Source organism: Macaca fascicularis, chromosome 16 (genome assembly GCF_037993035.2).
Source record: "Macaca fascicularis isolate 582-1 chromosome 16, T2T-MFA8v1.1".
Classification (NCBI taxonomy): Eukaryota; Metazoa; Chordata; class Mammalia; order Primates; family Cercopithecidae; genus Macaca; species Macaca fascicularis.
Genome location: NC_088390.1, coordinates 58,885,676 through 58,953,256, shown reverse-complemented (window position 1 = coordinate 58,953,256; position 67,581 = coordinate 58,885,676). Strand labels below are relative to the sequence as shown.

The following is a 67,581-nucleotide window of genomic DNA, read 5'->3' as shown; positions in this document are numbered from 1 at the left end:
CACTGCACTCCAGCCTGGGCGACAGAGCAGGACTCCATCTCAAAAAAAAAAAAAAAAAAAAAAAAAATTCCTGAAAGAAATTAAAGAAGACCTAAATAAACATCGAAACGTGCCATGCATATGCATCAGAAGACTCAATATTGTTACCGTGCTAATTCTCTTCAAATTGAACTACAAATTCAATGTGGTCCTAGCCAATTTTTTTGGGATATTTTCCTAGCCAAAAATATCCCAGCAGGCATATTTTTTTGGTAGAAAAAAATCACATGCCAATTCTAAAATTTATATAGAAATTCAAAGTACTCTAAACTAGCCAAAACAATTTTGAAAAAGAAACATGAAGTTGGAGGAATTACACTACTCAATTAGACATTATACATAAAATTGCAATAATCAAGAGTGTGTGATATTGACATAATATAAACAAATAAATCAAAGGAACAGATTGGAGAATCCAGACATAGATCAACTCCCCAAAGGCATAAAGGCAATTCCGAGCAGGAAAGGATAGTTTTTCAACCAAAAATGCTAAAAAGTGTGGGTATCTGCATGCAAGAAACAAAAGAAAGAAAGAAAAAAAACCACATTCAAAAATTTCCTCAAATGGATCATAGACATACATGTAAAACTACAAACCTAGAAGAAAATCTTAGAAGAAAATCTTTGTGATCTTAGGCTAGCCAAAGATTTATTAGACACAACACCACAATTTTGATTTGTAAAATTTAAAAATGAATAAATTGGGCTTCATCAAAATGGACAGAAGACTTGAACAAACACTTCACCAAAAGAGACATACTATTCAGATGGCAGTTAGCACATGAAAAGATACTCAACAATATTTGTCTATTCTATCTTATTAACTCATTTTACTCAGTATCTTCTGCATCGTAACTCCTTCCACAAACGGAGATGCTACTTACTGTCTTTGTACTACGACACGTGAGTTTTATTTTCTTATTTTTGTATTTGAAAACTTTTCTACAACCAACATGCATTAATTTTTATCAGCAGCAAAAAGATTTTTTGTTAAACAAAAAAATGTAAAGAGAAATTGACGACCTGTATCACAACCTCCATCACTCGTCCAGCGGGATAGCGGTCCTGCATTACTTGTACTTTCAACCACGTCCCCCACTCCAAAATTCTGCGCCTCACTCAAGCCAATTTCTCCTCTGCTTCCTCCTTGCAGCAGCCAGAGCGTCCTTGTTCCGTCCGGGCATCTTCAACTCGTCCCTCCCTCTAGGACGCTGCCGAGGAAATACTGAAGTGGTAGAGGGTGTGGGGAGGCCGTCCTAGAGTGGAGGTGTCCCGGGCCTGCTCTCTCCAGGAGGACTAGTGCAGGCTGGGGTCCGTCTCCCCGGTCCAGAGGTGTTGGGGAGGGTACCCGCACGTATGCGCGGAGCGGGGACACGGTGACGCGGCTACCCTTCAGCCCTGGCCCCAGGCTGGCTGCGCCCTCCCTCCCCGGTCGCCGCTGCATTTCTCCCGCCAGCAGGAGACCGACTCTGAGCGCGGCCGCGGATCCTGCGCCTTCCCTGTGCACTCAAAGACCGCCAGCTCTGGGGGAGCTCAGGAACCCGTGCCGCTCTGGGCACAGGCGACCAAGGCCAAGGCGCGCCGGGTCTCTCCAGTTCCGGCGTCTTCTGGTCCTCGGGCTCCGCTCCGTGGCCACTGGGCCCGCTGCACCCGAGCGCGCCGAGCTCTGTCCCCGCTGCTCCTGCGAAGCTGGTATCCACACCCGCCGGCCTGCAGGCACCTCGGGGCCCAAGTGTCCCCCCGCCACATCCCACCTTGGGGCCACCTCCGTCCATCCCAGAGCGTGCAGAAGGTGAGGCCTGGGGGCAGGTGCCTATTTTTGCCCCCTCAACCTGCATCTTTGCTATCCTGGGACTTACTGCTCTTCAGAACTTTCTGTCCCCTGGTAGAGGGAGATGTGTCTCCTGTGTCTGAGATGGGTGGGGCAGGAACTCCCCACAACACGGGACTTCTTAAGCGGAGAAGGGGATCAGACATAGGATATTACACATAATGACGTTGTGATTTGACTGTGGAGTACGCAGTGATTTGAGTGACGGCTCTGGATCCCTAGGGGCCTGAACACCAGAGGGAATGGGAGAAGGATCCAAGGTGTGGTGGGCAGTGCAGCCCCGAGCAGCGAGGTTGATGAGAGCTCTAGTGTGGTGTCTCTCCTGTAGCCACAACTGCTGCCTGATAGGTGCTCCAGAGTCTATACTTAGTTCCACCATCCTCTTAGACGTACACCTGAGCACCCGGAGGATGGAGGTCAGGAAAGGAGGGCCAGGATTTCAAGGCTAGGCCAGACACCTAAGGCTGAGAAATGGGTTGTGCTAGGGGTACCTGTTGCCTGGGCTTTGGGGAGGAACCTGATTACATAAGTTGTGACAAATCCAAGCAACGGGTTTGGTAGACATGGTAGATTAAGCACATCTCTGCGCCTCCTTGCACACAAAACCCTGCAAAATGACAGAAAAGGTGGGGAGAAATAGCGTAAGTAGCTGGGCGCAGTGGTGTACGCCTGTAATCCCAGCACTTTGGGAAGTCGAGGCAGGTGGATTCCTTGAGCCAAGGAGATCGAGACCAGCTTGGCCAACATAGTGAAACCCGTCTCTACTAAAAATACCAAAAAAAAAAAAAAAAAAAAATTAGCCAGGGATGGTGGTGTGTGCCTATAATCCCAGCTACTTAGGAGGCTGAGGCAGGAGAATCGCTTGAAGCTGGGAGGTGGAGGTTGCAGTGAGCCAAGATCGTGCCACAGCACTCCAGCCTGGGTGACAGTGCAAAACTCTGTCAAAATAAATAAATAAATAAACAAAATAACAGGGTGTGGTGGTGTGCACCTGTGGTTCCTGCTACGCCAAGGGCTAAGGTGGGACCAGGGAGGTCAGGGCTGCAGTGAGCCATGATTGCACCACTGCACTCCAGCCTGGGCAACACAGTGAGACCCTGTCTCAAAAAAAAAAAAAAAAAAGAAAAAGAAAAGAAAAAAAAGACAGAAAGAAAAAGAGGCCGGGCGCGGTGGCTCAGGCCTGTAATCCCAGCACTTTGGGAGGCTGAGGCAGGTGGATCACGAGGTCAGGAGATCGAGACCATCCTGGCTAACACGATGAAACCTGTCTCTACTAAAACTACAAAAAATTAGCCGGGCGCAGTGATGGGTATCTGTAGTCCCAGCTACTCGGGAGGCTGAAGCAGGAGAATGGTGTAAACCCGGGAGGCGGAGCCTGCAGTGAGCGGAGATCTCCTCACTGCATTCCAGCCTGGGTGACAGAGTGAAACTCTGTCTCAAAAAAAAAAAGAAAAAGAAAAAGAAAGAAAAGAAAGGAAAGAAAAGGAGAGGAGAGGGAGAGGAAAGAAAATTTAGCTTTTCTTTCTTATCTTTTTGTCACACTGTAAAGAGCTAAATTGTTTTGGAAAGTTTCTTATGAAAACCTGCAGCCTCCCACATCCCCCATTTCTTGTTCCCTAGAGGCACCCCCTTCAGTTCTTTTAGCTCAAAATACCATGTTTATTGCTGCTTATTCATTTTCAGTTTGAGAGATTACCGATGAAAGATAAGGATTTACCTACCTCGCCTCCAATCTTTATTATATACTTAATTCTGCACACACCCTATCAATATAATAATATCATATAGAGGAAAACTTGATATGGCTAGATCAGTATTCCATTATTGGAATTACATAAAACCTTATTTATAACATAAACATATAGAATATTACAATTACTTTTCCTCTTCTGAATGTTTTTTTCCTCTAAAATTAATCATTGTTTTTGTTTGCCTATTTTTCTGCAAATATATCACTACTCCAACCCCAAACTCTCTGCCAGTTGTCTAAATCACTTCTCAATATTTTCAGACACATGAGGTATTTCAATCAGTTTCATTTCATGGGAGAATCTTTCCTTAACCAAAGTTTCCCTCTTGCTCTGACCTGTGCTGGCTGCTGTCCATTCCCGCTGCCTGCTGTCACGTTGGCAAGTCCCTCTGCTTCCCTCTTAAGTTGGATTCCTGATTATTGGACCCTGTGTCTTTTCCTTTCTTTGCTTCCTCCCTTGTTTTGGTGTAGTACATCCTCCAGTAGCCCAGTAGCTTCCTGAGAAGGGGTGCATGGCAGATAAGTATTTTTGGAATTTGCTCGTCTTGAATTTCTTCATTCATCTTACATTAAATTGATAGTTTGTGTGGATACAAAATTCTGTGATACAACTTTTCTTTAGAATTTTGAAGGTATGGTTCATTGTCTTCCAGCTTTCAGTGTTACTCTTTTTTTTTTTTTTTTTTTGAGACAGAGTCTCACTCTGTTGCCCAGGCTGGAGTGCAGTGGCATGATCTCTGCTCACTGCAGCTTCTGCCTCCCAGGTTCAAGCAATTCTTGTGCCTCCACCTCCAAAGTAGCTGGGACTACAGAGCTGCACGACCATGCCTGGCTAATTTTTGTGTTTTTAGTAGACACAGGGTTTAGCATGTTGGCCAAGCTGGTCTTGAACTCCTGACCTCAGCTGATTTGCCTGCCTTGGCCTCTCAAAGTGCTGGGATTACAGGCGTGTGCCACGGCCCCTGGCCTTAGTGTTACTCTTGAGTTGTCTAAAGCCTTTCTAACTTTTGAGCTGGAGTGCAGTAGCATGATCACGGCTCACTGCAGCCTTGACATCCTAGGCTCAAGCGATTCTCCCACCACACTCAGCTAGTATATATTCCCACTCCCCCCTTATTTTTTTGTAGAAATGGGGTCTCACTATGTTGCCCTGGCTGGTCTTAAACTCCTGGGCTCAAGTGATCCTTCTGCCTCAGCCTCCCACTTATATGAACATTTTTTTCTGTCTTTCTCAAGAACTTAAAGGATATTTTCTGTGGCCCTGGTATTGATATTTGGAAATGTGCTTTTGGTGTGAATCCATTTTCACCAGTTGCATGGGCTTTCAACCTGGAAACTCACATATTTTATATCTCTGAAATTTTCTTAGCTTATTTAATTGGTGAGTTATTTTTTCTTTTTCTCTATTTTTGCTTGGTGGAACTATTGTTAGTCAGGGGTCGGACTTCCTGGATTGGTCCTATAATTTTCTTGTCTTTTCTCTCCCATTTCGATTCCATTTGTTTTATTTGCTTTCTGAGAGATTTAATTTTATCTTCCAACTCCTATTGAAATTTTAATTTCTGCTATCCTGTTTTCAGTTTCCAAGAGAATATTTTTATTCTCTGAACATTCTTTTTAAAAAATAACAGTCTGTCTTGTTTCTTGAATGCCATATTTGACCTAATCTCTTTGATCTAATCTCAGTGTTAGTGAGATTTCCTTTTCCCTGGATGTCTCTGTTTCCTCCAAGCTGCTCTTTCACTGTGTTTATTTTGGGTCCCATTTTTCACATTTTAAGGTTTCTTTAGATGTTTCAGGTTTTCAGTCAATTTTACCTTCTCTGAAGAAATCTCTTCTGAAGTCTTCTAGCTTGCTCCCATTTCAAATGTCACAAGCCACACCTGGTGATCAGCTGTCATTCCGGGAATGCCTTGTCTGCCCCTGTTTGAGGACTAGGCACTAAAAACTTACAGGGCTGGCTGAGTTCTTGGCTGGGCTTACCCACAGTGGGGTCACTGTAGTGACCTGGCTGGAACTTTTAGGGGGAACCCTTCAGAGTCTATTCCTCATGAGCTGGTCTGATTCTGTAAGAAGGACTCTTTTTTTTTTTTTTTTTTTGAGACGGAGTCTCGCTGTGTCGCCCAGGCTGGAGTGCAGTGGCCGGATCTCAGCTCACTGCAAGCTCCGCCTCCCGGGTTCACGCCATTCTCCTGCCTCAGCCTCCCGAGTAGCTGGGACTACAGGCGCCCGCCACCACGCCCGGCTAGTTTTTTGTATTTTTTTTTTGGTAGAGATGGGGTTTCACCTTGTTAGCCAGGATGGTCTCGATCTCCTGACCTCGTAATCCGCCCGTCTCGGCCTCCCAAAGTGCTGGGATTACAGGCTTGAGCCACCGCACCCGGCCAAGAAGGACTTTTAAACCCCTCCCCTGTGGGGTTTCAGACTGTGGACAGGGTCTGGGTGCTGAGTGGAAGAAGAGGTTTGGGAAGGGTGGTCTCGAATTTTAACTCATAAAGATTCCCTGTCCCCATGTTTCCTGAATGGTAGCCCCAACCCTCGGCCGCATCTGGCATCTCGCAGCTTAGAGACTGTTTATTTTAACCTCTCCATAATAAACCTTCATCTTTTGGGAACTGGAAGGGGAAGTTGCCCAGCTGTGTTGAGTGTGGAAGAGAATCTGAGAATATACCTGTTTCTTAAATAGGCTTTTAAACAATCTTTTTTTTTTTTCTTTTAACCTACCTTCTTCTCCACTTCCAGAAGTAGCTGGTACCTCCTATACCAGGGTCTTTAGGGAGTTATGTGCAAAGCAGAGCTCTGACTGTGCCTTCTCCACTGCTCGTGTCAGAGTCAGTTATTTTAGGTTTGTTATCACTCACTGTTTGTTTCCAGCTTCCACAAAAGCCTCCTATTTCAATCACTGTGTTTGCCTTTGCCTTTTCGAGAGTCTCTCTCTGTCACCCAGACTGGAGTGCAGTGGTGTGATCTCGGCTCACTGCAACCTCCGCCTCCTGGGTTCAAGCAGTTCTCCTGTCTCAGCCTCCTGAGTAGCTGGGACTACAGGCAACACCATCAGGCCCAGCTAATTTTCATATTTTTAGTAGAGATGGGGTTTCACCATGTTGGCCAGGCTTGTCTTGAACTCCTGACCTCAAGTGATCTTCCGCCTTGGCCTCCCAAAGTGCTGGTATTACAGGCGTGAGTCACAGTTCCCAGCCACCTTTTCCTTTTAAGGTCTTCAAAGATCTTGTTAAAAGAACCCTTTGAATGTGATAACCAGACAGAAACTTGGCTCCACCCAAAGAAATGAAGAGTGGTAAAAATGGCTGATATTAAAGATAAAATTTATATCTTTTACATTTTGTATTTATCTAAAGGATAATTTACTATAAAAATTAACTCCAAATGGATCATAGACCTATGTAAAACTATAAATGTCCAGAAAAAAACGTATAACATATTTTTTACTTTCAGTAAGGCAAAAAAATTTTGAATACCACACCAAAGGCATGAGCCATAAGAGAAACTATTGATAAAATTGGACTTCGTCAAAATTAAAAATTTCTGCTCATCAAATGACATTGCTAAGAGAATAAAAAGACAAGCCACAAACTGGGAGGAAGTATTTGCAAAACATGTATCTGATAAAGAACTTGGACCCAGAATATATAAAGAATGCTTAAAACTAAGTAATAAGAAACAAACAATCCAATAATAAATGGACAAAGGATTTGAACAGGTGGTTCAGCAAAGATACATTAATAATAAGCACATGAAAAGATGCTAAGATCATTACTCTTTAGGGAAATGCCTATTAAAACCACAATGAGATACTACTATACATCTATTAGAATGAATAAAAACAAACACACAAATACTCTAAAGCCCTGACAATAACAAGTAATGATGAAGATGTGGAGCAATTGGAGCTCTCACATCTTCTTAGCGGGAATGCAAAATGGTACAGCCCCTTTAGGAAACTGTTTGGTAGCCTCTAATAAAATTAAACATACACTTAACAACTTTTATAAAGTTAAATATACACCTAATATAAGACCCAGCAGTTTCACTCTTTGATATTTAGCCAAGTAAAAGAAAACAGGTTCACTCAAAAATTGGTACATGGGACCTGGCTTAGTGGCTCACGCCTGTAATCCCAGCACTTTAGGAGGATGAGGCAGGCGGATCTCTTGAGCTCAGGAGCTCGAGACCAGCCTGGGCAACATAGCAAGACTCCGACTCTACAAAAAATATGAACATTAACCAGGCGTGGTGGCTCACGCCTGTGGTCCCAGCTACTTGGGAGGCTGAGGTGGGAGAACTGCTTGGGCCTGGGAGGTCGAGATTGCAGTAAGCTGAGATTGCGCCACTGCACTCCTGCTTGGGTGACAGAGGGAGAAAAAAAAATTGGCACATGGATGTCTATAGTGGCTTTTTTCATAATTGCCAAGAACTGGAAATAATCCAAATGTCCTTCAACTAGTGAAGGGATACACAAACTATGACACAACCATACAATGGAAAACTATTCCACAATAAAAAGAAATGAACCATTGATACACACAATGATATAGATCTCAAATGCAGTATGATAACTGACCAAAGCCAGACTCAAAAAGCTATATATTGTGTTATTCAATTTATATAACATTCTGGAATAGTGAAAACTTTACAGACATAAAACAGATCAGCGGGTGTCAGCAACTGGAGGTGGGGAAGGAAGCTGACAACAAAAGGGCACAAGAGAATTTGGGGGTGATTGTGGATTACAACTGTGTGCATTTGTCAAAAATAATAGAACTGTCCTCTAAAAAGGAAGAATTTTGCTGTATGATCATTGTACTCTAAATAATGCTAACGTTAATCCATTTGATCTTATTTAGTTGTGCTTGGCCAGGAGACAAAAGTACATGCATGTGTTCCATCTGTAGTTTTCACATGAACACCATTCTGTATGCATGTTTAATATAGCTTTAGAATTTCCATTGTGTTGTTTATTTATTCACTTGTTCCCATGTGGGATATTAAGGTTTTTGTTATTAAAACCAATGGTAGGCTGGGTGTGGTGACTCACGCCTGTAATCCCAGCACTTTGGGAGGCCGAGGCAAACAGATCACCTGAGGTCAGGAGTTCGAGACCAGCCTAGCCAAGATGGTGAAACCCCATCTCTACTAAAAATACAAAAATTAGCCGGGTTTGGTGGCGGGTTCCTGTAGTCTCAGCTACTTGGGAGACTGAGGCAGGGAGAATCACTTGAACCTGGGAGGAGGAGGTTGCAGTGAGCCGAGATTGCGCCATTGCACTCCAGCCTGGGTGACAGAGCAGGACTCTGTCTCAAAACAACAACAACAACAACAACAAACAATGCTACAATAAATACCTCCTTCTCATTTGTGCATTTTTTATATGAGATACAGTTCTAAAATTGGGATTCTGTGTCAAAGGGCCCCCATTCTCTTCATGAGCGGGTGAAAGCAGTGAGTGTAGCTTTAATCCCAAGGGACCGGCAGGAGTGAGTGGAGCTGCCCTGCTGCAGCAGAGCCCTCCATGCTTACCCACCCCTCCATCCAGGAGGAAATCAAGTCTCTCCTATTACCTGCCAACCTTACCTCAGGCTCAGAAGTTTTACTAATGACTGACAATTAGTACTTTGCTGCAATTAGACTGATGTTCATAAAGTTTTAATAATGCCTGAAAGAGCTTATATGGTTTATAAAAATTTGCATCAATATGACTACAGCAAGGAAAAAATTGAGTGCACTAAATGGGAGGAAGCCATCAAAAGACAGCATTTATCGTTGTCTTTGGTGGCTGGAATATGAGTGATTATTTTCTCCTCTCTTCATTTCTGCATTTTTTAATATATATTAAGAGGGTTGGGGCCAGGTGCAGTGGCTCATGCCTGTCATTCCAGCACTTTGAGAGGCTCAGTAGGTGGATCACTTGAGCCTGGGAGTTTGAGACCAGCCTGGGCAACATGGCAAAACCCTGTCTGTACAAAAAAATACAAAAATTAGCTGTGTGTAGTGGTGCATGCCGGTATTCCCAGCTACTTGGGAGGCTGAAGTGGGAGGATCTCTTGAGCCCAGGAGGTTGAGGCTGCAGTGAGCAGAGATTGTGCTACTGCACTCCAGCCTGGGCAACAGAAATGTTGATGGGTAGCTTTATAATGGAGGCTTCAAGATGTTACCAACTGAAGCCACAGGTCACTCTTGGTATCACTAAGAATGGGACAACCTGACATTCGGTGCCTTCTGGTGGCATGTGATGTGAAGTACTTAGTACTATCTCGGAAAGAAATGTTCTTATCCAAAAGAAAAGTTAAACTTGAATCGAATCAAGCCTTTAGATCTAACTTTCAGTTCTCAGGAAATACAGAGGATAAAGGAACAAGTTGAATGCCATCACAAAGGCACAAACAGGCTAATCTGGACTATGGGACATTCCGTAGGACAACCGGCCTAGTTTCTTCAATAAGAAATAGTTTGAAGGAGGATGAGGAGTGGATAGATGTTCTGAGTTAAAAGATATTTAAGAGACATCATCAAATACAATCTGCAGATCTTGACCAGATCCAGATTCAAGCCAACTGACTGTAAAAAGATATTCTTGGAACATTTGGGAAAATTTGAAAATGGATTAGATGTTAGAGAAAGCCAAAGAATGTTATTTTCTTAAGGCGTGATACTGGCACTATGGTTCTGAGGAAAATATCCACATATTAGAGATGGATAGTGAAATATGTAGGGTTGAAAAGATGTGAGGTCTGGAGTTTAAAACAACAAAACAGAATGAACAGATTAGGCAAGTGGGGCAAATGTTTGACGATTGCTCATTCTGGGAGATGGAAATATGAGGATTTATTATATGTTCCCTCTATAATGTTATTGTATAATGTTTTCATAACACAAATTTAAAAGAAATATAGTAGGTGGTTATGTTGTAGAGATTACAGATAGCAAATGGGTGTATTGGGATAAAATTTCCAGGGATACCACCATACATGATGTAAAAACTGCTTATTCTCAAATAGTTGAGATAGAAGAGCTTAAACAGGCCTAGCAGTGAAAATAAAAGGGATATGAAAGGAGCAATTTGGATCAAATAGTTTCATAAAAACGAGAGAGTGACAAAGCTATATTTCTAAACTAGTCTATAATGTACTATATTATTTTACAAAATGTCACTTTCAATATGAAAGTGTATTAAAATTAACAATATAGGCCTAGCACGGTGGCTCACACCTAGTAATCCCAGCACTCTGGGAGACTGAGGCGGGTGTCTCACCTGAGGTTGGGAGTTCGAGACCAGCCTGACCAACATGAAGAAACCCCGCCTCTACCAAAAATACAAAATTAGCCGGTTGTGGTGGCACATGCCTGTAATCCCAGCTACTCGGAAGGCTGAGGCAGGAGAAGTGCTTGAACCCGGGAGGCGGAGGTTGCAATGAGCCGAGATCGCACCATTGCACTCCAGCCCTGGGCAACAAGAGCAAAACTCTGTCTCAAAAAAGAAAAAAATCAATTTAAATATTTTCAACAGTAACAAACCAAAGATGTGAGGATTAGAGAGCAATAGTTTTCATTTCTTTAGGTGGCCCAATTTTTCCAGTACCAGATAAACACATTTCTAGGTTTAATTCTTTTTGACATTCCCTTGAGGTATATTCTGTATCTTTATTATCTTTTATTTTGCATTTTGATGCACATAAAATAAGATTTGTGACATATATTTGGGATATAAATTATAATATTAAAATAAATTCTTGTGAATCAAACACCCTAAGACCAAAATGGTACCAATAATTCTGCATCTGTCTGTGTACTCCTTCCCGTTCCAAGTCCCTTGGTCTCCCTGAGAGTTTACTACTATCCTGAATTGTGAGTTTGTTACTTCTTTGTTAAGAAATTCTTAATCTGGCCAGGCACAGTGACTCACACCTGTAATCTCAGCACTTTGGGAGGCCGAGGTGGGCAGATCCCTTGAAGTCAAGAGTTTCAGACCAGCCTGGCCAACATGGTGAAACCCCATCTCTACTAAAAATACAAAAATGAGCCAGGCGTGGTGGTGGGTGCCTGTAATCCCAGCTACTCGGGAGACTGAGGCACAAGAATTGCTTGAACCCAGGAAACCAAGGTTGCAGTGAGCCGAGATCACACCACTGCACTCCAGTCTGGACGACAGAATGAGACCTTGTCTGAAAAAAAAAAAAAAAATTCTTAATCCAATATTCATATATCCTTCAACAAAATATTATTTAGTTGTGCTTCTTTTTGAGCTTTGTAACTCTTTTCAAATTTCCCTGGTGTTATGGTTTGGCTGTGTCCCCACTCAAATCTCATCTTGAATTCCCATGTGTTGTGGGAGGGACCGGGTGGGAGGTAATTGAATCATAAAGGCAGGTCTTCCCCATGCTGTTGTCATGACAGTGAATAAATCTCACAAGATCTGGTGGTTTTAAAAAGGGGAGTTTCCCGCCCAGCACCGTGGCTCGCACCTGTAATCCCAGCACTTTGGGAGGCCGAGGGGGGTGGATCACGAGATCAGGAGATCAAGACCATCCTGGCTAACACGGTGAAACCCTGTCTCTACTAAAAATACAAAAAACATTAGCTGGGCATGGTGGCAGGCACCTGTAACCCCAGCTACTTGGGAGGCTGAGGCAGGAGAATGGCGTGAACCCGGGAGGCGGAGCTTGCAATGAGCCAAGATCGCGCCACTGAACTCCAGCCTGGGCAACACAGGGAGACACCGTCTCGGAAAAATAAATAAATAAATAAAAGGGAGTTTCCCAGCACAAGCTCTTTTCTCTTTCCTTCCGCTGCCATGTAAGAAGTGCCTTTCGCCTTCCACCATGATTGTGAGGCCTCCCTAGCCACGTGGAACTGTACATTAAACCTCTTTTGTAAATTGCCCAGTCTCAGGTATGTCTTTACTAGCAGCATGAAAGTGGACTAATAAACATGTTCTACTGGGTTCCTGGTCTACTGGGTTCAGGACAAGCTGTCTTTGAGTTAATTGAATTGTGGGGAGAATAATCTGGACCCTAAGTTCTCCTTGAGACCAGAAGAGGCCATGGGAAGCAATTTCATAATTAGCCTTAAATGGGTCCAACCAATCAGCACCCTGGACAGATCAGGGTCATTTCAAGTATTCTGCTACGTTCCCTTTCCCTGAGGTCAAAATAATTTCTCCTCCTTCCTGGCCTCAGGATTTTGCAACACTGTTCCAGGTCCTTACCTGTTGGTTCTGCTGGTTCTAGATTTTTCCCAAGGTGAGAGTCAAGGAATTTGTACTAGGTCCAGGCTTGGGTGGTTGGGCCTTCCTTCTCCACGCAATCCTGGATAAAGATCCCAGTTTTCATTGTTACCCCATCACCACAAATGGCAAAGAGAAAATAGTGGGAAAAAAGTATTTCCAACAATATCCCCAGAAGATTTATAGCCCGACCTGGCCTCTTTCAATTAAAAAAAAAAAATCAGAATCAGGGGAATAAACAGGAACATTATCAAGGCCTGGATCTCTCCCTGGGAGTGTTTCACTGGGTATCTCAAAGTCTCGGGAAGATTTCTGGGCTGCAGAAATGTTTTTTTGAGCTCAGGCAGGAGGAACTTTATGACACTGGATTATGGATTATTCCCCTAAATTAACTCAGTCAGAAAAGTTATCACCCAGCAATTACTCTTCTTGTTATAGGAAGCTGAGCCAGCTCCTAACTGGTTTAGGTGGCTGTTCTCACCAAACCTGACCTAAATCACTACCACAGCCTTTGCCCTGCTCCTCCTTTTTTCAAGCTTTCCTTCTTTTCCCATCACCATAGGCATGGGTGCCACCTCCAGCATATGGTGATAATTGTAATTGATAAGCTGGATGTGCACTTTCACACATAGTCACAGTAAGATAAACACTGAGTGTCATTTTGTGTTTTTGTTTTTGTTTGCTTTTTGAGACACAGTCTCACTCTGTCGCCCAGGTTGGAGTGCAATGGTGTGATCTCAGCTCACTGCAACCTCCACCTCCGGGCTTCAAGCAATTCTCCTGCCTCAGCCTCCTAAGTAGCTGGGATTACAGGCGCCTGCCACCATGCCCAGCTAATTTTTTGTATTTTAAGCAGAGACGGGCTTTCATCATGTTGGCCAGGTGGGCCTTGACCTCCTGATCTCAGGTGATCCATGCGCCTCAGCCTCCCAAAGTGCTGGGATTACAGGCATGAGCCACTGCACCCGGCCCTGAGTTTTGTTTTAACCAAAAATTATCATATAATTATATGGAGAAGATAAATGGGGAGGAAGCGAGTATATGGCCAGTGTAAGAGTGCTAAATCCTCATCTTCCTTAATAGATCAATTATTAATAATATTGCTTAAAACTGATGAATCAAGACATTAATATCAGGAGGAGCATGGTATTCCTATATAGGGAGGAAATACCAGAAAAAATAGCAGAAAGGGTTTCGGATGAATGACAAAGGGGCTGAAAAAGAATGAAGCAAAGAACCATTGTTTTTTGTAATAAGAACTTTATACACTTAATATTTATTATTATTATTATTATTATTATTATTATTAGTTAATCAAGAGAGGTCTTGCTAGGCCGGGTGCAGTGGCTCACGCCTGTAACCCCAGCACTTTGGGAGGCCGAGGCGGGTGGATCACGAGGTCAGGAGTTCAAGACTAACCTGGTCAACATGGTGAAACCCCATCTCTACTAAAAATACAAAAATTAGCCAGGCTCACTGGCAGGTGCCTGTAATCCCAGCTATTTGGGAGGCTGAGGCAGAATTGCTTAAACCCGGGAGGTGGAGGTTGTGGTGAGCCGAGATTGTGCCACTGGACTCCAGCCTGAGTGACAGAGCGAGACTCTATCTCAAAAAAAAAAAAAAAAAAACTACATTGAGAGTGGTCTTGCTATGTTGCCCAGGCTGGTCTCAAACTCCTGGCTTCAATCAGCCCTGACACCTTGGCCTCCCAGAGTGTTAGGATTACAGGCGTTAACCACTATGCCCAGCCACATTTCATAAGTTTTAAAACACACACACATTTATGATAAATGTAAAAATAAATTTTAAAATAGAAAACCCTTAAAAGGGTTTTGTTCTAGTTTTCTTTGACAGGAAAATACAAAAACTTAGCCAAGTATGGTGGCTCACACCTGTAGTCCCAGCTACTCAGGAGGCTGAGGCAGGAGAATGGTGTGAACCCAGGAGGCGGAGCTTGCAGTGAGCCGAGATCGTGCCACTACACTCCAGCCTGGGCAAGAGAGTGAGACTCTGTCTCAAAAAAATAAAAATAAAAAAAGAAATATCAGCAATATAATCAAAGTCTTTAAGAAAATAGAAAAAGAAGTGGGAACTCCTCTGAACTCTTTTATGAGGCCAGGAAAACATTTACAGAAAAATCTAATATAAGAAAAATTAGTGTCCAATTTCTTTCATGAGCATAGATGCAAAGTCCACGTAAATTATTAGAAAATTGATTCCAGTGATACATAAAGGGGATAATACCTCATGACCAGGTGGGTTTATTCAAGAAATGCAAAGGTATTTGAAAATAAAATACCCTTGTGGGGCCTGTGCAGCTCCAGGCACAGGCAACCGAGGCTGCGGCGTGGTGCATCCCTCTGGCTTGGGCATCTCTGGTCCTCGGGCTCTGCCCGGCAGCCACTGGGCCTGCTGCACCTGAGCCAGTCTGGTTAGGAGGCCGGGCTCTGTCCCCACTGCTCCGGGGAGGCTGGCATCCATACCTGCCTGGGACCCATGTGTCCCCGGCCACATCCCATCCTGGGGCCACCCCATGTCGGTCCCAGGTGTGGTACCTGGGGGCAGGCGCCCATTTCTGCCCCCTCAACCTGCATTTTTGCCAGCCTGGGACTTTCTGCCCTTCCAGAACTTTCTGCCCCCTTGTAGCTGGAGATGTCTCTCCTGTGTGTGAGCTTCCCACAGCCTGAGCCTCCTTAACTGGGGAGGGGGATCAGTCACCTGACAGACACAGGATGCTCGGTTTTCTCAGGAACTGATGGTGAGAGGGACCACAGAGATAAGGGGTGCTGTCCCCTCCCCTTTGACCAATGCCAGAGCCCCCAACGTTTTTGGGGAGACGCTTTACATCTTCCTATTTTTGGCAAAAGTCTCAGGAGACTTAAGGCACCAATTGGTGCCTGCAGGGTCACATGCTAAACTCGGCTTCCATCTCTCTCAGGGGGAACTGCTGCTGCCTTGGGAAGGCCCCCAGGTGTGGAAGCGGCAGAGCTTGTGGTGACCCTGGCCCGGGCCATCTGAAGCCACTCTTGTCCTGTGCTCCACAGCTAAAACAACCCTCAGTCCTCTGTCCTAGGACAAACAAGACACCAGTGAAGGGGTAAGGCCAACAGCATCACCTCCAAGCTACAGAGGAGAAGACTGAGGCTCAGGAGGTGAAGAGAATAAATGGCAGAGCCAGGGCCAGAACTCAGGACTCCTGGCTCTTGGTCCTGGGCTCTTCCCTGCCCAGGCTGCATGGGAGGTGGTGGGAGGCAAATGTGCCAGCCTCTGAGGGCTGCGGTCCACTAGGCCCAGCTTGGAGGACAGTGTCTCTCTTGGGCCTGTAACATCTTGCTAAATGGAGGAGAAGGGAGGGAAGGCCAATGTGACCTGCCTTCCGCATCTCCCACCTTCGCCCTCCCTCCCTAGGGGTCCTCGGTGAGATGGCTTCCCACAGAAGCCAAGGCTTCTCTGCTAAACTGGCACTGGTTCAATAGCTCCCTTCCTTCTTGTCCTCATTCTCTTCCCTCCCAGGAAGGCACCGTGGACAGACACCGCCTCCTTCAAACCATGTGCACACACATACACACACTTCACCCAACGTTAGCCGACAGAACTAAATGCAGGGGTTCCCATCCCAGTGTGTGATGGGCTCTGGGGTGACAGAAGCAGGGGAGGTTTTAGTGGAAACTTAGGGAAAAGTCCCTCTTATCAGGGCTCTGGAGGAGGCGTGTCCTGACCAGCTGTCCTTGGGAGGGATGTCACCTAGAGGTGAAGAGGCACCAGCAAAGGGGGCCTGACCTCCTTCTTCCAGACCATCTGGGCAGCTTTTGGGAGTGGCTAGGGACACCTGGGTCTCCCAGAACAGGGGTTTCCTGACTTGTGCATTATCTTTGAAGATGAAGATGGGCAGGCGGGGATGGCTGGCAGTCCCTAGGAATGTAACAGTGTCTGCTGCTGCTGTTGATCACTGCTGGGCTGGGTCCAGCCAGGGCCACATCCTTGGAGGCCTGATACTCCACGCAGCTGTTGGAGCAGCCACCTGTCAGGTGGGGCTTGGGATGAGACTAAATTGGTTCTTTCAAGAGCCCAGGGTGCCCTCTTGAGGATGCCTGGAGAATCTCACCACCTTCATCCTAGACAGACTATGGTTGACTCTCAGGCTTTTCTCTCTGCTTCCTGCTCCTGCCCTGGCCCTTCCAGTGTCTTCGTCACCCACACCCCTCCCAGAGCCCAGCCCACCCACCTACCCTCCTCTGGACAGATGCTTCATTTTGAGGGGCCTCACATATTAGGGGTCAGCAAGGCCCAACGTCTCCAGGGGCCTGGCATCCTGGGGCATAGTGCCCACGGTTTGCACTTGCCCATCAAAACCACCCCCTCCACATACCTTAGGGCCTAGAGGCATCTTGCAGCAACCTGAAGACTTTGCACAATGTGATGACATGTGTTAATGAGATGTGGGCCATGCAAGGTGGCTCACGCTTGTAATCCCAGCACTTTAGGAGGCCAAGGCTGGAAAGTTGCTTGATCCCAGGAGTTTGAGACCAGACTTGACAACATAGTGAGACCCTATCTCTACTAAAAATTAAAAAACAAAACAAAAACAAACAAACAAACAACAAACCAAAAACTAGCCAGGTGTAGTGATGTGCACCTGTAGTCCTAGTTAATTGGGAGGCTGAGGCAGAAAGATTGCTGGAGCCCAGGTGTTCAAGGTTGCAATGAGCTATGATCGTGCCACTGCACTCCAGCCTGGGTGAGACCTTGTCTCTAAAAGAAAAGAGAGAGACTTGAGTAGCGCTCTAGAACCCCCACCCGTGGAGCCACGCTCTCCCAGCCCCTGGAACCACCTGCCTGAGTCCCATGCATATCTAACTCTGGCCTGTCGGGATCTTGATAGCTCTCAGTGTTCCCCTTTGATGGTAATGCCTCTTAGGGTACAGATGAGGAGAAGATGAGGGTGTGTGTGGCAAGAATCAGGAAGACCAGTCCCTGATTCACCACGTAAGGCCAGGTGATCTGGTCAAGTGTCTGCACCAGAAATAGGTCATTGGATGAGCAAGACTCGACCCAGGCCAGCCTGTGAAGGTCTCTCTGAAGTCCTACACTGCCCTCCCTGACCATCTTAAGGGGAACAGAGATGGATTGCAGGGGGAGAGTGCTGAGCCTCTCCTCCTTTTCTACCCCTGCTAGAACTAGAGGGTCTCTAAAAGGGGAAATCACTTATAAAATGTGTCCTTTGCAGTAAGGAGGCACCGTTAAACTAATGACCAAATGGCAATGTCCTTTGAGCATTCCCTAAAGGGATTGGACATGGCTGGGCAATGTAATCCAGGATCTTTAAGGTGCCTGTGTCAGAACTGGGACTAGAATAGGGCAGCCTAGAATAAGAGAGCTGTGCACCTTTCCAGGGGCAGACTGAGCCAGTGGAATTGAGATCGGATGTAAGATCTCTGCATTCTCAGCAGGTGTTGGTCAGGGGCTGGGGGTTACCCCACCACTGTCCCCACTATCTTCATTCTCCCCGAAACAGAGAGGGTGGGACTCCTCTGCACACATCCCCCTGGACTGCATGCCATCCAGGTGAAGCTGGGAGGCACAGTGCTGGCCCAGCAGCCTCCTCCTGCCCTGAACACCCACTCCACTTTGACCTCATGGAGGGAATATGAATGCCTGGGCCTCTCACCTGGTTCAGCACTCTTTTCCCTCTCTGTTTATTACACACACACACACACACACACACACACACACACACACACACACACACACACACCCTTTATTCAGAAGATGCAGGGAACTGGGGGTTTTATGTATTTTTGACTTTTTTTTTTCCTCCTTCCAACCCAGGCGTCCCTATCAGCTATTCAATAACAATTAATAAAATTTTAAAAGATTGCTTAAATCCCTCAGTTTGGGGTTGGAGGGGCCAAGGAGGCAAAATGAGAACTGAGACACCTCCTGCCTACCTTCCTCTCCCTCTGCCAGCATTGCTTGGCCTGAGCATTTCCCTTGCTGTGCAAGATCCATCCTCCTTTGCTCATCTAGGGAAGCGGGTCCCTGGCTTTCCAAACTACCGCACTCCAAGCCTGGTAAAGCGCCATTAAGCCCCCAAACTCTCCCCTTTGCCCCAAGCCCACCATGTCCTGCAACCAAGGCAGGAGGTCTGGGTCTGTGCTTGGCTCCCCATGACCCAGTGGGGATGGGTACTCCTGTGGGACATCTGGACTAGGCTGACAGGCTTGAGAAGGGGGCCCACCATTCCCTTCTCAGATCACTGACTTGAGCACCCCACCCTGGGATTCCTGGTGGACAGGAGGTTGCACCGCTCCCTGAACCCCTGGCTAGTGTGGGCCCCTCACACTCTGTCCATGGAGCACAGCCTGGGGCCAGAACCCCAGGCTCCCTCAGCCTGGCCTAAGCTCCCATCAGCAGTGACCCACAAAGCCCTGGCCAGATGGGAGACATTTCCAAGGAGACCACAGTCCTTCAGAAGGGACTGCCCCCTCATCTGCTGGGCCCCAGAAGGAGCAAAAACAACCTTACCTCCCCTTCCAGTTGTTGAGGTGGTACCTGGGCTGTACCTGGGAAAGGACTCAGGGGAGGATGGTGGTTTAGAGGGCACAGCCACAGAGGCAGAGGAGTTTTGAGGCTTTTTGTGTCTCCCCTGGAAAAATAACTTGGGAATTTGGTCTATTTTAAACTCTGGTTCTTTTTTTTTTTTTTTTTTTTAAGGTGGAGTCTCACTCTGTCACCCAGGCTGGAATACAGTGGCATGGTCTCAACTCAGTGCAACCTCTGCCTCCCGGGTTCAAGCAATTCTCCTGTCTCAGCCTCCCGAGTAGCTGGGATTACAGGTGCACGCCACCACACCTGGCTAATTTTTGTATTTTTAGTAGAGACGGGGTTTCACCATCTTGGCCAGGTTGGTCTTGAACTCCTGACCTCGTGATCCACCCGCCTCTGCCTCTGAAAGTGCTGGGATTACAGGTGTGAGCCACTGTACCCAGCCTAAACCCTGGTTCTTAAAATACGTGGCAGTTTGTCACAGGCTAGTGGGTCAGGTGCTGTGGTGCTCTGAGGGGAAAGGGCCCGGAGAAGGACAGTGCATACTGTTTAAAAATATCCTGAATGTGTGCAGGCCTTGGCTTTTTTTGGAATGGGTTGAGGTTATTTCTGGCATGTGGTGTCAGGACAAGTGTGTTCATTTTGACACGGTAAATAAACTGGAAATGTGGACCACCGTTCCTCTGCAGGGGATGAGGAGGAAGAAAAAGATGACAATGTGAAGGGCTGTCGTAGCTCAGGGGCCCCCTCTGTTCCTGCCACTCTGCCATCCCCCAAAGAAAGCATGACTTCCTCCTGGGACACTAATTGAACCAGAGCAGGACTGGGGTCGTTGTTGCTGCAGGTGGTGGGGTGGGAGTAGGGGAAAGGAGCTAAGAGAGAACGAATGAAATGAGGAGCCTGGGTCACCTCACAGACGTTCTTCTTTAAGACACGAAAGAAGCCAAATGAGAGACTGAAGCCTCTGAACAGAAGGGGAAGGCAACCTGACCAAGATCACACAGCTTCAGAATCAGAGCTGGCCCCAGGGGCAAGAGCATAGGGGAGGAAAGGCAGCTGTTCCTGTTCTTCCTCCCTCCCTTCCGCCCTTGAACACTGATCCTGGGGGTCAAAGCGGGATACTAGCACAGACCTGACTTAGGGTGCTGAGTGTGGGGGCCAGCACTCTGTGCCAGACAGGGGGCCAGGGGCCATGTGGTTTTCTACCGGTTGAAGAGTTTGGATTTTCCTCTAGGCACTGGGAAGCAGGGGATGTATTTTAAGCAGACATGAAGTGCCACATTTTCTCTTGAAATACCGCCCTGGAAGCCGGGTGCGATGGCTCACGCCTGTAATCCCAGCACTTTGGGAGGTTTAGGCGAGCAGATCACCTGAGGTCGGGAGTTTGAGACCAGCCGTCTGACCAACATGGAGAAACCTCGTCTCTACTAAAAATACAAAATTAGCTGGGCGTGGGAGTGCATGCCTCTAATCCCAGCTGCTCGGAAGCTGAGGCAGGAGAATTGCTTGAACCTGGGAGGCGGAGGTTGCGGTGAGCTGAGATTGCGCCGTTGCACTCCAGCCTGGGCAACAAGAGGGAACTCTGTCTAAAAAAAAAAAAAAAAGAAAGAAGAAGAAGAAGAAATACCGCCCTGGAGGCCACCACAATAGTCCAGGCAAGCGTTGATGAGGGCCCAGCCTAGCCAGTGAAATGGAGAGAAGGGGCCAGTGCAGAGAGACACCTGGGGTAGAAGTGACAGGGGATCAAGCAGGAGGGAGGATGACCTCTGGGCTTTTGGCTCAGGTTGGTGATGGCTGTATTCAATTCCTGAGGTTGCTGGAACAGTACACCACATATTGGGTGACCTAAAACAACAGGAATGTATTCTCTCATAGCTGAGGCCAGGTGTTAGCAGGGCTGGCTCTTTCTTGAGGCTCAGTGGGAGAATCTCTCTCAGACTCTCCAAGCTTCGGGCAGTTGCCAGCAGCCTTGGCACTTTCAGCTTTCAGATATGTCGCTCCCATCTCTGCCTACGTCTCCACGTGGCCGACTCCCGTGTGTCTGTTTCACACACTTGTCTTCCCTTGCGTACGTCTGTCTGCCCAAATTTCACTCTACTTATAAGGACACCAGTCACTGGAGTAGAGCCACCCAAATCCAATGTGACCTCATTTTAACTTGTCTTTGCAAAGATACTATTTGCAACTAAGGTCACATGCACATGCCTGGGGACTAGAAACATTTCTTGGGGGACAGAATTCATTTTACCCATGACAGTGGCTGCGGGCTTTCCGCTGACCTTGAGCCCACATGTTTTTCAATGAATGGTCACAGGCCAAAGTCTGGGACAGTCTTTATTGGAGCTGGGAATGTCATAGCAATTCACCCTCATCAGAGGCAGACTGTGAGAAAGAGCAGTGATGTGGCGGACCCCCAGCAGGGGGAAGGCCGGGCTACATGAGGGAGCCCTGCTCGCCTGCAAGCAGGGCACAGATGCACACGCACACACTCTTCTACATGAACTTACACTCACACCTGCGCACTCGCTGCCGGTGGGTCGGAGGCCAGGCGCCTTGGGCTGCTCCCTCCTCACGGAGAGGCCTCCTCCACTCTGGGGGATCCGCTGAGCTGAGACGGGAGGGAACCACTTGAGGATCAGGGACGAAGGAGCTGGAAGCTGCAGGCATTTTGCAGTTAGGGAGAAGGGATCCAGGACAGGAGGGATGGCCAGGGACCAACCAAAGGGAGCTGAAGAAGGCCCTGCAGGGCCAGGGAAGGGGAAGAAGATGCTGGAGATGGGCAGGGGAAGGGGAGGGGAGAACAGATCATCTCTCCTTCACTCACTGCAACCTCACTGCCAGGGACAGAGCCCTGGGCACAGAAAGCCTGGGGAGAATCAAGGGGTCCCCTGTGTCCTAGGAAGGCACTGAAATGGGGAACAGATCCTGGGAGCCAGAGTCTCCCCCAAGTACCCCAAAGGGGACAGGAAGGGGGATGGTGAAGCAGAAAGGGTCCTACATGCTGGTTGTCTGGGGCAAGGAGACTGGGGAAGCACAGATTCTGCTTCTCACCCCAAACGGTGGGGTGCGGGGTGGGCTGATATGCAGCCCCTCTGGCCAGCAGAGGGGACGGAGGGCCAGGGCTGCCCCTTTGGTCTCAAGGGCAGTGAAAGGGGGAGCCTGGCCTCACCCATGTGTCCGTGGTAGGGGGTGGAGGCAGGAGGAGTGAGGAACCAGAGCCTCCTGCCCCCGGGGCCAGGGCTACCAGAGCACGGCCCCATCCATGTTCCCGTAGCCTGGCTCGGCCCGCAGCCTCCAGTAGGTATTGTTGGTCACCCACCACTCCTTCCCGCTGCTATCTGTCTGCCGCCTGGCGGGAGAAGGCGGTGGCAGTGAGGGGTGAACATCTAGAAGGCAGGCTAGGGTCCTAAGGTGCTGCCTCCCACACCTGCCCTGTTCCAAGCAGGGCTCAAGGGGAGACCCAGGGCGGAGGGCGAGGCCGAGGCACCTGAAGAAGCGAGCCTGGTGTACGATGTTGTTTTCCTCCATGACTTTGCGCCTGTCTCGCTGCAGCTGCTCGATCCTTCTCTTCTGGGCCTCAGCAGCCTGTATGTTCCCCTCCTCCAGGTACCTGAGGATCCAGATCAAACTCAGTTGAACTGTCCATCTGCAGGGCCCCCAAACCCAAGGCCTCTGTCCCTGCCCAGCTCTGTCCTCTAGACAAGCCCCATTTCTCTGAGGCCACTCAGGGAAGGAAGGACAAAGCCCCAGCTCTGTACTCCGTGCAGGGAGTGAGCCAGGTGGTTCTAGGCTAGCACCCATCCGGCACTGACCTCTGGTCTGGCCGGAGCCTCGTGTCGGTGGAAGGCAGTGACCGTTTCAGCTCTGCCGTCAGCTCATTCAGCTCCAGGGCAAACTGGGTGAAGCCGAAGTTGCGCTCATGGTCGGGGGGCATTGAGTCTGGGGGAAGGCAAGGGGCTGGGGTAGGTGCACCATGCCTGAGCTGCTCCAGCCTCATCCAGCCCTCTGTGACCCCTCCACTTACTGGGTTTCCAGATGCACTGGCCGCCTGGTGTGGGTCCCCGGTACAGCCCCTCGTGCCACTTCCCAAAGAGTCGATGGAGGACACGGCCACTCCGACTGAGCACAGCGCCCTGCACCTCGTGGACATTGGAACTCCAGTACTTGGCCTGGGGTGGGGAAGGCAGGGGTTAGGGAGGTGTCCTCTCCCGCTTAGCCAGGGTGACCTCCAGAGACTGAGGCTGCCGGGGGTGAATGGGCAGGGTCAGGGTGGCACATGTACCTTGCAGAAGGTGATCTTGCAGTGGCAGGAGCTGTCCTGTGTGTTCCGGATGAGCACCTCCCCATAGTGCTCAATCCAGCGCTGACCGCTCAGGACATTGTGAATGCAAGACGTCACCTTGTTCCACTCAAAGTGGTCCCCAAACCTGAGAGAGACAAGGAATGGAAGGGCAGCTGGCCGGCCCCAGCGAGTCAGGGGCCTCCTGTCTTGCTGGAGCAGGTCACGTTGGTCTGTGACAGGAACCCTGGGGTCCCAGCTCTGGTTCTGCAGTGAAGGATGACTTATATTCACAAGGCAGAGAGGCCTTCACAGAACGTATTCAGTGAACACATCTCCACTCATCTACAATGCCCCTGAGTGCCTGAGCAACGCAGATGAAAATACACAAAGTGTCCTGCCCTCGGGCACCAGGAACCGTGTATATGTTCACATCCATTATCCTGCTTAATCCTCACCTCTCTTGGGTTTTACTTTTTACTGTCATGTCACAGGCAAGGTGTCAAGTCTTTTTGCTGCTTGCATCACTACTTTTTTTTTTTTTTGCTCTGTTGCCCGGGCCAGCTGGAGTGCAGTGCAGTGGTGCAATCTCAGCTCACTGCTACCTCCGCCTCCCAGGTTGAAGCAATTCTCCTGCCTCAGCCTCCCCAGTAGCTGGGACTATAGGCTCATGCTAATTTGCATCACTGTTGAGTGGCAGAACTCACGGCTTCTGACTCCAAACTCCAGGATCTCTCCCACAACACCCAGACCACTCTCAACACCCTTTTTCTTTCTGGCTTCAGTCCCCTGCCTGTAAAATTAGCTAGATGAGAGTTTTTCAAATTTTGTCTGTGACCCCTAAGTCCTGAGATCAATTTAGGTTTCTGTGTGCGTGTATGTGTACGCGTTGGCTTGAAGTCTCAAAGGCATTTCTGACTGTGAGGCACGGTCAAAAAAGTGTGAAAGCCGCTGAGTCAGATGACCTCGATGGGCCCTTCCAGCTCTACTACGTTCTAAGGCTTTTCATCTTTCTCTATTGGCGACTGCTGTAAATATAGGTATAAAACCTATAGACACTGACCCACTGCAAGCAGCTTCAGGACAGACCTTCCTATCCTGTCCTTATCCTGTCCCTAAGGCCACGTCCTCTCCAGCCTGAAGGATTGCCTGTGGCTTGGCCTGGCTGCTGAGAGTCTAAGAATCCCACCTGGGCAGGCTGACATTGACTGTTCCCACAGGCACAATCTCCAGGGATTTGCCCCAAAACTTGTTCTTCCACTTCATATCTGGAATTGGATTAGGGGAGGGAGAGAGAACAACAGAGATAAGGCCAGAGGGTGTTCCCTTTGCCCAGGGCCACCCCGCCCTGCCCTCTACTCCTCACCTTGCCAGAAGGCGAAGTTCTCAGACTCCGCATGGCAGGCCGAGATAGGGGGGTGGTGGGAGACCTTGGTGAGCAAAGAAGTTCTCTTGAGGCTGTCCCTGAGCACCATTAGGGCACCCCAAAGTCCCTTACTCCCAACCCCACTTCCCCTGAGTACCACAAGACCAGTTGGTCCCAGGTCTCTTGTCCCTATCACCCTTGGCCATCTCCCAAACCCATCATCCTCTCTTCTTCCCATGAGGCCTCTATGTTCTCCCTTCTCGCTCCCTCTTCCTCAGGAGCTCCTCTGGCTGGCCTGTCTATGGCGTCCTCCAGAACCCCTGCTCAAGCCTGAAAAGTTCCCCGCAACAGTGACAGGTGGGGCCTCCACCCCATGCCCTGCCTGAAACCCAGCCCTTGCCGACAACCCTCTTCCCCACCATCTCCCCTCGCCATACCCCAAAACTGATCATCACCCTATAACCACTGACAGGTGGGGACCTCATCCCCTGCCTGAAATGCAGCCCTTGCTGACGACCCTCTTCCCCACCATCTCCCCCACACCCCACCCCAAAGCTGATCATTGCCCTGCAACCTCTACCCCACACCCTTGGAAACACTTGGCCTTGTGCCCACTTGGAATGGCTCCACATCTGAAGCCTTCAATTCCAACATCCCACAGCCTGCCTGCCTCGCCTCTCTCTCCATTCCCTGTTGCCCACGGCTCCAGCCAAAATGTCCAGGTCCCCGACTGCACTGCCCTCCCGTGGTCTGCTAGCCCCATCCTGCCCTTTACAGTACTCTCACCTAATACCCTCAGCCACCTCCACCACTTGCCAGAAATGCCAGCACTGGCCTCCTCTGTACACCCCTGGCTCTGACTCTGTTGCCAAAACACAGACACGACCCACACTAAGAAACTGCTAAATCTACAATGTCCTGTATCTGGGCCCTTGACATCCCTCACCAATCCTTCTCTGAGGACCTAGGCACAAGCCAGGCCCTTCAAACCTCATTCGCCTCCCACAGTCTGCGGCAGAACAGAGGTGGGTCAGGGAGGTGATTCCTTCTGCTCTGGCCGCAGTCAGCCTGCTCCCACCGATGCCCCCCAGGTTCCCCCGTCCTCCTCCTTCCGCACCTTCAGTCTTTCCCTCTTTATTTCTCTTTCTCTCTGAATATAAAGATTTTCTGTTTCTTTCACCTTAAAAAATAGCAAACCTTTCTTTTCTAGACACACACATCTTTGTTCACATATGCGTAAAACATTTCTGGGAGGAATCCCAAAAGCTGGTAGCAGTAGTCCCTTCGGAGCGTTGGGATGAGACGGAGGCTTATTTTCTATTGTACACATGAGCGTACTGTGTCAATCTTCACCATGTTTTCAACAACACTTCAAATCCAAACAAACACACAAACTGCCTCAACCTTTATCCCCCACCAACTGCCACCTTCTCTCTCCTCTGTCCCTCATGGTAAAATTTTTGGAAAATAGTCTGCTTTTTTCTCTATTTTTTATAAAACCTACACTCTACACCCTCTGCAATCCAGTCTCTGTCCCCATCCTATCTCGGAAACCTTCCTCACGCAGGTAGCCGATGACACCCCTCAGGTCCCAGGGACCCGCGCTCTCTCCCCTTTGGGGCTTCCCAGCGCTCCTGCCTGCCCTCTTCCCTAGACACTGCGGGCAGTCCTCCCAAGGGCAGTCCTCCCTTGATGTCCTCCTCCCTCTAAGCTGGCGACTCCTCGACCTGTTAGTGCCACCTGGTGCTCTTGGAGGAGCTCCAAGCCAGCGACTCCAGAGCCTCCTGGCCATCTCCCATGGAAGTCAAGCCCACATAGTCAGTGTGCTCCCACACACACTGTCCACCTTGCTAACTGGCACCACCATGCACCCACTGAATTCCCCAGATCAGGCCGCCCAGACTTCTCCCTGTCGACAAAAACCTCCCCTTTCCCTACACGAGAGAGTACCCTGCTAAGCACCAGGCCCTGTCAGGGGCAGCACATAAACAGCTCTTGAACCAAACACCGCAGCCTAAGTGCAGGGCCTCATTAGCTCTACAGAGATGACAAGACGGACCCTGTTGGCCTCCACCAACCAGGCATATGCCACCCGGGTGTGCTTTGCACACTGAGATTCTGAGCAGCCACTCCACTGCCTCGAATCCTCCATGGTGCCAATGCCTTCAGGATTTAAAAACACACATATAAAAGCCCAAAGCCTCTTTCCCTTCACTGGCAGGACTCCTCAGCGTCTGGCCCACCTTGTCTTCCAGCCCCATCTCTAACCTTCCCAAGCCTGCTCCATGCATTCCTCTACACCATCTAGAAGGAACATCCTATTCTCCCCAGCCCCTGTACTCTCAGCTCTCTCCAATTCATCCTCCAGTTCATCCTAGCCCAAGATTGGCCCCTAGAGCATGAGCTCCCAGGTGGAACTCCTGGGATCCCATGGCTGGACCTCAGAACGTGGGCCAGGAGCACCACAGAGCCCGGCACAGAGCCAACTGCCCATGCTCCTCTCCCAGGCCCTGGTCTCTCTGCCCCAGCTCTGGTCCCAAAGCCCAGGTCTCTCCTTGCCCCAGACACCCAAGGCCAGCCGTCTTCTCCCAAGGCCACACCTGCTCACTGATGAAGCGGAAGCCTCGGTCAGGCCGCTCACACTCATAGGTCTCCCCCAGGACAGGGTTGAAGGGCTTGCAGCCAGCTCGGTGGTACGTAGAGGAGTAGGCTGAGACAGCAAAGGCTGCGATGTACACCTGCGGGGAGCAAGGCAGGTGCAGGGTGCTGAGGATAGGGCCGCCACCCCAAGCAAGCAAACTATGGGATCTTGGGGTGGAACTTCAGCAGCAAGGAACAGCCCAGCCAGGATTTTCTGGGAGAAAAGGTCCCAGGGAGAAGGAAGCAGCCTTGGGTTGGGCATAAGGACAGGTAGCAGGTACCATGCGCTCGCAGGGGTCGGCGATGCGGCTGGCCTGGTCCAGGAGGCTGCTGTACTCCAGCTCCTCGCAGAGCCGCTGCAGAGTGTTGAGCGGCTCGTTGAGCTGCACAGGCATTGACACCTTGGACAGGTCTTTGCCGATGTTGTTGCGCAGAATGTTCCACAGGCTCACGTCAGCCCCAGGTCCGCTGGCCGCCGGCAGGCAGCGACGGCGGGGTGGCCCCATGGGTCTCCCTGGAACACACCCCCCTGGGGCCGCCTTGCCATGTCACTCTCCAACTGGGCACCAGCCATCCCAGACACGGCAAGCCCACAGCCCAGTCCAGGGCCCAGCTGCCTCCCAAGCCCCTGGGACACTCCCCACTGAGCCCGTGTCTCGACTCACAGCAGGGCAGAGTGACTGGGGCTCTAACTGCTGACAAGTTCCCAGGGACTGAGTTGGCTGGCAGGGGTGGGAGCCATGCAAAGGGGCGGACGGTTCCCACTGCCAGAAACCCTGCACCCCAGGAGCCCCTCCTGAGTCCTCACCCTTGCCTTTTGTTCCCTTTATAAACACAGAAACAGAGGTCAGAGTCCAGATTACCCAGCCCATCTTATGGATGAGGAAATAGGCTCTCAGAAGTAAAATGACAGGTCCAGAGCCACACTGCTAACAAGCAGCAAAGTGGGATCTCTTGCCTCCCTCCAAGGCCCTAGGCAAGCCTGCTGCAACAGAGGCCAGCCCCAAGGCCGGAGCCTGGCCCACCCCAGCAGAGCTGCTCCTGGAATATTTCCCAGTTCATGACCTGGCCTTCCTTAGCTCTTGGGGTCAGCACCCAAAGCCACTAGCCCATCAGTCACCACAAGGGATGGCCTTTGCATGGGCCTGGGCTGTGGACAAACCCTGTTTTTCCACCTGCCTCCCACCCCTCCCTGCCTGCCCACCCAGCTGGCACCTTTCTGACAGCGCTCAGCTCCCCTGAGGTCCAGCACCTCCTCAGACAGGCTGGTGGTGATTTCACTGGTACACGACTCCTCCTCCTCTGAGCCCTGGGCCGGGACAGATGACAGGCCGGGCAGACTGGGCCTCCCCCGGGCAGCTGGGCAGTGCCCAGGGCCTGGCAAGAATCTGCCCAGCTAGCCCTTTGGTGGGAAGGGGAAGAGAATGTATTGGGGGAGCTCTGAGCCCTAAGACATTGCCCCGGGACACTTGGCATCACAGAGTGTGCCCAGCCACCTTGGGAAAGGGAGGGCCGGGTCCTGTGGCTGGTGGTAGAAAGCTCAGGGACTTGGCCCTGTGGCTCGTGGGAGAAAGCTCAGGGACTTGGTGGGACACAGACAGAAGGTAAGTTGGGGATTACTGAGGTTCAGGGTCTGAGAAGAGGGGATCAAGGGAGCGCTGAAGCTGAGACAGGGTCATAGGAAGATGACTGGGGTTGCAACTGTGGCAGTAGTTTCAGGAGAACCCCATGGGGATAAAAATGTCACACTCCTCTAGAAGAAGAGTCCCCAGCAGAGATTTCTGAGCAGGGCCACACAAACCCAACTGATCTGGACATATTCCCAGAGACAGGGGCTGAGGAATCTATGGTCTCTGTGGACCCCACCCTTCTGTTCCCAAGGTCCCCCCCAACCGCCCCGCCTCACTGCCAGCTTCCCTCTTCCCTCACCTCATTCTCAGAAGAGCTGGCGGACAGGAGAACCTCACAGGCATCGAAGAACTCTGTGTGGGAATCAGCAAGGGACAGGATGCTGGTCTGCGACAGCTGGGGGGTGAGCTCGCGCCCCTTCATGTACAGAGCTTCTTGCTGTGGGAGCAACCAGATGGATGTGAGGCTCCGGGGCCAAGCCGGGGGAGTCAGGTTGGGCACCCGCTTGCCTGACAGTTCCCGTGAGAGGGAGGCATAACCGGGCACTTTTGCTGAGTCAGACACCTTCTGAGCAGAAGAGGCAGAGGGGAGTGAGCAGGGGACAAAGACATAGTAGAATGAGCCCTGGCCTGGGAGTGAGGGCGCGCAGGCTCCATGATAACTGCTTACACTTCCCGGCACTGACCCTGAGCCCCACTCCAAGCCCTCTGTGTGCACTAACCCACTCAATCCTGACACCCACCCCGTGAGGTAGGTGCAATTATCACCCCCAATTTGCAGATTGGGACGCTGAGGCCCAGGATCACAAAGCTGGCAGACAGCAGAGCCAGATTTGAACCCGTGGAATGCAGCTCCAGAGTCTGTGCTCAGAGCCCGAGTCTCAGTTCAGCCCACCTATAATTGCAGGAGCCTCAGCTCACCCATTAGACCCTTTGAGCCTCAGTTTTGTTATGTTGAGGGTGAGAATCACTGCATCAGAGGACTCTGAATTAAAAGAAAAAGTACCCTGCACATTGTTACAAAATGACTGAGATGGGGCCGTCGCCAACCTTATGGGAAAGACAGTGGAGCCAAGTTTTGGGGCTTTCTTGGACTAAAAATCAACCTTGCCCACTGCCCTGGGCCTTGGCTCCCACTGGGAGAAAAGGCGCAGGAGAATCGGCCCCCACAACCCACCCTGGCTCCGCACCTCCTCAGGGTTGAGGGAGCTGAAAGAGTCCGCTGTGGTGTCGGAGGAGGTGGACAGTGAGTGGAGGCGCCTCTGGCCAGTGGGGGCCTCGGAGACCTGCAGGGAGAGGGTGAGGGACACAGTGCCAGGAGGATGAGGTCCTCCCCACCTTGCCACCTCCTCTCTGCAGAGACTGCCTCTGCCAAACCCCCACCCTCACCCAGATCTGCTATCGGACCCCAGGCTGGCAGTCCTCAGCTTCAAGCCCTCTCCTCCCACCAGCCACCCTGTCCCCCAGGCCTCACCCCCATCCTTGACAACTCTGAGCCCTGGTGCATATCCCTCAGTCGGTCCCGTTCCGTGGTGAGGGCGGCCAGGACGCTGCTGAGGGAGCTGTGCACTAAAGGGGGTGGGGCAGACCATCAGAGTCCTCGCTCACTCCTGCCCGCTCCCTATCAGCCTCTCCCAGCATGCACTTACCCTTCTGGGCCAGGGCCCAGAAGCTGCGCTGCAGGTGGGCATAGTCTGTGGGTGGCAGCCCACGGGTGCCCGAGGAGTCCCGAGACTCCAGGTAGCGAGACAGGTTGGGAACAGAGCCGTGGAGACGACCAACCTGAAGGGTGAAGGTGAAGGGGAAGGGCTGAAGGGGCCGGCCTCCTTAGAGCATCCTGCCCCAGCTATGTGAGGTGCACGCCCCACCTCACCCGTCCAATGGTATCATCCTTGGCAAAGCTCTGGGTACACCACATGCGGCTGGTCCGTTTCCCCTTCTTGGGTCTTTCAGTTGTCACTGAGGCCTGGCAAGTCAAGGTGGGGGGAATTTTACTCACAGGGTGGGGAAAAGGGGCAGCAACCGTCACAGCCTGGGAGAGGTAGACGGCCTCCTACGCAATGGAGGAGGCCACAGATTACCCAGCACAGAGGGTGGGGCCGCTCAGGCCAGTGGATAGAGACAACTGACATCCCAGTGGAAGATGACAGCCAACCCGGCAGAGGCATGGGCGTGGAGGAACAGAGACAACCTTGACACAGTTTGGACATGGGGCAGGGGTAGGGAGGAAACCAGGCGATGCGTGGCTCTCCAGGAAACTGCAGCGGTGTGGGAGGAATAGGACCCATCCTGGGGAAATGATGGGATCGGGGGCCTGAGCAGGACCCTGTGTGTTCCCCTGGATCTTACCTGGTGTGTAGGGATAACAGGGGCTGAGGGGATTCGGTGCAGGGACTCCAGGCTCTGGAGGAGCCTGTGTAGTTCCTGGAGCTTCCCCTGACACTCAGAGAGCTCTGTGGCAAGAAAGAACAAGGACATCACTCTCTCTTCTTTTTTTTTTTTTTTTTTTTTTTTTTTTTTGAGACAGAGTTTTGCTCTTGTTACCCAGGCTAGAGTGGAATGGCATGATCTCAGGTCACTGCAACCTCTGCCTCCCGGGTTCAAGTGATTCTCCTGCCTCAGCCTCCCGAGTAGCTGGGATTACAGGCATGTGCCACCACGCCTGGCTAATTATTTTGTATTTTTAGTAGAGATGGGGTTTCACTATGTTGGTCAGGCTAGCCTTGAACTCCTGACCTCAGGTGATCTGCCTGCCTTGGTTTCCCAACGTGGTGGGATTACAGGCATGAACCACCAAGCCCAGGCTCAAGGACATGACTCTCCCAACATTGACTTCGTGGAGATCCTGATACTGCTCCCTGTTACCTGCTCAAGAGCTCGGGTCCCTACCCCTGTGGGTGTGGTGCCCCCTGGTTTCCTGGGAGGGCCTGAACCCTAATTTCTACTCTGTCTCTAGACCACACCTCACCTCTGCTGCCTTTGAGCAGACCGGGGATGTGTTCACCCTGCCCTGCCTCTCTCTACTTGGTTTATACTTCTCCCTTCAGGCCAACTTCACAGACCCTACTGCAGGAACCCTTTTCTAGAGCACACCCCTTCCCTGGCACTACTCCTCAGGCCCCTGCCCCGTGTGGGTATTCAGTATCTGCTTTGTCATGATTCCCATCCCTGCATCCATGTCTGTCTATGTGCCCTGACAGATTCTTACTCTTCTGTAAGACTGGGACTGCCCAGGACAGGGCCCAAGTAGATTGGATCTCTTTGGAGACAGAGGCTGTCTCATTAAATTGAGTCTCCCTGAGGTGGGGATGGAAGTAATATTTTCCCATCCTGCTAATGCTATCTAGACCTGCCAGCTTGGGCCCTACCCTTGGAGGTGCTGTGCCTAGGGACCCTCACCATGAGAGCAACGGTCCAGCCCATCACTGTCCCTCAGCCAGGAAGACACCTTCTCCCGCGGTCCAAGCCCAGGTAGGGCTGAGGCAGTAGCTGCTGTTGGAAGCTGGGCACCAGGAACCTGTGGGGTGAGCCCAGGGTCAGGAAGGATGGTGCCCACCTCCCTGGGTCTCACAGTTCCCCATAGCCCCTGCCCCTGAATTGCCACATTACCTGTCTGCACCCCAGGGTCCACCTTACCTTCCGGTGAGTGGTACTGGGCAGTGTGCCACGGGACATGTCCAGGCGGTGGGCTAGGCGGTGGGCACGCAGCTGTGCCACCCAGCTCTGGAACAGGTCCTGGGATTTGATCTGCAGAAGTGATGGAGACGGGGAGGGCTATCTGAAGGGAGGGAACACTTTCCAAGAGCAAGAAGTCAGGGCTCTGATCCCCAGACAAGCAGAGTCCCTTCTTACAGAGCCAGGTTTGTGCAAAGCTCACTTGCAGAGAGACAGAGTGCAAGGTGCCCAGGTTTCTGAGCCCTTAGATCTGTGCCTGTCCATGCAACAACCAAGAAGTGCAGGTTTGCCCTTGGCAGTTTTTACAGGATGGAAACTTACTTCTTGTCAAACTCAGAGACAGACCCTGAGCTCCATAGACCCTCAGGCCCTGCCCCTGTGTGTTCCAATGCCTCTGCCAGGCTGGGGGCCAACACATGTCCTGCCTCCCAGGGATGTCACCTTGAGGTGGTAGATGTTGTCTTCAGTGTCAAGGTCAATGCGCTGGGCCTTTTTGTTGATGGACATGACCGACAGCCGGACATCGATGGAGCCATGGAGCTTCCCCTTGGTGATCTGGGAGTGAAGTGTTGGTGGGGGTACAGGGGACCTATTTTAGGCTCTCAGAGCCATAGAGCTACCATCTCCCTGAAGCCATTCTACGTTCAAGGGCCAGGTGGCAGGTTCACTCTCATGTCCAAGTCACACTATCAGTAGAGACTTGTCAATCATCCTCCCATGTGCAGAGCGCTCCCCTATGTCAAGTCACATCTTGAGCTCTAAGAAGTCACAGATCAAGAAAAACTATTCCCACCCTCAGGGGTCTGGAGGGTTGTGGAAGGCAACGCCCTCCCAGAGAGATCCTGGGTACTCAGGCCTTCAGTTCCTCGTTCCCAGCCTGAGAATGGGACCAGGATGAGAGTGGTAAAGACCCCATTTCTTGGGCACTTATTCTGCCCTGTCCAGAGAGCCTTGTGTGTATGACCTCCCTTACCATGACAGCTCTGCACCTGGGGGAAGGCACTCTCCTGTTAGAGATGAGGAAGCTACAGCCCAGGGATGTAACTCGCCCAAGATCACACATTCAGCAAGTGGTGGACCTGGGATTCAGACCCTGCTCTGGTCGATTCCGGATACCCCGTGCCTGCCCAGGGCATACTGGGGCCAGACTCCTCCCACAACCCCAAGCCACTGCCCGGACTCACGTCTTGCCGGGTAGTTGCATAATGAAGGATTCCATCCTCGAGCACAAAGTATCTCTGTGATGTTGCCCAGGAGTGACAGGACCCAGGAGGCCGAGAGGAAGGGCATGAGGGAGAGGGCAACCACACAAATTAGCTTTTCTTTTCTTTCTCATCATGCAAACACCATTGGACTGCCTGGCAGCTGCCCCCCATTCCCACCCCGCCCCCATGTCTGGCCCCTCCCTTTGCCTGCCCACCCTACCTTGTGCCAGCCTTTCAGAGGCCACTTCCTCTTCTTGAGCAGGTGACCTTCCTGCCTCTCAGGCATGACACCCTCTGTCCCCAGCCTGCCCCGAGGCTCCTCCACCACCTCCCACAGCTCAGAGGCCTGCAGTCCAGGACAGAGGGAGGGGAGCACTGGTGAGATGGCCGCCTTGGCCCCTCCCGGTCCGGTTCAAGCTTGGCCCACCCACCACTGCTTTCGCGCTCTCTGACCTGCTGAGCACTGCTGGGCTTTGAGGACTGAGCGCTCTCAGGCAGGAAGGGTGGGTCCCTCTCTTGGAAGTCCATGGAGAAGGGAGAGGCCACTCCCTGCTGGGGACGTAGAGCAGGGAGCAGGGTGGAAGGGGAAGGATGTCACCTGCTCCTGATGGAGTCCTTGAAGCAAGAGAAAGACCCCCTTGGCGCAAATTCTGATCACCTTCCCCGCCTCCAACCCCTCCCACATCCTCTGAGATAAGGACTCACCAACACACCCTCTGCTCACCTGCCATGCCTCTCCCAAGTCTGCCCCTCTGTCCTGACCCCACCCATTTTCACCTGATATGGACACTGCCCTGAGACATGAACTAGCACACAGCAGACAGGCAGATGCCCAGGGAAAACCACAAGACATATGCGCAGGCTGCCTTGGGCACATACTTTGGGACTCCAGGAAATATTCAGTGCTTTCTTTAGAGGCTTCCCTGGGAGTGCTCAGAGGTGAAGAAAGGGAGTGACAGAAGAGGCTCCAAGAAGAGACAGAGGGGTTCAGAGACTGGACAAGCGAGACCTCCTCAATCCAGCTGCCTCTGCCTTCAGGACCCCTCCACCCTGCCACCGTGACTCAGAGACTTCCCTGCCATGATCCCCTTGCAGAAAACTCCCCAGTCTCCCACCAATTAGTCTCCATATTCTCTAGTGCTTGGAGAAACTGAGGCCTGAGATAGCCCCATATTCCCATGTCTCCTCCTACCAAACATGCCCCTAGGATGCCCTCTTTGGACCCTCAGTGCCCCCTAAAGCCTCACCATCCCGTCTACCGTCCCAGTCCTTGGGGCTCTGAGAAGTGCCACCCACCCAGAGAGGGCAGGACACTGGGCTAAAAGACACTTCATGAGAGAAGAGGGGGCCCAGGACATGCCCAGGTCTGCACAGGTCCTGCAGCAGTGCCCACAGGCACCCTTGGCACTGGCCCTGGCCATCCTGGCTCCACAGGGAGATCAATAATGCATGAGGCTCTGCGTGTGTGAGACGGGGGAGGGGACTGGAGGGGCAAGGCTGGTTTGAGGTGGGGGAAGCAGCCCAGATCTTCTAATGGAGCTAGCAAGCACCTGAGGAACTGAGGCCCAGAACGGACAGGGATGTGGCAGGAACGGGTGCCCAGGAGGTTGGGGCAGAGGGACCCTTGCTGCAAGAGGCTGACCTGGGAGGAAACTCCTGCATTCAGCCATTGAAAGTTCCCAAACTCTTCCGGTGTTCGGGTATCTCTGTGCCCTTCCCCAGGCCCTGTGGGGATCCCGGCCCCTCACTGCTTGTGGGTGGGGGGGGAGGCTCTATCGGTAGGAAGGTGAGGGGTCTAGGCAAGCCAGGTGGGTGCCCCCTCTCCACCTCCATTCCCACCATCTCGGGAGCAGACCCACCAGCTTCAGGTGGGAGGAAGCTCTTCTCAGGAATGTCAGCTGCTGCCACGCAGCCCCCTTACCCCAGGGTCCATGGACGCCAGTGCTCCTTGGCCCTCACACTGCTCTGCCTCTGAGTCACCGTCTCCGAGTCACCGGCTCCCTCCTCACCAAGCTGAGCAGTGGCAGCAGCTGCTGCAGGAACCAGGAAGGAAGGAGACGTCGGAGCCTCTCCTCTAGCCGGATCTCCCCACCTCCCTCTCCCCTGTCCCCTCCTCCCGCCAAGCTCCGGGCAACCGCTCAGCTCTGCCCCCCTGCTCCCTGGAGGACTTAGGGCTGAGCAGACCGCCCTAGTACCCATGTGGCTTGGGAGCGGGGGCACAGTCCCCACTGGGCATGGTTCCAGATAGATCAGAGGACTGGGGAACTGCTGGCTATACGCCAGTGGTGGTAAAGGCTTTATTCAGACTACCACGGCAGTGACCCTGTTAGTGCCCAAGGCCAATTCCTAATTAACCCCCACCCCCGCCCCTCTCATTTTACATCTGAAAATAGACTGCAAAATTTGGAGCCAGCAAAAGTATCAGGTTGATGGTGGAGGGACAGATGCCCCCTCTGGGACAGTAAAACAGTGCCAAGAGCACAGTCAGCAGGGGCAGTCAAGCCAGAAGAGGGACAGCCAGCAGTCCCCACACTGAGGCCCTTCACTGGGGTGATGCCCCACTAGGTCAGGCCCCACAGGGATCTAAAAGTGCCTGTGCATACGATGACACCCTACAGCCTGCAGTGTCTTGATCAGGAGCAGGCCTGGGGCAGTCACAGCTGCTGTTAAAAGGGCTGCAATGCTGGTCCCCTCCCTTCCCTTTACCCTTCTGCTGGAGTACTGTGTCCAGCTGCTCAATTCTCATGAAAAATCAGCTCTTAACAAAGGTCTAAAATTCATTCAAATGAAGGTGGCACAGACCTACAGCTTCAAGTGCAGCAAAGTTTTCTGGAAAAAAGTAGTCTTTTCTGGAAAGAAGTAGTTGGGGCCTCAGGTGAAGGATGTGATTCAAGTTTCTTCTCTGACCCCAAAAGTGACTTAGGCCACTTATCCCTTCCACTTCATCCTCACTGGGCCTGGTTCACATTTCAGGGTCTCACATATCTCTCAGGGACACCCACTGTCTTGCCTTTATTCAGAGCCTCAGCGCTGCTCCAGCCACCCCAGGTGGAGGGCATTGTTAGTACCTGGCAGGGTTCTGGGAGGGACAGGAGCACTGGGCAGCACTGGTCAGACAAGCTCTGGCATCCAGGAGCCTCAAGGGCCTTTTAAGTCACTTCCCAGTGATTGAGCATCCCGGGCATACAGCACAGGGCAAGGCACTGTGGGAAGCTGGTCCTGGCCCAGGCCACAAAAAGGCTGCTGCAGATCATCCCCGCCAGACAGTACCTGTCCAAGACTAAGGAAGCGGTGGCATTGCTTCAAGTCCGAGAAACAATGTTGAACAGCCACCCTCCCCGGGTCACCCCTGCATCCACCCAGAATGTGCTCCAATCAAGGATGACGGTGGGCTTCGAGTTAAGCATCCCATCTCCTTTATTAGTAATGTCTGGTTCATGAAGACTTGCATGAGGCCTCCTACCCTAGAGCTCTCAGAACTCCCCATTAACAGAGAATCCTAGTTTTCCCATAGGCCTTTTGTCCAGAACCACCAGAGACATGTTAGCTAGTGGGTATACAGCTGTCAGCTGCCTTTAACAGGGCAAGCATGTGCGGGATGCCATTTGCGAGAACGGGTGTAGGAGAAGAGGATTTTCCTAGGAAGGGAAACAAGAGTGAGCAAAGTCAGATGACAGAGAAGCTCCTGAGAGTAAGTTTATAGGGAGGATAGCCATGTAAACCACAAAATAAAGGAAGTAGAATGCATTTGATTTTATTATAAAGCAGTGCTCCCAAACTTTCCACAGCGTACACCTCGAGGGTGGAGAACTAACATCCAAGCTCACCTGGATGGTGGACGGGACCCACTTCTGGGTAACCTGATGAGGAAGCTCTAGGGTAGAAATTCGGGATGCGGTCTTCAGAGCAGAGGGCTTGGTTCAAGTCCCTGTTCTGCCACTTACTAACTGCATGACCTTGAGCAAGCCACTTAATTTCTCTGCTCCTTCTCTGTGAAATGGGTACAATGTGGTCAGGAGTAAAGGAACTAATACATGTACGGCACTCAGCACAAAGCCTGGCACACAGCAGGCTCTCACCTCAGCACAACTGCTTGGTTGAGCTACTGTGGCCATGGCCGGTTGTGCCCCAAGGGGGTGGGCTCAGGAGCCTGTGCAGCAAGAGGCAGTGACCAAGGAGGCAGGGGATAATAGCCTTATCTTTTCAGGATCTCTGCCTTGGACCTGGAGAACGGAGAGAGACTTTGCTCCTATCAGGTCCCAAGTTGGGAAAACTAAGGATGAAGCCAGTGGCTGACATTTGAAATGGAATCCTCTGCATCTCCAAGTGGCCCTATACCTGACAATATCATTGTTAGTGAAAACCAAGTGACAAACGCACTCCCCCACCCCAAGTTCTTCCACATCTCCCGTGGAGGAGAGCACAGCCAATACAGCAGAGTGTATTTATGCGCAGAGCTGGCTAAATAGGCTGGCTATGAGTCCGGAACAGGGTCAGGAGGATCTGGCTTCCCACTGGCCGACACAACAGAATCCTTCTCGCGTTGCTCTCTGATGTACTGGTCCAACAGGGTGGTCAGCTGCAGGGGCTGGTGCTGAAGCAGGGAGTGGGTCTGGGTTGTGAGGTGGGTGAGGCCTCCAACAAGCTCCCCCTGCACCAGGGGCAGGCTGGGGAGCTTGGAGTAGTTGATAAAGCCCTGCCTGCTGAGGATGGTGTCATCAATGCAGCCACCTGGAAGAACACAGGGTCAGCTGGGCTCCTTGCAGATGCCTTTCTTCTCTGAAAACAGCTTTCTGACTCTAGGAACTTGCTCTCCATTGCCCTTCTCAAAATCCTGCCTTCCCCAAGAGCTGGGTTCCACTGTGCCCCACACCACACCCACTCTGCTTGGGATTGATCCCTACTTCTTCACTCTTCCCTCAGAAAACTCTTAATATATCCACCTGGCCCCAACCCCTATTAAGTCAGTGTTTCCTAAACTTCCTTGTAAATAAGAATCGGGTGGCCAGGTGTAGCGGCTCATGCCTGTAATCCCAGCACTTTGGGAGGCCAAGGCAGGCAGATCATCTGAGGTCAGGAGTTCAAGACCAGCCTGGCCAACAAGGTGAAACCCTGTCTCTACTAAAACTATAAAAATTAGCCAGTCATGGTGGAGAGCACCTGTAATCCCAGCTACTCGGGAGGCTGAGGCAGGAGAATCGTTTGAACTGGGGAGGCAGAGGTTATAGTAAGGTGAGTTCATGCCATTGCACTCCAGTCTGGGTGAAAAGAGCGAAACTTCATCTCAGAAAAAAAAAAAAAAGAGAGAGAGAATACAGATGAGGCCAGGTGCAGTGGCTCACGCCTGTAATCCCAGCACTTTGGAAGGCCGAGGTGGGTGGATCACCTGAGGTCAGGAGTTCGAGACCAGCCTGGCCAACATGGTGAAACCATATCTCTACTAAAAATACAAAAAAAAATCAGCTGGGTGTGGTGGCAGGTGGCTGTAATCCCAGCTACTTAAGAGGCTGAGGCAGGAGAATTGCTTGAACCCAAGAGACAGAGGTTGCAGTGAGCTGAGACTGCGTCACTGCACTCCAGCCAGGGTGATAGAGTACGACTCCATCTCAAAAAAAAAAAAAAAATCAGATTCCTGTCCCGCCCCCTCCCCACAGAGACCTATGAAATCTGGATTTCCAAGGGACACGTGCAGTATTCTCTGCCCCTTAAGTGAGTCAGCATCAGGGGAGTCTGAGAAACACTGGTCACTGGCCCTCGGCACCCTTTATTTGGGCTACTTGTTTTAAATATCTTCATCTGTGTGGGTTTCAGCACCCACTACCCCACTGTTAGACTCAAGGTATCTGAAATTTCTCTCCCTGCTCCATGTCTGCCTTTCCTAGTCTTCCCTCCAGTGCAGAAGTGACCTGGGGTAGTGAGACAACACAGGTGTGGGAATGACAGTCGGCCCTCAATAAATGTGCTGTTGACTCAGGCCCCATCCGTGAAAGGATGCTCTCTCCAAGAACGTTCACGGTTTTACCAAGACAAGCTGAGCAGATGGCAGCACGCTGCTGTAGCACCTGCCCCTCTTCATCCCACCCCTAACTGGCAGGGGTGCTTGCTCACCTAGCAGTGGCAGGAACGGCACAGTCCTTAAGATCCGTACCATCTCCTTGACCTTGGGCTCTTCACTGACCAGCAGTATGTTGTGCCCCACAAAAAGGGGCAGCAAATTTTGGTACTTGGAATCCTCCAGGAAGGGCTTCAGGACCTGGGACAGCAGGAAAAAATGACATCGGGAACAAGTGGGAGGAAGAGCCACCTCGTGGGTCATGGGCCACATTAGGCTGAGGGTGCAACCCAAGGGTCTTCTCATCCCCTAATCATAGCTTAGACACCAGATTAGACGGTGACTCATGGAGAGGAGGAATAAGAAGTATCATCACTGGGGAGCAGATGGTGAGGTCTGAGTCTGGTGGGGGTTGGGGGAAGATGGGCAACCCATGCCAAGGGGCCTGCTCCCTACCTGGTTGGGGAAGACCTTCATCAGGATCTTGTGTTTCCGCAGCTGGTGTCGCATAAGAAGCTTGTCCTCTGCGCTCAGAGCCACGTTCTGGCAGACGGCTATCATTCGGTTGTCCTGGAAAACTGCTGCTATCTCCCGGCGGAGAAGCCTGATGAGGCCTGTCTCCTGAAGTTGGAAAGCAATGACCAAGGAAATATCAGCTGACTTCTCTTGGCAACCTTGCTCCCTCTGTGGTAGGTTCTAGGGCTTCCAGTGATGCCCAAATGTGCAAAAGATCGGGGAACAAGTAGGATAACTGGGCCCCTGACTCTCAGGGACATGTAACATCTCCCACTCCTCTAACCTTTTCACTTTCATTAGATAATCACAGTCTTTAGCAGTGTTTTTCAAACCTGAAAATGCTCAGTTCCACTCCCCCAAAACAGGTCTGCAGTCTGCCCCAGTCAACAGTGCTTGACAATAATATTGTTCAAATTACTTCAACTATCAATCTGACACTATACTCATGTTGAATCATTTTGCCAATCATAAATATAACTCTTTTGCAGCGTTAGTTTAAAATTGAGAAATTTGGCTGGGTGCAGTGGCTTATGCCTGTAATCTCAGCACTTTAGGAGGCCAAGGCGGGCGGATTGCTTGAGGTCAGGAGTTCGAGACCAGCCTGGCCAACAGAGCAAAACCCCGTCTCTACTAAAAATACAAAAAATTAGCTGGGCATGGTGGCATGCGCCTATAATCCCAGTTACTCAGGAGGCTGAGGCAGGAGAATCACTTGAACCCAGGAGGCAGAGGTTGCGATGAGCCAAGAATGTCCCACTGCACTCCAGCCTGGGCGACAGAATGAGACTCTATCTCACACACACACACACAAAAAAGATGGCCGGGCGGAGTGACTCGCCTGTGATCCCAGCACTTTGGGAGGCCGAGGCAGGCAGATCACGAGGTCAGGAGATCAAAACCATCCTGGCTAACATGGTGAAACCCCGTCTCTACTAAAAATGCAAAAATTAGCCAGGTGTGGCTAATTTATTTATCATTACAGGTGCGCACCTGTAATCCCAGCTACTCAGGAGGCTGAGGCAGCAGAATCACTTGAACCCGGGAGGCAGAGGTTGCAGTGAGCCGAGATCGCGCCATTGCACTCCAGCTTGGGCAACAAGAGCGATACTCTGTCTCAAAAAAAAAAGATTGGAGAGATACTCTCCCCAACCCCACTGGCTCAGGTAGCTCCCACACACATTTTTGGAGACAAGAAGGAAATTCAGCAGGCCCATCCAATCCAGAGCCCAAAAGCCAATATAGAATCAAGTGCAGATTTCATCTTAAAGTATCTGGATCAGGCAGTCAAAGTGAAATAATTACGTGAGTGACAATGGCTGAGTGTCCTACTTCACTATGGCCAGAGACAAGATTACTTTAATCCACCATCCCACCACCAAGTGACATGTATCCAAACTCCTCCTTACCTCCTGTGGGGGGCTGGGAGGAGATGGCAGGCATGCTGGGTGGATGGCTGGTTTTGGGGGGATATATTCAGTCACAGCCATCAGCTTCTGCCGCTGAAAGTGCATCACACGACGGTGGCGGGTAACAGCCTTGGAGCCATAGCGGACAGTCTGGAGGGTAGGCAGCCGGCCTGTGAGGGGATACAGCAACATGGTTAGATGCAACCTCTTCGAGGCCCTAGTTTATCCCAGATGGAGAAAAAACACACCCTCTAGCAGAGAAAAGCACAGCTCACAGAGCTAGACTCAGCACAAGAGTGGGACAAGGAATTGTCTACCCCAAATTCTAAATTTCCAAAGCTTCTCTTCTCTTTCAATAAGTGACCTGAGGTCAATTACTTAATCTCTTGAGGTTCCCATTTCTCCAGCTCTTCTTAATGTGCAGAAATGCGAGAAAAAAATGAGAACAAAGGAGAAAATATTTTGAACACATTAAGAAAAGGGGAGGCCGGGCGTGGTGGCTGACACCTGTAATCCCAGCACTTTGGGAGGCCGAGGTGGGCGAGATCACTGGAGGTCAGGAGTTTGAGACCAGCCTGGCCAACATGGTGAAACCCCATCTCTACTAAAAATACAAAAATTAGCGGCGCATGGTGGTGCATACCTGTAATCCTAGCTACTTGAGAGGCTGAGGCAGGAGAATCGCTTGAACCCAGGAGGCAGAGGTTGCAGTGAGCTGAGATCATGCCACTGCACTCCAGCCTGGGCACAGAGTGAGACTCCGTCTCGGACAAAAAAAGAAAAAGAAAAAGAAAGAAAAAGGGGATAAGGTTGAATAAACTTTCTTAAAATGGTCAAATAATAAATATTTTAAGTTTGGGGCCCATGTACTCTGTCTCTAACACTCAACTCTGCCAAAAGCAGTCACAGACAATATGTAAACAGACAGCAGAAGCTATGTACCAACAGAATTTTATAAAACACAGTGACTGGCCCTACCATAATATGCCAACCCCTGGTCTAATCTAGTGGTTCTCAAGGTATGCCCCACCTGTACCCCAACCAGCAACATCAGCATCATTTGAGAACTTGTTAGAAACAGAAATTTTGCTGGGTGTGGTGGCTCACGCCTGTAATCCCAACACTTTGGGAGGCCAAGGTGGGCAGCTCACTTGAGGTCAGGAATTCAAGACCAACCTGGCCAACATGGTGAAACTCTGTCCCTAACTAAACTACAAAAATTAGCCAGCTGTGGTGGCACACACCTGTAGTCCCAGCTACTCAGGTGGCTGAGCCATGAGAATTGCTTGAACCCAAGAGGCAGAGACTGCAGCGAGCCGAGATTGTGCCACTGCACTCCGGCCTGGGCGACAGAGGAAGACTGTCTCAAAAAGAAAAAGAAATACAAATTCTCATGCTCTGCCTAGACCTACTGAATCAGCAACTCTGGGATGGAGCCTACCAAATAGTGTTTTTTGTTTTGTTTTGTAGAAACTAGGTTTCACCATGTTACCAAGGCTGGTCACAAATAGTGTTTTAACAAGTCCTCCTGGTGATGCTGACGCATACTAAAGTTTGAAAACCACTGCTCTAACCACTGTTCTGACATCCTCTCCTATGATTTGAAGAGGAGAAAAAAATGTTACACCATTCTCACAGCTCTCAGACAAGTCTCTCTTTCCTCCTCTCTTCCTGTTTACAGGTAATGCTACAGAGCACCCCACAGAAAACAAGTGAGGCACTCAAAAGCCCTGAGCCAAAGTGACCCTTTCATCCTCAACACAAGGGCCAAGACTAGAACTTCCCACTTTCAGCCATTCCCAAGACTGGGATGTGACCTCAGAAAAGTGTCCAGATAGAAGGTGGCTCTAACAGTCAGAGAGTATGGATATTTGCTGGGGTAAGAGGTCTTATTGCCCAGCAGCCACAAAACCTAACTGTTAAGACTGCAGGCAGGCTTTGGAATCAAATGAAACTGGATTTTTTTTCTTTTTCTTTTTTTTGAGATGGAGTCTCGCTCTGTAGCCCAGGCTGGAGTGCAGCGACGGGCGATCTCAGCTCACTGCAACCTCTGCCTCCCGGTGTAAGCGATTCTCATGCCTCAGCCTCCTGAGTAGCTGGGACTACAGGCACGTGCCACCACGCCCGGCTCATTTTTGTGTTTTTAGTAGAGTTGGGGTTTCGCCATGTTGGCCAGGCTGTTCTCAAACTCTTGACCTCAGGTGATCCCTCCGCCTCAACCTCCCAAAGTGCTGGGATTACAGGCGTGAGCCACCGCGCCAAGCCGAAACTGGATTTTAATCTCTCTTCCGCCAATTACTAGCTGTGACCTTGGCCACCCAACTGGTCTGAACTTCAGTTGCTGCGTCTGTAAAGAGGAGATGCGAATGTCTTTCTCACAGGGTGCTTCAGATTTAAATGATTTAAAAGATTTAAATGAGCTAACACATATAAAAATAGTTATCACAGTGCCTGGTCTATATTGAGTGCTCAAATCCATTCATTAAACAAATATTTATTGCACCCTTACTAACATCAAGCACCATGCCACCTGCTGGCTATGCTGAATTAACATGGTTCTGCCCTTGCGGAGTTTAAGTTTAAACAAGCAACTGTTTAGTTTAAATGCAAAATTACAGATTGCGATGGGGCTAAGAAGTCAAGGGTAGACCTGAGGTGACATTTAGGCTGAGACATTAAGATGCAGACATAATGCAAAGGTCTGGGCGAGGAGTGGTCCAGGCAAAATAAACTCTGGAGACAGGCAACAGCTGGACACTGTTGCTGTGATTACCAGAGTCTGGAATCACAAGGAGCTGCACGGGGCCAGCGATCTAGCTGGGGTCAGAGATTATGAGAAGAATCAGTAGTAGAGGAGGGCAGATGAGGACTAGAGAGCGGCGGCAAGACACGCCGTGAGGACCTGGGCCACTCCTTACCCGCCTGGGGCAGGAAACCCCCACGCAGCAACCCAGCCAAGGCCGCAGCCATCTCCACCGGAAGAATGGACGGAAGCCGAGTGGTGACGGAAAGAGCTAAGGATTGTGGGGTAGCGAACCCCGGGGCCGGAAGCAGTGGGCGTACCCGTCAGCTGTAGCTGTAACACGCATGCGCTAAGCCGGGCCAACGGATCCTGTCTTCACCTCCCCGCTCGGCGTCCAGTCTCTTAGCAACGACTCCGGCTTCCTAGGAACTGCTCCTTTCTCAACCATTCCTGCCCACTGCGCCCCAGCTTGCTGCCAGCAAAGCCCCTCCACACCCCTCAAACTCCAGACCCTTCACATCAATTTACTGTTGTCTTCGACCTCACCCCAGCAATTTTCTCTGAATCAACCCCTTTTCCTCCTCTCCCAAGTCTCTGAGTTTCTCTCTCCTCCTGCCATCCTGGTTTCTGCCATCCTTAGGGGCCGCCCAGGCTGCTAGGCTCCTTTTCGTTCCTCTCCCCGCTCAGACCAGCAGTCTTTTATTTTAGATCATGTCTGGAGGTGAGTAGGGAGGGGGGACGGTGGGTAGAGCAGTTGGAAAACAACGGGGTAAGTCCTCCAAGGATGAGGAAATGTGACAGTTGGACTCATCTTTTCACAGCGAAGTCAGCCCAGGGTCCAGAGGAAGGGGGCGTCTGCATCACTGAAGCCCTTATCACTAAGCGGAATTTGACTTTCCCTGAGGATGAGGAACTGTCAGAAAAGATGTGAGTTCATGGGGGAGAAAAAGGGTGCTAGAAGGCTGAAACACTCAGGATGACCAGGCCCCTGAGCTATATTGATTTGTCAACTGATCTTTGTCTCTCTCCTTATTACTCCACACATCCAATCAGTGGTAATGCCCAGTTGATTTTCCCTTCTTAAAAATAATTCCATTTCTTTTTCACCATCCTCACTCAACTGTCTTAGATAAGTCCATATTAACCCTCTCCTATACTCCCAGCCCTTTGGGAGACTGACGCAGGAGGATCGCTTGAGCCCAGGAGTTTGAGACCAGCCTGGGCAATACAGTGAGAATCTTATCTCTAAAAATAAAAATAAATTAGCTGAGTATGGTGGTGCACACACACCTGTAGTCCTAGGTACTTGGGAGGCTGAGGCAGGAGGATCACTTGAGCCCAGGTACCTGTGGCTACAGTAAGCTATGATCATGCCATTGCATGCCAGCCTGGGCAACAGGGCGAGACCCTATTTCTAAAACAAACACAAAATAAAGTATTTTTAATTACTTTTTTAGAGATGGGGTCTTGCTCTGTTGGCCAGACTGGTCTTGAACTCCTCAAACAATCCTCCTACTTCAGCCTCCTGAGTAGCCAAAGTGATCCTTTTAAATAACAAATCTAATCAGGCACTCACTGACAGAAACTTTCTTGGCTGTTACCTCCCAAATAAAATCCCACTGCCTAAGCTTAAGTTGTCTTCTGCTTTTCAGCCTTCTTTCTGGCCACTTTCCACAAGTGTACAATTTCCCACACTGCGTACTCACACCTTAGTACCTTACTACTCAAGAGTATGTGTAGGCGGGAGAGGGTGCAGGGGTAGGGCAGCAGCACTGGCATCACAGGGGGCTTGTTAGAAGTGGAGCATCTCAGCCCCTCCACCCGATCTACTGAATTAGAGTCTGCATGGGCATATTGGAGTTTCGGAAGGGCTGTGTTAGCACATACTATTCCTTCTGCTTGAAATGCCTTCTCACCATATCCCCCTATCTTCATGGTTAATGCCTACTCATCTGTCACCTCCTCTAGGAAGCATTCCCTGATTCCTCCTACTCTGAACTTAGTGCACAGACTATGTACTCCCTTTTTCCCCTGTACTTGCTTCTGTTATCCACTTGTCATAGATGTTTGGCCTTCTTCTTTCTTTCTTCTTCTTCCTCTTCTTTATTCTTTCTCCTTCTTCCCCTTCTTCCTCCTCTTCTCCTTCTTCTTCTTCCTTTCCCCTGTACTTGCCTCTGTTATCCACTTGTCATAGATGTTTCGCCTTCTTCCTCTTTTTTTTTTGAGACGGAGTCTCACTCCGTTGCGCAGGCTGGAGTGCGGTGGCACGATCTCGGCTCACTGCAACGACTGCCTCCCGGGTTGAAGCAATTCTCCAGCCTCAGCCTCCTGAGTAGCTGTGACTACATGTGTCCGCCACCACACCCAGCTAATTTTTTTTTGTATTTTTAGTAGAGATGGGGTTTCACCATGTTAGCCAGGCTGGTCTTGAACTCCTGACCTCAGGCAATCTGCCCGCCTCAACCTCCCAAAGTGCTGGGATTATAGGCGTGAGCTACCTCACCCAGCCTCTTTTTTTTTTTTTTCTTTTAAATGACATAGGGTCTTGCTCTGTCACCCAGGCTGAAGTGCAGTAGCATAATCGTGGCATATTACAGCCTCGACCTCCTGGGCTAAAGCGATCCTCCTGCCTCAGCCTCCCAAAGTGCTGAGAGTACAGGGTGAGCCACCATGGCCAGCCTGCCCTGCTTCTTTAATAGTGGTGGGCAGAGACTCTGTCATTTGTCTCTAGTTGTCTCAGCAAATGTTGTGGAATGAATGAATGGGTGGATGAAACAAGTGCTTTTTCCTCCATGAACCACTCAAAAGGAAGGTGAGGAAGGATCTTTCTGCAATGTCTCATCTCTGTCCTACCCCTGCCTCCACCATCCAAGCTGGCCAGAGGAAGGCTTCTCTTGCTGCTGAATCTCTCCAGGAACCATAAGCTGCCATCCTCCAATTTCCCAGAGGGTCCTTACTCCTCTCTCTCACCCTTTCCAGTGCTAATGATAAAGATACAAGTCTGCAAGTCAAGACAGTTTCATGATCTAGACACCACCTCAAGATGTCAAGAAGATGTTTCTCACATTTGATTAAAATCACTCAGCCAACTACCCCTCCTTGAAACCCCTTCCCTCCTCCCTCTCTCCCATCCTCCCTGCTAACAGACCACATGAGTGGTGCTCTAACACCACCCTTACTGACTCTTCTCCCAGGTTTCACACTCTTGATGAACTGCAGACTGTCCGCCTGGACCGGGAGGGGATTACTACTATCAGGAACTTAGAGGGCCTCAAGAATCTTCACAGCCTCTATCTGCAAGGGGTAACTTCTTTCTCCATCCTTCCCCTCCCCTTGACCCCTGTGGACCTAATCTGTCTCATCTGAAAGGAGCCAACCAGGTCATTTTGCCCATTCCCTGGTGTTCAGGCAGGCAGACCTTCAGTTAAACCATTCCCAGATGAATGACGTAGGGTCCTGAATTGAAAGACTAATTCCCCCAGAATAGATCCTGAACATGACCTGTGCTCCCTCCACTGTTCTTTAGGCACTTCTCTTGATCTAGAAGTTCTTCTTGGCATTTACTCTAAATCTTTCACGTTAAATAGCTCCAGCCTATTTCCTGTTTTGAAGAGGAAGAGGAAACTATGAAGATTCCTCTACATCAATCAGATCCTACTTGAAGGCTGTTTGGTGGTGGTGGTGGTTGGTTGATCTTCAGCCCTCCCCTGGTTGAATATTCCCAGCTCGCTTCGACTTTCCCCATAGAAACTTTTCCCATCAAGTTCATGTATGCTTATTGTTCTCTCTGTGTATGCAAGCCACCACCAAGGCCCTTTCCATTTTCCTGGTGGCGGCTTGGTTTCCTTTTCTGATTCCCAGGTCACTCTTTGGTTGTGGAATCAGAAGAGTATACTTAGTCAGGTTTAGATACCCCAGGTTTACACCCCTAACCATCCACCTGGAGAAAGAAAATCATCTTTCTTAAGGTAGTGGCAACCTGTTCAAGGAGTGGGGTTATCATTCCCAAAGTGCCAGATCTCCAGCTGCAGGAGTAGACATGGTCTTGGGACTTTGTCCCTGTAAAGGGCCTCCCACCCATCTGATCTCAGCTTGGTTTCCCCACTTCGGTTTCTTCTTGCAGAATAAGATCCAGCAAATTGAGAACCTGGCTTGCGTCCCCTCCTTGCGGTATGTGGTGCCAGGGCTCAGGCAGGGGAAGAGGGGTCGGGGGAACCTAAACACACCCCAAAGAACTGGTTCAGATTTCTCCAAGCCTGGGTCCTTTTCAGCCAAGGACCAGCAAGCCTAGCTCTACTCCCTCACCCCAGAAGGCCATGTGTCCCCACTGGTCATCAGCTGCCTAGCCCAGGGGCCCCAGTGTCAAGTGCCCTTCTCTTTTCCTCCAGCTGTTCCATGATTCAGCTCTGCCTCTCTACCCCTTCCTTCCCCTACAGCTTCCTGTCTCTGGCAGGAAACCAAATCAGGCAGGTGGAAAACCTCCTCGACCTCCCATGCCTCCAGTTTCTGGACCTTTCTGAGAACCTGATAGAAACGTTGAAGCTGGGTAGGAACCCACTTGCCCTGGCTCACCAAACACATCCCCTGTGGGGCCTGCCCTCCCGTCTGCACCCAGCTGCCTGTGCTTGCATTAGCCACACCCCTGCAGGTCCACACCTCATCCTCAGGGAGTTCAAGGGGTTGTGCTTAGAGGTAGTGGCTTTGGACGAGAAAGTGGGTGTGAGAACCCCATTCCCATCGCTTCATGGCCTTTTGGCTAAGATCAAGTGAGAACCCCATTTCCTCTCTCTTTGCTGTGTGCAGATGAGTTCCCCCAGAGCCTTCTCATCCTCAACCTGTCTGGCAATAGCTGCACCAACCAGGATAGCTACCGGTAAGGAGGGGAGGGTGGGAAGAAAGGTCTAGTTGAGCTCCACCTGCTAACTCAGCCCAGGCCCCTCTCAGCCTGCAATCCTGGGGTTACTATCCATGGCACCTTCTCCCCAACCTCCTACCTAACTCATGAGCCACCACCCCTCCAGGTGTGGGTGCTGTGGTGCATATCTTTGCATCCTCCACGCCAGGGTGCCCTCCTAGGTAACCTCTGCTCCTGCTCTGCAGTGAGCTGGTGATAGAAGCCCTGCCACTTCTCTTGGACCTGGATGGGCAGCCTGTGATGGAGCGCTGGATTTCGGATGAGGAGGATGAAGCTTCAAGCGAGGAGGAGTTCCCAGAGCTGAGTGGCCCATTCTGCTCAGAACGAGGTGACCCTGCTTTCCAAGGCTTTCAGCTTCCCCAGAGCCCACCTCTTCCCTGTGGGACACGAGGGAAGCTAAGATGGCAGTGGCGTCTGGGGAGGGGAGCCCCAAGTTCAGATCAACATCTGGGCCAGAGTAAGGTGTCAGTCCGGGACCCCAGCCTCAGGCTGCTTCCCAAGAGGGATGGCAAGGGCCAGCCAGAGACTTCCCTGAGCTCAGGGACCCTCCTGCTGAGCCCAGAGCTCCACCCACCCTGCACCCTCCACCCCCTGGCCCCTCCTAGGCTTCCTCAAGGAGCTGGAGCAGGAGCTGAGCAGGCACAGGGAGCACCGGCAACAGGCGGCCCTGACACAGCACCTGCTGAGGATGGAGATGCAGCCCACCCTCACCAACCTGCCCTTGCTGCCTGGGGTGCCCATGGCTGGGGACAGCAGCCCTTCTACCACTCCTGGGCAAGGGGAGGAGACAGTCCCTGAGGCCGTCTCCTCACCCCAGGCCTCCTCTCCCACCAAGAAACCATGCAGTCTGATTCCCAGGGGCCGCCAAAACTCTCTATGGGGAAGGAAGGGGGTCCGGGCATCCACAGTCCCCAAGGCCTCTGTGGCTGAGGCCCCCAGCACAACCAAAACTATGGCCAAGAGAAGCAAGAAATGATTCTCTGTCAACCTTTCTCTACGAGTGGAGTGGAGTGGGGCCTGCCCCACTTCTCAGACCAATGACCTGTGTCAGGAGTTCATCCCCAGTAAAGTGTCTCTAGGCCCTGAATATGCTTTTCGTGTTACTTGGGGGTATCTCAGGGGAAGCAACCAGTGAAAGCTCCAGGAAACAAAATACAGAGCACAGTGAGCCACCTGATTCTAAAGAGCAAGTTTGGAATCTTTCGGGAGCTACCCACAGGGCAGGCATGCCTCAGGCCCCCCGCTGGCTTCCTGGCTCCCACATGGGCAAGAAGCAGGCACCACCTCATAGAGGATGCCATCTCACTGCCACCCCTAGGGAGTGCCCTTCCCCAGTCCAAGCCAAGGACCAAGGAGCTGTGGTCCTAGTCGTCCCCAACAGCAGCCTGCTCCTGTCCCCTCCGTCCTCCTGCCTAGTCCCCATCACTCAACCACTCAGGAATGAGTACACAACCACAGGCCCCACAGCTGCCTTTGGGCCTCACTTGGCTCTCCCACCCCCACTGAACCTGGGATAAAGTTCACTGAAGAGAAAATAAAGCACATTTATTAAGGCAAAGGCCAAGCTGGCCGCTCAGAACATGGCCTAGGAGCATGAAGGGATTGCTCCAACTTCACCACCACTCAGGGCAGTTGGTCCGAGGGGTTCTGGGCCCACCCCAGGCCAGCAGAAGCTATGAAGCTGATGCATAAGCCTGGCTCTCCCTCTTCACAAAGGCCTGGAAGAGGCTGCCCAGCTCCTGGAGGGATGGGGCCCACTCACTGGCCAGCAGCCCCTGTGTGGCCTTGAGGCCTTCCTGCTCCAGATCCTGCTGTTTCTGCTGGAGCTGCTGCCCTCGATCCTGCCCCAAGGGAAAGCTGAGATGAGTCTGTCCAGGACAGGCTTCCCGCCAGGTGAAGGGGGAGTGTGTACCACCTCACACAAGCAGGAGAAAGGAGAGACCCCCCAACATTCCCCAAAGGCAGTTGCTGGCTTTGAAGGGAGGAACTCCTCTCCCCAGCTCTGGAATCTCTTCCACTCCCAGTTTCCCTCATATTTCCAGAGTTCCACTGGGAGTGGGAGGTCTGTCATCACCTCAGGGTAGCCCCTTCTCCCTGGGGGATACCTGATCACTCTCCATCAGCCCCAGGGCTGCCTGGTGTCCACGATAGAGGGTGTGCCGGCGATCTACCCGAGTCTGGAATCGGGGCAGGGTCCGAACAGGGTCCTGTGCTCCAAAAGTGGGGGACAGCACCTGGGGGGCCTGGGCCACCCCCACCCCAAAGATGAAAGGTTTGAACACAGACCTAGAAGGGCACGGATGGAAGGATGGAGATATATCATATCCTCTCTTCTCCCCAGCCTTCCCCATCCTCGTTCTTCCCACCTGGATGGGTCTGGCGTGGCAGTAAGAAAGTGCACGCAGGGCTGTGTGGGATCCTGGGGCAGGACAGACACCATGCTGGCCGTGGTGCGAAAGCCTCCCGAGTCCATGCAGATACCACTCTCCTTGTCCCTGAGGATGCCCATCATCACCTCTGCTGTGATGCCCCCTGCCAAGGAGTAGAGGGGGAAGCTGTGGGAGGGGAGAGTGGCTGGCACTGCTGTGGCCCTCCTGGCCCCCAGCCCCCTCCACCACTCACTAACCTTGCCATTGCTGCAGCAGCTCCTGCCCTGCCCGGAAGCGGGCCTTGGCAGCCTCCATTCGCACAGGCTGCTGGGTCAGGGAGAAGACCTGAGCAAAGTCAAAGGCACCCTGCCCATCCCACCAGCCCTTGGCCTGGGCATGAGTCCGCAGCTCTGGGTGTTGGACCGAGATGTCCGTGCCAATGCTCAGCTGGTTGGAGATGTTGCGGGCCCCCTCTGTGGAGGAGATGGGGGAGTGGTTCATTTACCATTGAGTGTCTATTCTATGCCAGGCACTGGGCAAGACGCTGAGAACATGGTGGAAAAGAGAACGACCAACCCTCATGGAGCCTACAGTGTGGTGGGGGAGGCAGACAAAATAGTCGCAGAGATAAATGTAAGCATGCAACTGTGTTGAATGCGATGAAAAAGAAGTACCTGCTTGCATATAAGCAGGAAACCTGACCACCCAGGGAAGTCCAGGAAGGCTTCCGAGAGGAAGCAGCAGGCTGTAGCACAAGGAAGACTTAACCGAGTGAAGGGGAGAAGGGTTCCCAAGTGAGCTCATCTCCCATCTCCCTGAATGTCCCGACAGGCTTGCACCTGGATCGGGCCCCTACCATTTCTCCCACTTCCCAAGGCTGGCAGAAAGGGAATGCCTCACCCTGGATCCTCTGTGCGGCCCAGAGCCTGCCAGCTGTCTCCAGCACCCATGCCTCTGTGCGGTCAGCCAGCAGGAAGGTGTTGTGGTAGGAGAATGGCGCAGGGTCCTCCAGGCAGCTGCCCCCCTGCCCATAGCGCTCCAGTAAGCCTGTGATCACATGCAAGGCCTCCTGGGCAGAGCTGCTCCGTTCCAAAGCCAGCCTGGCAAGAGAGAGGACCAAGGGACAGAAGGGTGACAGAGGGATCAATGGCTGGTGGCAGAAGCTCCAGGGGACAGAAGAGGCCTGGAGAGGTTTGGTGACAGGCCCAAGTCACACAGCAAATCTGCTGGCACTGATCGTATCAAACACAATTACACCAGTGGCTTTCAATGCTCTCGTTCCATGTGCTATGCTTTGAGGGTTCCATGAAAAGGCCTGAAACACTGTTTCAGAGAGAAAAGTGTCCTGAGCCCCCAACCTCTCTCCACCCAGAGCTGCTCCATCCACTATTACTGGTTTTATAAATCGGGACTCTATGTGAGATTTCAACTGAAAATAAATAACCACTGCTCTATTTCTGGGCCAGGAGAGGCCCAAAGGTGGCTGCTGTTGCAGCCTTCCTCACGAGGGCACGAGGGCAAAGTCTGCAGAGTGGAGGAGGCCCCTGTGAACCAGGCTGGGGGAGGAATGGATGGGCCCAGGTCAAAACTCAGCCCCCAGATTTCTGGTGTTTCAGGCAGATGAGGAAGGGCAGGGTCTGCACCTGAGCAGGTCCATGCCCAGCAGGGCTTCCCCCTCCCCAACTTGCTCCTTCGTCCACACAGCCTCGTTGCCAATGCAGACACCATGCTCGTTGGCGCCCATCTCAGCCCCCCATAGCCAAGAAGGACGGCTCAGAATCACAGCGTGCGTCTTCGACACCTGTTCCACTTCAATGTATGTGCACTGGAGGTGAGGGAGGAGAAAGGAAGTGTCCACTCAGAGAGGGGCGGCCCCTCGAGTGCTGGCACTCTGCCAATCACCTTATAGATCCCTTTGAGGAATGTCTCATTCCCATTTTATAGAAGAGGAAACTGAGGTAGACTGAGGCTACATAATGGGCTCAGGTCCAGGTTGGTAGGCTTAAAGCTCATGCTCTTTAACTACTTCTGGCAGCCTCCCACGTGTGGGGAGCAGGGGAAAAGGTCTTAGAAGAATGCAGAGCTCTGTCACACCTCCCAGCACCCCGTAAGGCCTAACCCACCTGGAGCCGGCTCCCAGGAGTGTGAGAACCTGCGGGGACAAACACCACCTCCTGCACCTCGTCCCGGGGTCGGTCCGAGTTCTTGGCAAAGATCACAGCTGGGATGGCTGAGGCCGGCGGCACAGAGACAAAGCAGTCGCAGGAACATGGAGAGTCAGGGCTCGACGATGCCATCTGGGGAGAGGCGGGCCTCTCCATAAACCTGGCCACAGCTCAGCCCCGGGGAGCCGCCTACCCCCACACGTGTAAACGACGCGCAGGGAAGACACCGCCGTGGCTCCTGGACGCTCGGCGCACACACCACGCACGGGTGTGCGGGAGCAGTGGTGCCCACCCTCTCCCCAGGCTCCAGGCTTGGGAGTCCGCAGGCGGGCACTCCGAGGATCCCGCCCCCACTGGGAGTTCCGGCCCTTGGGAGCAGTCGTGGGACCGTTCCCCTCGCTACCCCACCAAGAGTCCCGCGGCCCTGCGCATGTCCAGATACCCGACCCTCTTCTATCCAACCCTTCTCTCACCCCCAATACTGTATTCCCCTCACTCTCTCTCCCTCCAAGACCCCAGCTCGGTCCCGGGTGCCACCTCCTCCGCTTCTGGCCAGGGCCGCCCCATTGGGCGGAGACTCCCAGGCGACCTGGAAGGGCTTCGGCCTCCGGGTCGGAGCCGGAACGGAGCGTGCAGCTCCGCCGTTTTCCACCAGGGCGCGCGCCTGCACCACTTCCCGGAGCGGAGCGGCCTTGCGAGCCACACCTGGCTTCCTGTCCTACCCGGGCGCCCATTTTAGGCCTGACAAAGGTTGCTAACCCCACGGAGTCACTGCGGGGAGCTGGAGCTAGGAGTGGAAAGGATCCCGCGTGAAAAGGGAGCCTTTGTCAGAGAAGGGGGACTGCTGGGACATCTGGAGACTAAGGAAGAACCTCAGATACTTGAGTCCCGGTTTGAATCCCAGAGGCGCAATCCCAGGCTGGAGGCACCCAGGGGACTAAGATACAGAATACAAGAGTGGTGGAGGCTAGGTGCGGGGGGCTGGCCCCTGTAATCCCAGCACTCTGGGAAGCTGTGGTGGGAGGATCACTTGAACCCAAGAGTTCAAGACCAGCCTGGGTAACATAGCAAGACCTCGCCTCTACAGAAAATATTTTAAAATTAGCTGGGCGTGGTGTTGCGTGCCTGTAGTCCCAGCTGTTCAGAAGGCTGAGGTGGGAGGATCGCTTGAGCCAGATAGGTCGAGGCTGCGGTGAGCCAAGATCACACCACTGCACTCCAGCCGTGGTGACAGAGCATGACCCTGTCTCTTAAAATAAATTAGGGAACAGGTGCACAAAACCCATCTGATCCCAGAGGGCCTATCTGTCCAATAGTGTTCCAACCCATAGGAAGATAGCTTTAAAAGCAAATTTAGAACTTTCTAGTTCAAAGATTTAGTGCCTTTACCTGTAGTGAAACTGAAACCACAAAGAAGTCGTGGCCAAAGGTGACACAGTCATATGGGGGTATACTCTCACCCCAAATGTTTTGATTTTCAGTTCATTTTTCTCTACAAACCATCTCTCCATAGCCATCATTAAGACAAATGCATCTTACACCCTTTTGCTATATGGAGCCCTCCAGGAATGGAGGGAGGGGAGATGCTGCAGGTTATCTGCTTTCAGGGGTTGCACTGAATCTATAGATGGCTTTGAGTAGTATGCACATTTTAGCAACAGTAATTCTTCCAATCTGTGAGCATGAAATATTTTTCCATGCCTTTGTGTCTTCTTCAGTTTCTTTTATCAATGTCTTACTTTCAGAGTACAGATCTTTCACCTCCTTGGTTAAATTTATTCCTAAATATTTTATTATTTTGATAGTTATTGTAAATGGGACTATTTTCTTGATTTATTTTTTGTATAGTTTGTTATTAGTGTATAGGAACACTACTGACTTTTGTACATTGACCTTGTATCCTCTGACTTTACTGTATTTGCTTAACAATTCTAACAGTGGGCCAGGCACAGTGGCTCACATCTGTAATCCCAACACTTTGGGAGGCCAAGATGGGCGGATCACGTGAGGTTGGGAGTTCGAGACCAGCCTGGCTCACATGGAGAAACCCCATCTCTACTGAAAATACAAAATTAGCTGGGCTTGGTGGCACATGCCTGTAATCCCAGCTACTTGGGAAGACTGAGGCAGAAGAATTGCTTGAACCTGGGAGGCAGAGGTTGCGGTGAGCTGAGATCACACCATTGCACTCCAGCCCGGGCAACAAGAGCAAAACTCTGTCTTAAAGAAAAGAAAAGAAGAGAAGAGAAGAGAAGAGAAGAGAAGAGAAGAGAAGAGAAGAGAAAAAAGAAAAGAAAAAGAAAAGAAAAGAAAAGAATTCTAACAGTGTTTTAGTGGAGTTTGGTTTTCTCTCAAGCCTACTCTGCTAGGGTGCTGGCGGTCAGTCACGCTAGGATTAATGGGAAGGTGAAGGCTGCTTCTGATACAATGTCGCGGAGGGGTTGTGAGGTTGCCAATTAATGTCATTCCAGAAGCAAACATCAAGGCTGTGCGCTGACAAATCTGGGCACCCGAAGCAGCTTGCAGGAAAGCGGGTTCATCTCCTGCAGTTCCCCGGCTGCCCACTGTGGGGCGGCAACAGGCAGGAGGAGACGCAGAGAGAGGCCACAGCGCACCCCCAGGTTGCAGTTCCCAGGCTGTCTTCTTCTCTGTCACTTTCTCATTTATTTCATTCACCCACCCTAGAGGGTGGGAGTAGATTCTACTTCCACTTCCCAGGAGAGGAACCTAGAGAGCCAGTCCAGATATTCTGAGTTCCCTAACCCATTCCTGGGCCCTCCATGATCCTCCTGCCAGGCACCCCATCTGAGGAGGGTCAGAGGTGGCCTTGGGCTCTGTTGGGGTTGGGGGGGGCAGGCCAGCCAGGCAGCTTTTGCAGCAAGCAAGCAAGCGTCAGAGCCCCACCAAAGGCCCCTGCTAAGAATGCAGGTCAGCGGGAGGAGCAGCATGGGGAGGAGGGGTGGCCCCAGCCCTGCCCAGACAGGCCCAGCCAGCCCCACAGCTGCCCTCCTGTCCCTGGGGGCAGCGATGGGGGTAAAGGAGGAGGGGACTCACCAAGTTCCTGGGGTCTAACTCTCCTAGAATCAGGAAGACAAAAGAGGCACCTGGAGGAGTGGGGCTGGCATGAGGTCTCAGGAAAACACACCTGTCCTTCCTCCTCCCAGCCTTCTAAATCCAGCAGCAGATGGAAACAAACAATTGGCCCCCAAACCAGTGTGGTTTCCTCTACAACCCCTAAATCATTCATTCTGATGCCCCTATCCTAAGGTAGCCATAAACGTTGTGACCCCAGGATCTCCCAAATTAAGTTACGGGATGGGCCAGCCTGAGTACCAGATTTGGCTTTGAGAAATTGGATTAGGGTTAGAATGGTGGATCTAGAAATTCCTCTAAGGGAAAATAATAAATTTGGCAAAAAGGTAGAATAAGAAGGTGAAAGAACACAGTAACCCCCGCCCCCAGCCCCCTTGGAGCCCAAAACCTATCTTATGTCAACCTTCCTAACTTTGGGGCTCTGGAATCATGAGGCTTTTTACTCATTTGATGTGAATTAGGCATCAACTTTGTATCAAGCACCGGGAGACCTGGGAAGATGTATATAGATGAATATTTCTGCATATCTCTGCGGGCGGGTGCACACGGGTCCGGTGCAGGTATGTTTGTGTGCCCTGTGGTTGTGTAACCATGGTGGGTCTCTAGCTGTGAGTTGCAGTAGGAGCCTTTCCCTCATATTTTCCAGCTGGGCGGGAGCCCATCAGATAGCTCGGCTGCCTTTCATCGCCTTGTCCCTGATAAGGATCATCCTGGGTGAAGAAATCATTGCCAGTCACCCCCAGCTCAGTCACAGCCACGGGATAGACTGACATGCACCCTCCGTGGGGAGGGAGTGAGGGAGCCAATGCCTAAGAAAGGAGGGAACCAGTGTTCTTAGCAGGGGAAGTGAAAGAAGGGGCTTGTATGTGGAGGAGGAAAGAGATATCTAGAAACTTCTCATAACCACAGGTATGAGACCAGGGAGGGTCAGCCCCGGTATCAACCCAGAGGAAGCACCTCCCTCCTTCCATACCAGCCACCTCTGGGGCAGGATCAGATCCCAGCTCCAACCCAACTCAATAGACATGAGGCTTTCCAAGGGGCTGCAGGATCATTGGGAAGCATCCACCCCACTCTGTGGCCCAGAACTGGTCCTCACTGCTGGGGGACACTGAGTCCAAAAGGAAACAGAGCTGGAACACAAAGGAAGCATGATGTAGTTGATGACTTTATTGCATAAAAAACACAGGCTGTTTCTCCCTCCTCCTACCCCCTCAAAGTGAGTTCACAGCAGTTAAAGAAAAAATAAATTCCTACATTTTTCCTCTAGGGGGGCTGCCTAGAAAGACAGGCAGCCAAGCAGCCTAGATCTATAAAAGAGGGGAGCAGAAGAAAACCTATCCAAAGTCTCTACCCGCATACCTCAGAGCTTGGGGCTTCCACTGGGGGGAGCATCTGTGTCCACCACCAACACCCATTTGGGAGTTCCCCTTAGGATGGCCACTGGAAAAGGCTGTCTTGGTGGCACAGGGAGGGGGTGGCTGGTTTCGATGGGTGGAGGAGAAAGGCATCCTACACCCACAGTGCCCTTCCTCTCTCCCCCTCTTCACCTGGCCAGGCAACTTGCAGGCACTGCCAACTCTCCTTCTGCCCCCAACCCTCTCAGCAAGGAAGGGGATCTCTGGTTGGGTTAGCAGGAGGTAGGGAAAAGAGAAAGAAAGAACATTACTTCTTAAACTACCCCAGGCCAGTGAGTCCCTCGGGAAGGTCATCCTGTCCCTTTTAAGGAGGCTCCCTTTGTATACAAACACATATTCCCACCCAGATCCCAGCCCCCACTTCCCATATAGCTCCCAGACCTTGGACTGGGCTCCAGCATCTACAAGGGAGGAAGAGATGCTCGGCCCAGATCCCAGGATCTTGGACATGGTGAATAAGATGGGGTCTTCCTGGCTGGAGACCCCAGGCTCAGTAGAGAAACACACACACATGCACACAGGTACACACAACACGCACACACATAACCTAATATTAAATAAAATATCCTTTGCTTATAACTTAAAAATCAATACAGAGCTAATCTCCACAGAGGGCTCCAGGTGAAGAAAGGGAGCAAGGGGAAGCGGGAGGGGTGTCAGAGGGACTCTAAGGCCCCTCTCTCAAGCGTGGGAAAGTCCTCCAGCTACAGAGGCTGTGGCCTGCCAGACCCTTCCTCATATCAGCTTCTTTCCCCTCTGCCTGGCTCAGCCTCTGCTGGGCTTCTCCCCTCCCTCCCTTCCTTTCTCCCCCACCCCATGATCAGAATCAAAATGTATTTCTAACATCTAAAGGAGAAGGGAATGGGGACAGGTTCCTGGATGTCGCCTCAGAAGGCAGAACCCCTTCCAGTGGGAGAACAACTCTTTCTTCTCCCTTCCCCTGTGAGATGAGCGGGAGGAAGGAATCCCCCAATGAACATGCTATGGCAGGGGCAAGGGAAAAACAAGGGCCAAGCTAGAGGGACAGGGGTTTGGTTTCTTGGTGACGGCTAAAGAGATGGTCAGGAAGGCCGCAGGCCTCCACTCTGAGTGGGAACCAGTGGAGGTCCCTCTGCTGAGACACCCCCAATCTGTCCCCAACAAGCCCAAGAAACCTTTTCCTTCCATCCCGGAGGGGAAGGCAACTGGTGGGAACTACATGGATTCTACCGCTGGCTGCCTTGAAAACACACCTAGGGTAATAGATGCGGAATGTGACTACTGAACTTTATTTATCATAAAGACCAAGAATTAAGGGCTGAATCAGAGGTGGAGAGGGAAGGGGTTAGTTCCTTCCATACCCCACCAAATCCCTATCTCTCATTTTAGAAGGGGACTTCCCTACTCGCCCCCTACGTCTAACTCTGTCCTTTATTGCCAGCCCTGGCTGAGAGGCTGTCAGGAATGCCAGCCCTCTTCCCGTCTTCCTTCATGACTCCATCAGACTGGGTCTGAAAGGGTTAATAAGGAAGCTCATCAAAGGAGTTATTTTTACAGCAACAACCTTCCAAACCAGAGAGACACCCCTGCCAAGGGGGACCCCCAGGCTCCCCCATCCCATCTCGGCTCTCCCTCCGGAAACCCTAGGGGCAGAAGCACTTATAAGTGGGATGAAAGGGACCCCGCCGCAGGGCGGCTCCGGAGGCGCTTTTATGTCCTGGTTCCCAGGCGCTAAGGACGTGTCCAGACAGCCACCTCCAGCGCCCCAGGCCGGTCCCACTTCTCTCTGCTCCGGCATTGCTGTCTCCTCTAGCCTGTCCCCGCCAGCCAGCCGCGATACGGGTGTCCCACCCCAACCCCCCAGCCCAGGGGCGAGGGAAACTATGAGGCAGGGGAGAACAGAGGGGCATTGCGCAGCTCCTACCGGCCCAATCATAATGCATCCTGCCTAGTAGCCCCAGAGACTAAGAACTCCTAGTGCCCCATCTCCCTGTCCCTGCACCACTCTTCCTCCCCGCTGAATAAATACGCACCTTCCCCTCTTCCTCAAGCCACCCCCAAGGACGTCAGACCTGGGGGCTCGCATCCTGTGCCCCCCGGGGGACCCGCAGGGAGGCGGTACCGAGGAGCTCAGTTGGAGGGAGCCGCGCTGCCCTCGGCCTCGCGTTTGCCCTTGCTCCCGGGGGGCTCCACTGCGCCGCCGGCCTTGCCCTCTCCCGGGGCCGCCCCGGCCGCCTCCTCCTTGGCGCCCTCGTGGGTTTTCATGTGCTTGGCCAAGTGGTCGCTGCGCATGAAAACGCGGCTGCAGACTGCACAGGGGAACTTCTTGGTGCCGGTGTGGGTCTGGAGGTGGCGCTGCAACTCGTCCGAGCGCGTGAAGCGCTTGCCGCAGAAGAGCCAGTTGCACACGAAGGGACGGTCGCCGCTGTGCCAGCGCAGGTGCGCCTTCAGGTGCGACGTCTTGGCGTAGGCTTTCCCGCAGCCCGGGATGTGGCAATTGTGCAAATGCTTCTTCTTGCCCCCATCGGGCCCACACGGAGCCCCCAGTCGCTCCGCCTCCAGACAGTTGGGGCAGCGACAGACCGTCTGGCCTGAGCTGCGGGGCACCGACCGCCGGGAGCCTTTGGGACGCGCCGCCCCGTCCAGGCTGGAATCCAGCCCTTGAGACTCCGGGGCGGCTGCTTCCAAGGCCTTAGCCCCGTCGGGCGGCCCTAGGAGATGCTGCCCTCCGGCAGCTGGAAGGAGGTGGTGCGGATGCGGGTGGGGTGGCGGGGCACAAAGCTGGTGGTCTCCGACGTAGCCCCCCAAGCCCGCCTGAAGCGCCCCCGGGTGGCCAGGTGAGGTCAGCGCGCCCTGAGTGTGGGGGAGGTCCATCCAGCTGGTGCCCGGATGAAGGTCCCACCACGAGCCATCCTCCGCGCCTGGGTGAGTGGGCCTGAACCACGATTCATAATGGTGTGACATGTCCGGCTGCAGGAGCTTGGAAAAGGGGCCCGGGGCCAACGGACTGTCGCTTTCCAGATCCTCGCAGGTTACCCGCGAGGAGGCCCCTGGCAGCTCATAGCCCTGTGAGAAGTCCACCTCCGGGCCCAGCGGGAGGCTCTGCAGCTCTCCAGGCTGCAGCGGGGAGGGGTAGTCCCCGGCCTCAGGGCTCGTGTGGCCCTGGTAAGTCTGGAGAGGCTGCAGGTCGAGGCGCGGCGGGGAGGCGTGCGGCGCTTCCGTGTGCTGGCTGCCCAGAGAGCCGCAGACAGCGGTTAGCATTGCCGGGATCCGGGGTGGGGTGAGGGCAGGGACGGTCAGGGGCACCTCAGACGGGACCTAAAGGAGGCCAAGAAGCAGAAAAGTAAGGGAAATAACCAGCTCACTTTACCTCCTAACCCAGGTGCCAGCCCTGCAAAGTCCTCCTCTCTGGCCCCAGTTGTGAAAGAAGGATGCACCTCTGGAGGAGGACTAGAGATCAATTCAGAGAATTCGAGAGTGCTAGGAAGGGTCCAGAATGTGAAGTTCTCATCCAAGCACAGAGGATGATGGAGGTCTACCGTCCTCTGGGTGATCCCTGCCATATGACCCAGCTCATCTCTAGAGTTGGGCCACTCCCAGGATGGTAGGTCAGATACACCTACAGCACAGTGCTAGAACCATCCCACCCCAGCTTCCCAGGCCAGCACAAGGTCAGTGGCATTTTCCCCCTGCAGACCTGCTGTCAGCCCAAATGGAGGATCTAGAGCTGTCTCAGCTTCCCCAGTTTAACTCAGGATACAGATGGGAGAGGAGATGGTCTGTTTCTGAAACCCAAAGCTTCAGGTGACCTGCCCCTCATAAAGCCCCAAACGGGTCCTGAGTCTTTAGAGAAAGAGTTCTCATGCCATTCCCAAAGCATGTTCAGTAATGAAAAGCATTTCTCCGTCTACACTGCTCCCCGCCTGTCCTGGTCACATCAGGCCCACTAAACGGACTCCCATGCCCCCACCCCCTTCCCTCAAGCAGGGACTTCACCTCCCTGGGGAGCAGCTTTCTGGCCACCAGATACCCCCTGGAATCTGGGAGGCACCCCCACCAGAGAAAACCAAATTCCCATCCCTCTCCTGACTCATACCAGTGCCAGGCAATTCTCTGACTGCTACCCATCCTCTTCTCCATGCTAGGGGAGTCCCAGGTATAAAGTTGGGAGGGAATGGCTTCCCCAGAGAAGAGCTTGACAGCAAGCTCTGGAAGGGACAGTTGCACCCCTTTAAGTGATACAGGGTTAGAGTGCAGGAAGAGGAGGGCAACAAGGGAAGTCAAAATCACAGAACTTAAGAGCAAAAATTGCCCAAAAAGATGACATGAGCAAGTGCATCCCAGGCATGGATCACCCCTGGGTGATTCTTCCATGCAGCCAATGTTGAGAACCACTGCTCCAGGCCAATCTTCTTATTTTGAAGAGGAGGAAGCAGGCTGAATGACTTGCCACAGTGACTTGGGCAAGGATGTTCATTTTTTCATTCAATCAACCAGGTCTCCTAACTCCTGGACTCCCAGTCTGTTACTTTCTGTAAACCAATCTTTCTGTAAACCATTAGAACCCTAGAGACCCCCAACCCTTTCTCAACCACATATCTGTGGCTTGAAGGTCACTCTCTTCTCACCACCTCTCCCTAAGGCCTGGAAGACCTGGTGCCTCAGCTGGGCAGGTTTGTGTGCCTGGGTCTTCTCTACCGGTGGGAGAGGAGACGGTGACTTAGGGCAGGATTGCTTCCTTCCCACAGCAGGGCTTAGCTGATGGTACCATCTTCTGCCTCTGGGACCAGGGAGGTGGCACTGATAACCTGGGAGAGGGAGGGAGAGGAGGACGGGGGCACCTACTCAGGCTCTGGCTGCCTCACCACAAGACAAAAACAGGGTGAAGCTGCAGGAACGGAGCCGGAGCCGGGGTGGGGAAGCACAGAAGGGGCTGGCACAAGCTGTGAGGCCGGGGACCCTAACAGCTTTTGGCACCTGGGAACTGCCCCAGGGGCTGGAGAGTGGGAAGCCTAGAATAATCTGGGCTCTGGAGTGGCTTCTGGCAGAGAGCTGAAGAGCCCAGGTCTGGGATGCAATGGCCTGCTACCAAGATTTCGGAAACCCAAAGCGGGGTGATTGTCAGGTTCTAAGACCGGTCCCACTGGGTGGAAAACTGCCCTGGAGCTGGCTCAGTCTAGCAGAAGATGCAAGACTAAGACCCAGGAGAATAGAGGAGGGGGCAGGTCCTGGGGGTGATATGGAGCCACCCTTAGGTGGCAACCCTTAGGTTGCCTCTGTGGTCCTTGACCCACCTGCCCCAGATGGGCAGCACTGCCCTGCCCCAGAACTGAGAGGAAAAAAGGGAACAGGATTGAGTGCCAAGTATGTGTCCGATTCACTTCCAGGCCTAGAAAGATTTCAGGAAAGGAGAGAGCATGGCGCACATCGCAGGCTTCCCAAGCCCTGAAGTGGGAAGGCGAGTCGGGGCACCCTTATGCCCCATTCCGCTCTGCCTCTCCGAATCACTGGCTAGTACTCCCAGTTCTCAATGTCCCGGTCCTCTGGTTGTCCCAGTCTCTCCAGTTGCCCCAGTTTAACAGCCTCCTCGGTCCCTCCAGTCTCTCCCCTCTGCCCGGTTTTCCCTCCATCGGGGTTCTAACCCCTCAAATCCTTTAGGACTACCCCGCTCCCAAGGTCATAGGAGGCTGGGGCGCGTTCGGAGTGCGTTTTTTCGAGACGATCTCCGTAGCGCTCACCCCTGGCCACCCCGACCCGCGCTCCTACCTCGAGGCTGCGGCGGGCTCCGGGCACGGTTGGCTGGTGCACTACAGACAGGCGCTCATGGGTCCTGTGCGCCGGCGAGCTCTCGAGCGGTGAGGGGCAGGAGCCCAGGCGAGCCAGACCCGGCAGCTGGCGGCGGGCGGCGGGCGGCGGGCGGCGGGCGGCGGAGGAGGTGAGCGCTGGCGAGAGGGCGTAGGACGGAGGGCGGGCAGGAGCCAGCGAACGAGCGAGGCCAGCTCCGCCCGTGACTCACCCGCGCTCTCTGCCTTCATCCTCTCCCCAGCGCTGCTTTTTCCCCAGATCTCGCGGCCCCGCCCACCTCACCTGCTGCCGCCTTTAACCCTTGCGGGCTCGGCTGGACTGGAGGCCCAGCCCGGCCTCGAGGAGGGGGCGGGCGGGAGTGGGGGAGGATAGTTAACTAGGGCGTACGCCGCCCGCTCCCTCGCTCCTCCCTGGTCCCCTCCACTCCCAAGGCGAGGGGCCCGGGTGGGGTGATTCCCAGGTTCTAAGACCCGCCCCGCCGGGTGGAAAACTGCCCTCGAGCTGGCTCGGTCTATCAGAGGACGCAGAACTAAGACCTGGGGGGAATGGATAAGGGGGCAGGTCCTGGGGGTGATACAGAGCCACCCTTAGGCAGCAACCCTTAGTTGCCTCGATGGCCCTTGACCCACCCTCTCTGGATGGGCAGCGCTGCCCCGGAACTGGGAGGAAAGAAGGAAACAGCATTGAGCGCCAAGTATGTGTCCAGTTCGCCTCCAGGCTTAGGCCGTGTGAAATTTGTCTTGGCTGCCCTCCTTCGCCATTCCCCCGACCCCCGGTCGCCTGCCCCGCCTCAACCCCCGCACCCCTAGCCGCTTCTCTCCACCACCACCCTTCCCTGTCCTTTTTTCCCTCTCGCTTTAGGGGTCTCCCCCTTCTGACATTTCTGGGCGACCACCTCCTCTCCTCCCCTCTCCCAGCCTCCGCCCCCGCAACCGGTCTCTGCTGCCCCCACTCCGGTCCCAGGTCCCAGCAGCTCTCACTCTGCCCCTCCCCTTAGGCAGCAACCCCAGTGCCTCCGAAATCCACCTCTCAAATCCGCCTCTCCTCGCCCTCCTGTCCTTCGGGAAGTGCTCAGCCTGCTCACACCCTTGCCCCCAGCAGCCGGTTCTGAAGAATGGGCAGGCGCCTGAATGGCCTTGGGAAGGGACACTTCTGGAAGGAATTGAGCTATCCCTTGCCACCATTCCTTCCTAATTCTCACCAGAATGTCTAAACCCAAGGTTCTTAACTTTGGGGAAGGGTCTTGGATTCCTTTGAGAAAAATGCACATGCCCAGTGCAATATTCTGGTAAAATTTCAGCGCGCTTGCGGAGCTCACAAAAACTTCTCTCAAGATCTGGATAGGTCGACATTTCCGAGACCTGTCAAGCACCGGTGGGTAGGGAAGTTCCATCCCCACCCCACCCACCCATCCTTCTGCCTGGGCGCCGAGGTGGCCCCATGCTTCTTTCCGGATTGATACCTCCCATGCAGCAGTGTTGATCTCTCCATGTGACCCTTTTTTTTTTTTGCAGGGGAATGCCAATTAATTTTCCTATTTCTTTCATTTTGCTGGTTGGTCTCCCCTGTGCGCTTTGCCGTCGGCTTTTTGAAATTTCGTTTTCCTCTTTACAGTCGATTTCATATTTGAATTTAGGCTGATTTAATCTCGCCTCTACAGACCCTATTCCACCACCATTGGTTTACCTGTGCTGCATCCCCGTTTGGGACACACTCAAACGGTAACTCAAAAATAGCTAAACGGAGTGCACAAGTGGGGTGAAAATCAATCCATGTGTGTATGCGTATATGTGTGGTACCTCCCAGACACGCACACGTTCTCATCCAGAATCGACGTCGGATTCATCTGTGCATGTCCCTCTTTTCTAAGGCTCATTTCCCTCATCCGGACAATCTGGGTACACATTGGTAGGGTCTCCTGGGGGCATAAAGGAATTGATGTGCCTAAAAATGCTTAGCCCACGGGGCCCCTGGTAAGTACCAGGTAAATGGAAGATATCCTTGTTATAATTATTAAATAAGTCAGTTCCCAGTAAATATTGTTGGATTAAGGTATATGCACAAAGACCTGTGGACTAGAAGTTGACGGATTTAAATTCTAGCCCCAGCCCTGCACCTGCTAACCTGACCTTGGCAGGTCAGGTGCCTCTAAGCCTCAGTTTCCTCCTTTGTGAAATGCGGTAAGAGCAGCCACCATGCTAGAGAACTGACAGGCATTTGGAAGCCGGAGGCACCGCCTAACATCAGGGGATTGAGATTTCTGATCAGTCGGGGTTTGCTTTTTGCCTTCTTGTTACTTGGGGCCCTGGATGTGGATTCACAGGAACTGCTCTGGATCTTTGTGGCCACAGCTAAATTGACAATCTTCTTCATCAACGCAATTTTCTCTCCATCCATTCAGCCTACAAATCCTGGCCAGTTGGGTTTGTATCCTAGTTCACAGCTACCTCTGGGTTGGAGTAGAAGTTCATCAGGACCAAAACAGCTCCCAATGGGGACTCTGGTTCCTGATTTGACCTCTGGGCATTCCTGCCTCCTCCTCCAAGCTGCCTGCTTGTGCTGTATCTAGTGTTCCTAAGGTGCTAAAGCCTGTGCAGGGGTCTGACTCTGGGTGGGGGGGACCAAGTTCCCCCTCCCATTTATATGCATCAGATTGCCTTCTCTTCCTGGCCCCTTCTATCTTTCCCTGGAAAGCAACAGGGATTCAGCCCGAGGATGGTAGACATTCCCCACTACTTTCACTCTAGGCCCCCTTTAGCCCTACCCCAATCCAACCATACCTGTAACCATCTGGAATCCCATGAGCAAGGACCCTCCATCTGCCTGCAGCTCATCAGCAGGAAATTCAACAACAATGCAGTTGTCTCTGGAAACTCTCGGCCATTCTGATTTCCTGCTCTGCCTAGGTTTCTGCTGCTCA

The 67,581-nt window shown here is 52.1% G+C and overlaps 5 protein-coding genes across 41 annotated transcripts; 1 reads left to right on the top strand and 4 right to left on the bottom strand.

Annotated features, from left to right (window-relative positions):
* Positions 1–21,728: 21,728 nt before the first annotated feature.
* Positions 21,729–36,250, bottom strand: OSBPL7 (oxysterol binding protein like 7). 34 transcript variants are annotated; one of them, XR_012425751.1, is made up of 24 exons: positions 36,122–36,250; positions 34,654–34,815; positions 34,421–34,546; positions 34,180–34,233; positions 33,437–33,550; positions 32,957–33,067; positions 32,720–32,837; positions 31,670–31,773; positions 31,194–31,286; positions 30,970–31,102; positions 30,795–30,889; positions 30,498–30,606; positions 29,622–29,759; positions 28,908–29,001; positions 27,974–28,221; positions 27,653–27,790; positions 25,053–25,116; positions 24,876–24,954; positions 23,690–23,834; positions 23,432–23,576; positions 23,220–23,346; positions 22,895–23,017; positions 22,577–22,756; positions 21,729–22,064 (listed from the first exon to the last, which is right to left on the bottom strand). XR_012425751.1 is itself a non-coding variant. In XM_005583511.3 (23 exons), exons 2-23 carry the CDS (start codon positions 34,726–34,728, stop codon positions 22,648–22,650), a joined length of 2,529 nt encoding a protein of 842 aa, XP_005583568.1. In that variant the 5' UTR covers positions 34,729–34,815; positions 36,122–36,250; the 3' UTR covers positions 21,729–22,647. The 34 variants fall into 34 exon arrangements, 8 of the variants coding, with proteins under 8 accessions (XP_005583568.1, XP_005583570.1, XP_073875512.1 ...); XR_012425758.1 differs by having other exon boundaries at positions 28,908–29,094; positions 30,511–30,606; XR_012425739.1 differs by having other exon boundaries at positions 30,511–30,606.
* Positions 36,251–37,940: 1,690 nt separating this feature from the next.
* Positions 37,941–45,174, bottom strand: MRPL10 (mitochondrial ribosomal protein L10). 2 transcript variants are annotated; one of them, XM_074019417.1, is made up of 5 exons: positions 44,092–45,174; positions 42,175–42,344; positions 40,709–40,873; positions 40,309–40,453; positions 37,941–38,931 (listed from the first exon to the last, which is right to left on the bottom strand). In XM_074019417.1, exons 2-5 carry the CDS (start codon positions 42,277–42,279, stop codon positions 38,675–38,677), a joined length of 672 nt encoding a protein of 223 aa, XP_073875518.1. In that variant the 5' UTR covers positions 42,280–42,344; positions 44,092–45,174; the 3' UTR covers positions 37,941–38,674. The 2 variants fall into 2 exon arrangements, with proteins under 2 accessions (XP_073875518.1, XP_005583573.3); XM_005583516.5 differs by having other exon boundaries at positions 45,093–45,174.
* Positions 45,175–45,321: 147 nt separating this feature from the next.
* Positions 45,322–50,919, top strand: LRRC46 (leucine rich repeat containing 46). The gene is made up of 8 exons (XM_045374918.2): positions 45,322–45,638; positions 45,739–45,844; positions 48,112–48,220; positions 49,041–49,087; positions 49,354–49,463; positions 49,721–49,790; positions 50,018–50,160; positions 50,438–50,919. Exons 1-8 carry the CDS (start codon positions 45,629–45,631, stop codon positions 50,806–50,808), a joined length of 966 nt encoding a protein of 321 aa, XP_045230853.2. The 5' UTR covers positions 45,322–45,628; the 3' UTR covers positions 50,809–50,919.
* Positions 50,920–51,356: 437 nt separating this feature from the next.
* Positions 51,357–54,931, bottom strand: SCRN2 (secernin 2). Of its 3 annotated transcripts, none has more exons than XR_012425762.1 (8): positions 54,840–54,931; positions 54,331–54,498; positions 53,845–54,032; positions 53,102–53,301; positions 52,459–52,674; positions 52,199–52,387; positions 51,938–52,118; positions 51,357–51,673 (listed from the first exon to the last, which is right to left on the bottom strand). XR_012425762.1 is itself a non-coding variant. In XM_065531426.1 (8 exons), exons 2-8 carry the CDS (start codon positions 54,496–54,498, stop codon positions 51,506–51,508), a joined length of 1,287 nt encoding a protein of 428 aa, XP_065387498.1. In that variant the 5' UTR covers positions 54,840–54,931; the 3' UTR covers positions 51,357–51,505. The 3 variants fall into 3 exon arrangements, 2 of the variants coding, with proteins under 2 accessions (XP_065387498.1, XP_065387500.1); XM_065531426.1 differs by having other exon boundaries at positions 52,199–52,364; XM_065531428.1 differs by having other exon boundaries at positions 52,199–52,364; positions 54,863–54,931.
* Positions 54,932–58,614: 3,683 nt separating this feature from the next.
* SP6 (Sp6 transcription factor) lies at positions 58,615–64,883 on the bottom strand. Its single transcript, XM_065531424.1, has 2 exons — positions 64,623–64,883; positions 58,615–62,174 (listed from the first exon to the last, which is right to left on the bottom strand). The coding sequence occupies exon 2, from the start codon at positions 62,115–62,117 to the stop codon at positions 60,987–60,989; it is 1,131 nt and encodes a 376-aa protein (XP_065387496.1). The 5' UTR covers positions 62,118–62,174; positions 64,623–64,883; the 3' UTR covers positions 58,615–60,986.
* Between the last annotated feature and the right edge of the window lie 2,698 nt (positions 64,884–67,581).

Bases quoted from the DNA above. Each gene is read 5' to 3' on its own strand.
- OSBPL7 (XM_045374914.2), bottom strand. From the start codon at position 34,728: ATGGACTTCCAAGAGAGGGACCCACCCTTCCTGCCTGAGAGCGCTCAG. The intron at 25,117-27,652 runs GTGTGGCCTTGG...TTGCTCACCAAG, and splicing joins TCCGCTTCATCAGTGAGCAG to GTCTCCCACCACCCCCCTAT. The intron at 24,955-25,052 runs GTGAGGAGTAGA...ATCCAATTCCAG, and splicing joins GAACTTCGCCTTCTGGCAAG to ATATGAAGTGGAAGAACAAG.
- MRPL10 (XM_005583516.5), bottom strand. From the start codon at position 45,144: ATGGCTGCGGCCTTGGCTGGGTTGCTGCGTGGGGGTTTCCTGCCCCAG. The intron at 40,874-42,174 runs GTAAGGAGGAGT...TTCCAACTTCAG, and splicing joins CTCCCAGCCCCCCACAGGAG to GAGACAGGCCTCATCAGGCT. The intron at 38,932-40,308 runs GTGAGCAAGCAC...GTGTTCTTCCAG, and splicing joins GCCGTTCCTGCCACTGCTAG to GTGGCTGCATTGATGACACC.
- SCRN2 (XM_065531426.1), bottom strand. From the start codon at position 54,498: ATGGCATCGTCGAGCCCTGACTCTCCATGTTCCTGCGACTGCTTTGTC. The intron at 54,033-54,330 runs CTCCAGGTGGGT...CTCCTCCCTCAC, and splicing joins CTCACACTCCTGGGAGCCGG to CTCCAGTGCACATACATTGA. The intron at 52,365-52,458 runs GTTAGTGAGTGG...ACTCCTTGGCAG, and splicing joins GCTGCTGCAGCAATGGCAAG to GGGGCATCACAGCAGAGGTG.
- LRRC46 (XM_045374918.2), top strand. The intron at 48,221-49,040 runs GTAACTTCTTTC...TTCTTCTTGCAG, and splicing joins ACAGCCTCTATCTGCAAGGG to AATAAGATCCAGCAAATTGA. The intron at 49,464-49,720 runs GTAGGAACCCAC...TGCTGTGTGCAG, and splicing joins GATAGAAACGTTGAAGCTGG to ATGAGTTCCCCCAGAGCCTT.
- SP6 (XM_065531424.1), bottom strand. From the start codon at position 62,117: ATGCTAACCGCTGTCTGCGGCTCTCTGGGCAGCCAGCACACGGAAGCG.